Raw genomic sequence first — 65,636 nt, 5'->3', positions numbered from 1 at the left:
TAATAAAAATCTTAAATATATGTATAGTATAAAAGTATTAAATATATTTTCGTTGTCTGGTACCTGTAACACAAGTCCTTCAGGTACTTACCACAGGGCCAGACTGACGTGGTGTGAAGCGTCCATAGATATTATTATTATTATATGAACGGCTGTGGCGCGATAAACAAAATATTATATTTGATAAGTTGCGTTCAACGTCATTATTTAGCTTTAAAGAGCCAAACTTTAAAGAGACAGCGCATTTTCATAAAATTTTCAGTGAAAGCTCGTGAAAAGTAATATAATTTTAATAACATCATCAATATACAGGGCGGTAATTTATCTTGTGGGCCTGGCAAAGAGCCAGCCTCCTTCACAGCGTAATTATTACGTACTTTACCGATAACCCAAGAGCCAGCGGCACAGACTTTCGTCATTTTAAAAAAGCCGAAAGTTTACCTTTTTATAAGCGTTCATCCAACGTATGTCACACGAAGAGGGTTCTGTGACCTTTGAGTTTTGTAACCTCACATTTTAGATATAATAAATTAAATAGCAACATTTTAAATATTAAGGTGGTTTTAATTTTTGTGACGTCAAATGTCGTGTGACGTACTTTGTGGATGGGCCCTGACCCCTATAGACTATAGAGCAGGGGTCACCAATTAGTTTCGCTCGGGGTCCGTTTTAAGATATGAAATGACCTTCGCGGTCGAAATTACAAAGGTATTTTTTAGATATCAATGAGAAAAGTAAGCATTTTTTGTAGCTAATTATCTCTCTAAAGTTTGGAGTGAAATATTGGTGCAAGCTTATACAGTGTGTAACAAAAATAAGTGATAATACTTTAGGGTGTGTACGTATTCCTTGTAGAGAGTTCACTGTGAAAGTAGCAGCTCTGAAAGATGATTTTTTTTTTCACTTTTGTATGGACAGGGGCCCGAGCGTCACGAGTTTCCCCATACAAAAGTGAAAAAAAATTTTGGTCTTTCAGCGCTGCTACTTTCACAGTGAACTCTCTACAAGAAACACGTACACACCCTAAAGTATTATCACTTGTTTTTGTTACACCCTGTATATTGACATTAAATCCTGGAGATGTTGAAGTCCTAAGATGAACGAAGATCATCTTCGAACATGCTCGGTCCGCACACAATGGGTCGGCGCGGCGGTCCGGATGCGGACTGCGGTCCGCCATTTGGTGACCCCTGCCATAGAGGTAAGAACGAATGCTTAGTTGCTGGTCGTTCTTAACTCTATAAGTGTTATACAGGCAAACTTTTAGCTTTTATAATATGACGAAAGTCTTCCTGTCGCTGGCTCTTGGGCTAGTACTTTACGGAGCTAAAATATACAACTAGTTGGTGCTCACTTTGCTACAAAGTTAAGTTTTAAGTGAAGAAATGAACATTGTTGTGTATTTTAAGTTTACCCGCGGTTCCTTTAAACCACTCTCATGCGTTGTTGAAATGATAATAATGAAGAAGTGGATGAAGGTGGTAACGTAAGTTACCACCTTCATCGATCAAACGACCCATTTCTAAATTGTAAAATTTAGAAATGGATCGTTTTCTGCATAAATGGAGGCTTTAGAATAATTGAGAAAATTATTTGAAATCAAATGTGGATTTAAGTATTATCTATACAATGTTGGTAAGTTATAAGGGAAAAAATGAGTAATTGCCCTTAATTATGTTACAAAACTTTACTTATCCACTATATTCACAACGTCTTCAATACAGGAATCGTCGGGGAAAATGTTTCTCAGAATCACTCAATTTGTGATTTGTTTGTGTATTGTTGGTCTACACCTTTTTCTTGTAGTTTCTCTAATCAGATCATTATGTACGTTCAAACGGTAAATCGATCTACAGAATTTCGGCAAGTCATTTTGAAATCAACACCCAACCCACGAAAAATCAATCTGGTGCGATATTTGAGGCGTGTAAAGCTTTTTAGACGTGTACGCTTTTTATCGTTTAAGCATGATTTGCAAATATTATATTAACACTACATGACAACTCTGTAGCGAAAACTCACTTAAATCGCGCGGGGTCAGTTAATTTTTCCGAAACAAACACTATCTTTCCCGGGACTCAAAGTCCAAAAAAATTTGTAAAGTAGGTACTAGGTAGCATACCCAACAACATCGGTTCAGCGGTTTAAAACGCTCCCCCTACGGAGATGCCGTAATTTACCTTTTTTAGGGTTCCATACCCAAAGGGTAAAATTACCCTATTACCCTATTACTAAGACTTCCTTGTCTGTCCGTCTGCTGTCCGTCTGTTCGTCTGACTGTCTGTCTGTCTGTCTGTCTCCAGGCTGTAACTCAAGAACGGTAATAGCTAGAGAGTTGAAATTTCACAGATTATGTATATCTGTTGCCGCTGTAACAGCAAATACTAAAATCAAAATGAAATTAAAATTTAAGGGGGGCTCCCATACAACAAACGTGATTTTTGGCCTTTTTTGCTCTATATCAATAATGACAACCGGTAGGTACTTGAATTTTTCTCATAGTCCTTAATTATATGTGTAATTTAATATTTAATAATAACTTTAAAACAAAATAAAAAATTAAGGGGGGCTCCCATACAAAAAATACAAATTTTGGCCTAATTTTGCTCTATAAAATGGTAAAAAAAAAACACAAACACAAACAGCAAACAAAAAGTTTTGTTCGATGTTTGACATCGTTTCTGTTAATATTCTGATATGACCTGTGCAACATGTCGGATATTGGTCGGATTGTTGTATATGCTAGTAGCGCCCTCTGTTCCGTCCTTATTTATTATTATTCCCTATTCCTCGATACAAACTATTTTTTGGTGCAGCAAAGTAGCGGGCATCATCTAGTATACTAGTTTTAGTCGATCATTATAATTAAAATTCAAAATCCAATAGCCGGCTGTAAACAGGGTTATAATTTAATTTCGTCATGTAATAACATTCATTAATTAATACTCATGTATTTTGGAACAATTAATTACATATTAAAATATAACATTATATTAATTGTAGCTCAGGGTTGGCTGTTCTATGTTTTTGGTTGTTTACGTAGGCTGTGTTAACGTTATATTATGTTTAATATGGATTATCTTATTTAGATTATTCTTAGTAGATTAAATTATTATTTTGTAAGATGACGTCCGCAATTTATCGCGCGGGAAAGGTACATTTTACCGGGATAAAAAGTTTTCTATGTCATAGTGCTTTGAGTCCTGGGACTCAAAGTATCTCCATACCAAATTTCAGCAAAATCGGTTCATCCGTTTGGGCATGATGATGTAACAGACAGTCAGTCAGAGACTTTCGCAGTTTACAATCTTAGAATTGATTATAGCCTACTAGATATTTCACACATAAATTCGTCTCCCACGGCGGAAACGCGAAGCTGTTCTTACTTTTGTGTAAAGAATCTCTATGCCACATCAAATTCGGTACAGCTTGTAGCGAGAAATATAGTCTTCGCATTTATAGAAAAGACTACTTATGCGGGCTTCACACTCGCGGCGCAAATTGCGGCCGCGATTCACGGATGCAACGCGCCGTGAACACGATGCGAACAAAAACGGTCCTCTACACTCGCAATCTCCGAATTAACTTTCGTGCATTTTAGTAAAATGGACGTTTAAGTCACTTTTGCTGCTGCTCTGACATTGTGTGCGACAGCGAATAAAAGCGAGTGTGGATGATGTTCGCGTTCGCGCTTCGTGAGCCTTTTGTCGTGGGCCAAAAAACCGACAGCGGACGGGGAAAGCCGCAAAGCGCGAACGCGAAGCCGCGGAACCCTCCACACTCGCGGTTCGCGACCTTCGCGGGCTTTCGCGTCGCGAGTGTGGAGCCCGCATTACAGCTAGATCGTAATGTTAGTTACCTAAGCTAAATAAAAATCCTACGATTTTTTTTCTTAAGGTTTGTTTAGATTTAGGTAGTAGGTACTAAGTACTTGAGCAGAATCACAATAAGGTCAGAGTTTAATTATCACCTCGTTCACGTGCGGCCCTCAACCGTCCTAAATAGGGAAAATGTTAATTTTGGTCAAATGTTTATTTAAATTGGCATGCTCTCTAATGTAAAACATTTTTCTAACCGACTAAAAAAAAGTAGGAGGTTTCTCAAGTAAATCGTATGTATAACGTTTTTTATGTTTGTTTACGGATAACTTCAGTTTATAATCTTAGATTTTGTTAGTCTCGCTAAAACTTGAAAACGGTTAAACAAATTTAGTCTTAAAAGTGTAATATTTTTTAATACAATTTTTTCAAAGACTTTCAGCTGCACTCAGATACATTTAACTAATTAGGTAATAACCTTCAATTTAATGAAGAGTTTGACAGAAAACATATAATGAGGCTTATGTCAACATTTTAAATTTATTACATTAGGACCTGTTTCACCACTTTCTGATAAAGTGCCGAATAGGCTATTCACAACTTTTTGACAGATTCTCCACACTTGATCTGTCAAGTTAATTGGTGGATAGCCTATTCGTCACTTATCAGGAAGTGGTGAAACAGGCCCTTAAGTAATTAATGTTGGACTCTGAGTGCGGCAGTTTGACATTTATTTCATGCATCGCTTTTCTAAAATATTGAAGGTAAAAAGACGTCACACGTTATTATGAAGAAATTTGTCAGGGGGAAAGCGCAGCGCCATATATTGTGCTCACGAGGTAATAACTCGGGCTCTAGAGATAAAATATTTGACGAATATTATCCTCATACAGTTCATACTCCTTTTCTTTGAGACAACTCTACTGGATACTTGACTGACAGGGCTCCCGTAAGGGCCCTTGTCGCTTGGGCTTACTGGCGTTTGGGTGCAAAAAACGATTTTTTCGCCCCTTTAGGCAAATTTTTTGGGTCCTTGGTATTGGCGCCCCTAAAGATGACGATTTGGCGCCCCTAGAGGATGGCCCGTATGCATTGCACATATTGCACATATGGTAGCGGGGGCCCTGTTGACTGGATTAAATCATGTTGGCACACATTTACTGGCTGCTGGGTATATTTTTCGTTTCTCGTATAATGAAAGAAGGAGCGTGTCAGGCTTGGTTATCTTTAACTAAGTCTGGTGCAAGTCGACCTTGGAGTGCAAATCTTAGAAATAAATTCCTTATCTTCTTTAAAATTCAGACATACGACGTTGAGAGCAGTAAAAGGCATATTTTTATTGCTTTCTTCGTGATCTATTTTATTGCTCCAAAATTATAAATAGATATAATATTAGAAACAGATAATAGAACTATATTACAAAATATAATTAATGTAAAAAATTTAAATAATAATTTATGTCAACCCTATTTAAGTCCCTTAAAAACGTATATAAAGTACGTAGAAGTAAGATATGTAATTAGAAGTTGGAATTGTCCCGTCAGCTCACCGAGACAAATACTGCTCACGATATTAGGTACAGCTTTGTTAGTTTGTTTCTAAGAATATATTTATTTATTTTTATTTAACAATTTATTGCGCACGAGAAACATTTGCAATATGACTATATACACAGTAAGACGACACAAAGGATTAATTTTTAGGGTTCCGTACCCAAAGGTTAAAAACGGGACCCTATTACTGAGACTTCGATATCTGTCCGTCTGTCCGTTTTTCTGTCTCCAGGCTGTATCTCAAGAACCGCTTCGTTCTTCGTAAAAAGTTTTTTCGTAAAAACTGAAATTTTTACAGCTACGATAATAAAAACTAAGGAATCGTAACTCCCATACTATTACTGTTTTAAATTTGGTTCCTTATGATCTGTCATAACATCAGCCTAGTACCGCTCAAGGTCACCTAAATATTGCAAATGTATTGAAATGTGTACCTAAGGTACACTTTTTTGACAAGTATTGTGGATCATGTTTTTGACGGAGTTACTTTTCCTTAGTTTTTATTATTCGTAGTTTTACAGATTGTGTGTATTCCTATTGCCGCTATAACAAAAATACTAAAAGCGAAATAAAATAAATATTTAAGGTCGGCTCCTATACAACAAACGTAATTTTTTCGGTTTTTTTTGCTCTATATCAATAATGGAAACAGGTAGGCACTTGAATTATTCACCAAGTCCTTTATTATATGTGTACTTTAATATTTAATTATAATATTTAAATAAAATAAAAATTTTTAGGGGGGTTCCCATACAAAAAACAATTTTTGGCCTATTTTTGCTCTATAACAGTACGGAACCCTTCGTGCGCGAGTCCGTCTCGCACTTGGCCGATTATTCATCTAATGGGGTAAAATAGGTCATCAAGTTTTAATTGAAAGAATATTTTTCGTCATGAGCTAAGCCGCAATACGAAGCTTCTATAACAATCGCAGTAGAATCATTAATTAGGGGACGCAGAAAGTTGATAATGTTATTTACAAACAAAATCGTGTAATCTCTCCACCCGGAAACCGAACAAGATAAGAGAAGGAAATTATACCGCAATCAGACTATAGCCGACTAATACCGCAGTATAATGTAACAGTAGACTATCTTTAAACTATAGCCCAATAGCCGCAAAAGTATTGATCGTATAAACAAGTTATCCTTAAATTAGATTATGTAAGAGTAACAGCTGAAATTTTTGCCTATTTCAGTTCAGTGGCCCGTCGTTAACGACTGAATCTATCATTTAGCCCGATTTAAGATTGAGCAGCCCTGCTTTAGCCAAATCACATGCACGTGTACGTTACTGAGATTTCAAGTGACTCGATGTATAGTTTAAAGGTTTATGTATAGGAAACATTGACAGATTTAAGTACAGTGTTATTTACTGCTAGAATTATATCCCGTACCCTCGGAATATTTGGAACCGCTGCTGCCAGACACTGAACACTTGTATATGTGTCATTTTAAAACTTGTATATGTGTCATTTGAGCGGATAAAAAGCTTTATAGAGCTAGCTTGCTTTCAAAGACAATATCGAGTTACTCTACTGTAGATAATTTATATTGTGCTAATACTTCTTATAGATTACTTGTTATAAGAGGATAACTACTTGGGCGATACTCTGCGAGATGTGCCCCTAATTTGATCGTATATCGTACTGGACTGGACGTCGGTTCTTTTGATCTATATTTATTTTGCTTCACTTCGATATAATGTATACTATGTATAAAAGTCTGTCTGTCTTTTAGCGTAAAGATAAAAGCCAGCCAGAAAAATTACTTAGGATTGTTTTATTCCAGAAAAATGAACGGAAATAAGCATAATTCTAATTACAATTTCAGATATCGTCAACCAGTTCCTAAAGTTAAAGGATTGAAATGCATAAAATGGAAACGAGGAATGAAAATGGTAAGAACATACATAGTCAATTCCACACAAGGGATTTACCCAGCCTAAGCTTATTACATAGGTATTAGGTATATTACTTGATAATATCACATAATAATTATTATTATAGAGTCACAACATTTATATTATAATATAGTGTTAAGAATATAACATTTGAATATATTTTTAAATGCTTTTAGTTCCAAATCCACGAATGTATAGTTTCGAGGAGATATTCAAGCTGAACTGTATATTTCTGAAGCTGGGTCTGCTGTGGCCGAACCCGGGCCACGATCGTCTCAGATATTTTCTCATTGGTAAGGAGTTTTTGATCGAAAAAGCACTGAGTATTGCAGATAAATAAATCTGGTTTTACTTTATGAAATCCAGAGCTTTTGTAAGTTCTAAAAACTAATACCCAACGTGTGCCCCAATGTTGTATCCAACGAAGACTTTCACATAAATAACATGATCTTACAATATACATTTTATGTCGAATGTATAATCTTATATCTTTAAATCTTATATCTTTAAACGAGCAATATATATAATTGGAATCTCGGAATCGGCTCCAACGATTTTCATGAAATTTAGTATATAGGGGGTTTCGGGGGCGATAAATCGATCTACCTAGGAATCATTTTTGGAAAATGTAATTTTATTCATGTTTTATCGAATACCGAGCAAAGCTCGGTCAAATAGCTAGTTTAAATAAAATCAGATACATTAAAATAATACAATATCATATTATTATGATGATTAAACTTAAATTTAATAAAATTTCACAGATAATTTAGGAGGCTTATATCAAAAAAAAAAAACAAGACTGGAGTACCTTGCTGTCTGCTAAAACAGTCGACGATTCTATAGATATATTTTATGAGACCATAAACGCTTGCATCGCATCACACGTCCCTATTATTAATACCTTCGGGCGACGCACGTACCCCAACTGGTACTCCCCAGCGCTCATTAATATCATTAAAGAGAAGAGTAGGGCACACAAACGCTGGAAGAAGTTCGGTAATAACTTGGATTACGACGAATTCGCACTTTTGAGGTCCCGTGAACGTCGTATACAAAAAGAATGTTTTAATAAATTTACATCCGACTGTGAAAAAAATTTGAAAACTGACCCTAAGACATTCTGGACGTATGTAAAGGCCCTACGCGGTGGCTCAGCGTACCCTAAAAAGCTAGTGCTCGATGGAGTAGAATACACTGAAGGCAGGGACATGTGTGACGCCTTTAATACTTTCTTTAAGAGCGTTTTCGGCGAGCCTAGTAATGTTACTCCTGATAGATCATTAAATTTCAATTCTGATGTAGTGTCTAACATTCAAGTATCGACCTCGAGTGTCGAAGGTATTTTACGAAATCTAAATATAAAAAAAGGCCCTGGCAGTGATATGCTCCCATCTCTATTTTGGGTACGCTGCTCTAAATCTCTAGCTACTCCATTGACCATCTTGATAAATTGATCGCTGCGTGATGGTGTGTTCCCACAGAAATGGAAGGTAGCCCATATCGTTCCAATACATAAAAAAGGTTCTCGTATGGACGTTAAGAATTACAGGGGCATCTCTATTTTAAACACGGCTGCTAAAGTAATGGAGAAAGTAGTACTCAATTTTATTTATCCGACACTTCACCGATCGATCCCCTACCAACAGCACGGTTTCCTTAGGCATCGCTCGACGACTACTAATCTAGCCTGTTTCACTTCCTTTATTTTAGAGAATATGGAACGCGGTGGACAAATAGATGTTATCTACACAGACTTCGAAAAAGCGTTCGACCGGGTAGACCACCTCATTCTTCTAAAAAAGCTCCAGGAGCTAGGTATCCACGGGGATTTGCTTCGGTGGATGGAATCTTACCTATCGAATCGATCCCAGGCTGTCGTAATGGGCGGTTATCGCTCAGACTATATCGAGATGCCCACTGGAGTTCCACAGGGCTCACACCTGGGACCATTGCTGTACAACGCCTATTTGTACGATATTGGTTCGTGCCTCCAACATATTTTGTACTATCTCATGTATGCGGATGACAAAAAAATCTTTTGCAAGATTAATTCGATCCAGGACTGTTTACAGCTCCAAGCAGGCCTTGACAGCTTGTTCAATTATTATACTCGCAATAATATCACTGTCAATTCTACTAAATGCGAATGTATTACATTCACTCGGAAACCAAAGCCCATAACCCATAATTATTACATGAATGGTATATTAATTCAAAGAAAACGTATCGTTAAGGACCTCGGTGTATATCTGGACAGTAAACTGACTTTTTCGGACCATGTTGAAAACGTAATTTGTAAAGCTTACAAGAATATGGGCTTTGTTTTTCGGACGTGTAAGTCATTCTTAAGCATCTCATCACTCAAAATCGTTTATTCCGCATACGTGAGGAGCGTTCTGGAGTACAATAGTCCGATATGGTCCCCTCATTACATCATATATAAAAGTCGCCTGGAACGCATTCAGAAAAAATTTATAACTTACCTGACTTACCGCTGTGGTAAAAGATTTGATTCCTACGCCGAGAGCTGCGCTGAGTTTGATCTCTTGCCCCTGGAGCAGAGACGTACTGTTTTTGACTTATGTTTACTGTACGACATCGCTAATAGTAAAATAGATTGCCCTGATCTCGTGTCACAACTTACCTTCCGCACGCCGAAATTCCGCACTAGAAACACCCCCCTACTGCACATACCTGCATCAAACACTAGTTATGGACAGAACTCTGTTATATCACGTATAAGTCGCTCATACACAAAAAAATTTAATTCTGTAGACCTATTTGCTTACAATACTAAAACGAAATTCAAGAGTGAAGTTATAAAAATATTAAAAAATGATACTTAATTAAAGAAAAAAAAAAAAAAAAAAAAAGAGGAATGAATTTGCATAAACATGTTGTATGTACAAACCTTACATGCGGTACCCTAGTGGTATTTTTCACTGATCCCAAGACTTCGTGTCGTAGGGCTAGGGTGCCGCACATGCACACACACATACACACTTACTTGCACACAAACACACACACACATACATTATATTAATATAATTAATTAGCTAAGACAAAAATATTTTACATTTTATTAAAACCACAATACTGGGAGTTGACTAGCTTATTAAATAGTAACCATGTCAAGACCTTATTGTGATTTGTGTCGATAATAACGATGACGGTCTTCTAATTTTTAATGAAATAGTTTTTATTATAATGTTAAATACATAGCACTACAATTTGACAAACAATGTAATACCTGTTACTGGCCATACTAAGTGTCACATGTTTAGTGTTAAGCTCCAAATTGTAATACGCTGTTGGTATTCAATAAAGAAAATAAAAAAAAAAAAAAAAAAAAAATCTTCATTTAATTAATAATTACAGTTAAGTAATTAATATTCGTCTCAAAGTACGGCAGTAAGATTAAATTGAATGTAAAATTATCTGAATATATATCAATCCTGGTTAAATATTAGAGACATATTACTTTACGCATCCGTTAGAGTTTTGTATCCGTTCGAACCCGGGACGGCCGGACGGGTCGTCGAATTCTACAAAACATACATTCGAATTAAAAACCTCTTTTCATCGAACACGAGTTTCATTTTAAATTCAACAATTTAAAGTTCAAAGCAGAAACGTTTTATCGAAAATAGTTTGCAAATTATCATATTAATTGAACTACCAATACTCTTGGAAAGTGAAGTTTTATTGTAATAGAAAGCATTCAGAATAATTCGATTCTTTCGTCAGTCTCCATTATTTTTTTCAGTTTCATATCAAAGAATTGTTTACCTTCGGTACGGGTTGCTTTGTTCTATTAATTGGTAATATAAAAGTAATAAAACTACTCACGATACACTGCTGTTACGAGCTTTCGCTATTTGAGGAACAATAAAATGTGAAATGAATTATTACGATCCTATCGTCAAGTGTATACTGTATAGATTATAGCTAGTGAATCGAAAGAAGGAAGCAGACTTTTTATCTTAAATTCCTTGTGTTATAATTTCATGTCGTATCTATTTTTATTAGATTTGATTTTAAAAAAGTTCACTAACTAGATAGTACTTTTATTTATGACACAACATCCGTATCTGTGTATTTATGTCTGCCTGTGGCATTGTAACTCCTTAATAGGATGAAATATCGTTCTATAGTCTGAAATAAACTGATTATTATTATATTATTATTATTTTAAAGCTGGGACTCGATTTTCAAGCGTCGAATATCGTTACGATCGCAGCCCATCTCACTCGCGTGCGCACGTGACTCACTCGTGAGTGAGAGAGATCAAAACAACTTTCTAGGTAAGAGAATCGGGCCCCAGATGTCACCAAGTATTCTTTGCTATGTAATGCTGGCTTCTCACGGCGCGTAATGTCACGAGCCGCGCCACGCCGAGCCGATTTGTACGAGGAAGCACGAGCCAACAGGCGAGTTCCACGATACCCATTCTCACGGCTCTCCACCTAGAGCTTTGGCTCTACACGCGACCTTCACACGGCGCGTAGCTCGAGCTGGCGCGGCGCGGCTCGCGATATTACGCACCGGAAGAACCCAGCAAAATATGTTTTTCCTGTCACGCGCGCGGCCAGCAGCATGTTATCACCCGCGTGCAAACCAGATCTGCGCGCGGGAGACAACACGCATGACAGGAAATGTGACCTTACCATAAGCTCGTCTTTCTGAGTTCCCCAGGTGTGGACTCCCTGGTGATGCTGCCGTGCTTCGTCATCATCGGCGACGACGCGCGGCTGCGCGTGGCGGCCGGCGACGTGCCCAATCTCATACGACAGCTGATCGTGCTCATCGCTATATCTTATGTTAGGCTTAAGGTTATTCCATTTCATTTTATATTGATCTTACTGTCGTACTCAGAGACATTTAATTATGATTACCCTTTAATTTAATGAAGAGTTTGACAGATAATGTATGGGGCTTATGTCAAAATTTTAAATTATCAATTTTCCACTCTGTGTGCGGCAGTTAGTGTATTCTTTTAATAATCTAATGAATCATTCAGAATACTTGATGCCTACCACCGGTTCGGGAACTAACACAGACAAGTACAGGCGTAAGAAACTCACACAGACTTCAAACATACCTCAATAAGGGGCATACCGCATACCGCATACTCCCAATATATGACATTTTAACACTACCTCAGAAATATTTCGCATTAGAAAAATATTTTACTATTGATTTTAACAAGTCAAGTTCATAAAATATATTAAGTAGGTATATAATATAATGTGATAATAGACTGTTACTGTCCAATAAAAAAAAATGCAGACTGTAAAACTACATATTATATGTACCTCTCTTGAAACTCTACATACTTTTGTTCTTATCCAGATGTTTCTTAGCATTTTCCATGCGAAGCTCCTTCGAAACGTCCTCGACGTGATCAGCCGGGACTACCAAAGGTTCAACGTTCTCCCAGAAGAATACCAGCAGCTCGTAGATAAGAATATCAGGATGACCAAGAAGTTCCAGTACACCTGGGGTGTAGCTATCGCGTCTACTCTACTGTCATTCATCGTATTGGCTCTGGGCTTCACGGTGTATTCGCAGGTTTATATTTTCGATGTTGATCGTCATGCCATTTTACTTCTTCTGACTCTTACGTCATTGCGACGTAAGAATCTTATCAGACCGTACTAATATTACAAATGCGAAAGTGTATCATATCAAAATGCATTGCAATGTAAGGGCTAAGCCTCAACACAACGTTGCTGCGTCTTATTGTAAGAATAACCTTTGAAAAGCAACCTTTGTACAACGTCAGATTCACTTTGTAAAACTTAGTTCTACGGAACGTGAAGTATCGTATCGCGTCGCTGCCACGCAGTTACGCGTAGTGTAGTCTCGCGGTGTCAGGCGCGGTCGCAGCCTGAAGTGTTGGTGAGGGTCACTCACTAGTCACTATACTAATTTATAGAAATTTCCTTTTATTATTTGGCAAGACTTTGAGATTTTTCAATTTGACCTTAGATTTAGGGGGGGGGGGGGGGGTCATGTCCCCCCCCCCCTTCGGACCGCGCCTGCGTGGAGTGGATAGTGGCGTAAGTGGGCTTATTGCAGTAATCTTGCAGGTATTCAGCGCGACCCCCCGGAAGTACATGATCCACGAGTGCCGGCTGATCTCCCTGGCGGAGGGGGAGCAGTACCTGACGCCGTACTACGAGCTGTTCGCCGCGTACAGCGTGTACGTGCTGTGGGAGGTGTTCGTGGGGTTCATCGGTGAGTTCTAGCCAAGACTGGATAGAATCGTTTGTTGAATCGCGAAAGAGCAGTACATTTTACCGGGATAAAAAATATCCTACGTCCTTTCCCAGGATACAAGGGATTTACTGCATACCAACTTTCAGCAATATTGATCCAGTAGTTTAGGCGTAAAGAGCTAATAGACAGACTGACAGACAGGAAAATGGAAGATGGATATATACTGCAGTAATTAAATAACAAGGCTCATAATTTAAGGCGGGAATCCAAAAACCAAGCGTATACGCATCGCAATAAGATTCATTTTAGCTTAGCATAAAACTGTAGTTACTAGGGGCGGATCTTCTCTATTTTTCATGTCTTTTTTAAATATCTTTGGAAATAAATATTAAGAAACAAAATTGTTCGGTTCAGAAGATTTTAATATAGATTTACTAACAATTTATCCAGATAAAATGTATAATTGTCCTAGTTAATACTTATATTTCGATAAAATAGATTTTTGTCGGAGGTGAGTTTGTAAATTAATTACAGCCAAAGTATTACGTTTTATTAAAATGTTTATGGTTTAAGGTATTTTAAATATTGTGCTTTATATCTAATATTTTTTACATTTTTGTTATCATATTGGAACTAGGTAAACCGGGAGTCACGGAATAACAAATTGGGGTTTATCCTCGCCTTAATACACATTTTTAAGTTTTATATAAATTTTTGTGCTTCGCTTCGTCGTTTGGATTTTAGAGAAATATAATGAAAGGATTTATGTATTTTTGGTACGAGCCTGTAGCAAAACTGTCGTAGCACTGAAAGTTTCGTAGCTCAGCTCGTAACGGTGCTACGAACAGCGTACTTTCATGTCAATTTTATATTTAGCCGTCTAGATAGTCGCTTTGTATCTACGGTCATAACTGTATGATACAGCATGAGGCCATGATATTTAAAACAATAATTTACTGACTTTTTTACAAATAAAATAAAAATACATTATACAATAGGAAGAAGGAATAAAAATACAATACAGAACAAAATCCTAATTATATATTGTTTATTACAATTCGAAACAGATCTGAGGATCGCCGTCATTTCTCGGTAAACAACAACACGGATGCTACGTGATCTGGATTAGAAGTTACGGTTGAACAGTTACTTTTGTGAAGTTTGTCAGGCTCTCACATGTCTATTCGCTTTTAGAAAGTGTCGCATTGCTTGTGTCACGTCTATTTAAAGTGTATAAGGGCCCTAGCACAAGGTGACTTTTTGTAGCGATGCGATCGCGCGTATTCTAAAGGTGACTTTCCGATTTATCCCGCAAGCAACCACGACCGACGAAAAAAATAAAATGCCACTTTATGACATATGATTTCATTTTGCTTCACGCAAATCAGCGGCGGTATGGGTCGCTAGCACTGATCTCCATTATACAAGTACGCTGGACTTTACTTGTAGTGCTGGTAGCTGGACAAGTACCCTTTGAAATGACAGCTATTTTTGTGCCTATTTGAAGTGGAATCAGCGCTCCCAATGCGGAGGAAGAGAACTAAATCTGATGTAAAAATTACGTTTGAAAGTCGCCATATTGGCGCTGATAGCACTGGTGGGAGTACTTGGAACTAATACTAGTTTCTACAACAATTAAGCGGCCATTTGCAAGTTACGTCAGATTTAGTTCTCTTCCCCCACATTAGGGGTGCTGATTCCGCTTCAAATAGGCACAAAATCAGTTGGGTATCAGTGGTCGCTAGACCAATCTCGGTAGAAAATGAAACCTATAGCCTATCTCATATAGTGGCATTTTGTTTGAATTTTTGTCGGTCGCGGTGTTTTGCCGCGTTGATCGGTACGGTACCTTTACGCTTGTAAGTCGCATTTGCTATGCACTACTATAACGATGAAACGCGCGATCGCGTCGGGCGATAGCGGGGCGAAAATAAAGAGAGAATTCTCATTTATTTTAGGTCCTCACCGGGAGCATTCGCGTGTAATATTATACATAACATTAAGGGGGTGACAGACGTGCGAGTCAGTATGCGGACTTATGGCTCGACGATCTTAATCGCCTGTGTGTCAGCAAAGAGCCGCGAGCCGCAAGCCGCGAGCCTGGGGGCATGGTAATCCAGTGTGAGCGATTCTCGTGTGTCACCGACGCGAGCCGAGTAAGTTCGCGAACTTAAAACCCGCGTACTTTAAGTTCGTACGTCTATCAGGCACTTTCTGGATTCGAATTTGAGCATTACATTACAATACTACCTCCCTAACTGACGAGTATTCGCGTGTTATGTATTCGACTTTGAGCAAAATAGCAAGTTGACATGATCGTCACGTAACATTGATATCAAGATATTACAATTTGTATCATTACAAGGTGCGAATTGTAATGCTCGGTTCTCCTTCCTCACTGATCGATAACGTTACGTAACAAGCGAATCCTTCCGGTGAGGGAGCACCTTTACTGAATCGCGTTTCTATAGCGTTTGCATCGCGACTGTATGAGCGCCCCGTGTGCTAGGGCCCTAATGCGTAGGAGTTTTGTCAAGATGTTAATAGGTCATAAATAAATTACAATAATTATATTGTTTTTAGCATTACACATTCATAATCATCTAAACATTACGAGGGTGGGAGGAAAAGATTATTTAATGTTATCTTTGCATTTTTTAAGGTTGTTTGCGATTCACTTGCATAAAAATAGTATGACGTTATCTTCCAAATTGAAAATAACAATAATCATTAATCACTGAAAATACACCTTTTACCACTACCTCTGCTACAGTTCATACTCTACCATTAAAGAATTTAATTCATTAACAGGTTATATAAAACCAATCCAAACTGAATACTATAAATGCGAAAGTGTGTCTGTCTGTCTGTTACCTCTTCACGTCCAAACCGCTGAACCGATTTAGCTGTTTGGTATGGAGATACTTTGAGTCCCAGGAAAGGACATAGGATACTTTTTATCCCGGAACAAAGTACGCCTCGCGGGTGATAAATGAATTTTGGCGCAACGGAGTTACGGGCTTTATCGAATAATTTAAAGTTGTAAGCTGTCAACTAAAGTTAACGTAACCCGACCAAATAACGTAGGTATCTACGAATTTTATCAGTACATTTCCATATGTTTTCAGCTTACGACGGAATATACATCCTGTCGATACTGCACGTGTCGCTGCGACTGAAGATAGTCGCGCTGGATCTGTCGCGGGTCGCGTGTGACGTCACGCCCGCCGCCATGACGCGCAGGATCGTCGAGTTTGTGAGAGACCATTGTGAGGTACAAAGGTAATGTTTACCTATTAATCGGAAAAAAGTGTGTTCATCGCAATATTTATTGAAAAATAGATTTTATTTCACGCAATCAATCAATCAAATCAGTTTACAAAGACAGAGGTATACAAAGTTGTTATTTTGAATCTAGCTTGTACATATTTAATGCTGTAATTCACAGCATCCCACGGAAATGCTTTATTCTTTATCGAAAAAATATTAAGAGCTTTTTCAGAGCCTAAACTACAACCATGCTTATCGAAATCCGTTTAACACCATAGTAACAAATCATGTGTAAGTGATAACTAGAAGATCATCTAAGACGTTATTTGTTTTTGTAACTAAGATTATTAAGACGTAGTTTAATATAGTTCCCGACCATAGAACGAGCCTGAGATCGTATTATTCTGTTCCAGCTCTTCTCAGTTTGGCTATGAAAGATACATATTCATAATTTCAATTTAAGTGTTTCTGCCAGGTTCATCACCAAGGTGGAGAAGTGTTTCCAGGTGTGGCTGATCATGCTCGTCTTCAACGCCATTCTCCAGATCGTCATGTCGCTCAGTCAGACCACCAAGAAGAACGTGAGATTTTTATGTGTAACTATATAGTTAACGCCCGCAACTCCGTTGCTCAAAATGCGATTTTACGGGAACGGTACATTTTGCGAGATGAAAAGTGTTATGTCCTTTACCCGGACTCAAAGCGCGCCCATACCAAAAAGCAACATCGGTGTTTAGGCGTAAAGAGGTAACAAGCCGCCAGAGAGGTAACAGGGCGCTTGCGATGCTTTGTGTCAAATCTTCAATCATTTTTGACTTCTAATTTCTCAATTTATCAAATAATTAACAGGGCGTTTAGTCAAGTTCTATTAAATAAATATCGATTATAACTTGACTAAAAACCCTGTTGGCATACAGGACAGCGACTACAAGACAATGTACTACCTACTGTTCGTGGCGGTGGCTCTACACACATACCTGCTCTGCTATCTCACCTCTTACGTTACTTATAATGTGAGTTACATTTATTACTAAGGTATATTTTATAGATATTTTCAGGATTAAAAAGAACCTATATTCGGTAAACTCGGTATCAGTGATCAGTTTGATCAAAATGGGCTAGTTTCGCAGCCTGTACGAAAAATAAAAAAATATTAGTACTCTTTGAAATTAAGACAACCCATAAAACACGTTTTAAAATATGCTCGTTTCCACCAGCCACCTCCAAACGCTGAGTATCCCATGGATGTTTTTATAAGGCTCATAAGTCATAAGGCTCAGTACGGTTGGTGGAAACAAATTCCTATTAAAATAAGACCTACAATTGGTGGATGATAAGCTTGTATTTCAGGGGGAAGAACTAGCCATGGTGGCGTACAGCACGGGTTGGGAGGCCGTCCCCGACACCAGGGTTAGGAGATCCCTGGTGATGCTGATGATGCGGGCGCAGAAGCCCACTCAATTCAAGGCCATGGGTATGATGACTATCAACATGGAGTTGTTCACTAAGGTAAAATATGATGTTTTGATGGTGGACTTTTGCCTTGATCTAGTAAGAAATAATAATTTATACGGCAAAACGGCAAAATTGCCGGGTCAGCTAGCCTAATACATACAATTCTCGTGTCACAGTGTTTGTGCGCGAACTCCTCCAAAACGGCTCAACCGATTTTAATGTGTATGTACTATCAGAGAAGTTGATTCCTATGCAAATCGGGGACCTAAGTAGTTTGGTTGCGTTACGTCAAACCCAGCTGACAGCTTACAATTAACATTGAATTGACATATTCGACCAAGTAACGTTGGTCTGTCAATTGTATAGGAATCAACTTCCTCGATGGTACATTCGTTAGGCCGGAGAATAGGTTTTTATCTACTTTTTATATTGATACTCGAAATAATGTATGTATCAAAACAACGTTTGCCGGGTCAGCTAGTTATGATATAGGAAATTGGAAACCTGAATACAATGAATTCTATAATTAATTTAATTGATATTGATTAACATTTCCAGATTCTTCAGACCAGCTACTCAATTTTCACGATCCTTCGCAAGTAACACATTTTATGATTTAGATATTCTACACACCAGAGAAGAAGAATTTTTAAAGGAAAGTGTTTGATCTAGAAATGTTTTATCCTTGTTTTCGTAAATAAAACTGCAAAAATAATATCATATAATATTTTTATTATTGAGTGTATTGTAATGATTTCCATAACACTACGAAATAATATTGTAGGTATATAAAAAACCAACTTACTTAATTTTAAAATGTGTGAAGATATCAGGCACTGCAGCCTCACATATATTATTATTATACTCGGAACGGGATCGTCACCGTATCGCCTTTCGCCTCGCCGTCAACCCGGCGTCAACCTAACGTTGCATACGTAACCAAAGCGTATCAGTAGCGCCTGGTCAACTCGGCTACGGTTAAGCGACGCCTCGCTTACGGCTCGCCGACCGCTGTCCCCTTCCGAGGCGAGGCGATTACGTAACGTTTCCGGTGTGCGTTGCAGTAGGGAGTTTCATAAAAACAATATTAAACGGCTCGAGGCGATACGGTGCCAATCCCTTTCCGAGTTGATATGTGTGCTGTGATCTTTATATTCGAGAACAAATACGATCCACCATCCACCTTTATAATCTACAATATATAATGTTCAAAGACACTGCGAAGCTAAATAACTGACAGGAATATACCCGCAACCCGTATTACTTTTGACATGACGTTGCTGAGCCCAAAGGGATGAAACACACACGCCTGTTGCTGATTGGACATACATTTGACAGGTAGTGCGGGTAGCTCTACTGTTGTAAATTGCTCACCTACTCTAAATTCTAATACTCAACTAAATTACTCTTTTAGAACTGTATTTATTTCCTCGATTATTTATTTTACTCAAGCATCTTCACAATAACTCTCGATTCACAAAAAAAATTCAAATAAAAATGCTAAATGCTTCGCATTTGCTAAATTTAAAATTATTATAGAAAACCAAACTATTACAAAAAAGGTTAAAATCATTAAAAAACAACTGTGTTGAAAGTTTGCTTGCTCTCATCTCTTTTTGCTTTTGCTCATCAAGTCACAACACTGGAGGAATCGCCTGTGGCCTGGCGGTGGACTTTTTTTTTATTTTACAGGTCGTAGTAGTCTAAAAAATGTATTACTGTGCACCTCAAATTACTTTCTCACGCAGCGTTAGATTTTTTGTAAGATATATGTAGCAACAAAACGATAACCGTACTGTTGTAAGTGTTCCTTATTGCCTTAACGTTGGGCCACTGAGATAAGTATCATAAATTGTTTCCACGATTCAGTTGTTTACATGTTTTACTACGTCGATCATGGGAAATTAAATACGAATATAGCCTCTACAAGTTCGAAATCACTTTTGATGGGTCTATTCCTATTCAGACCGCAACGAACCGCGTAGTGGCATTTCTAAATTTGTATTGAATTGACAGATTTGCATGACGTCTCACCACCGTCTCACGCAATAGAAGTTTCTTAAATCCATACAAATTTAAAAATGCATCTACGCATCGCGTTGTGGTCTGAAATACCCTTACAGGTATTTACAATTCATGTCCATAAAACAGAGGTAGTATTAGACATAATAAATAAAATGTATATGTAATGTCTACAACGAGAATTATGATTATACAACGAGTGTATGTTTGAGTAGATAAACGGTTAAACAAACATTCCTACCACCCACTGTGCTCACCCACTCAGTCCAGCGTGTTCTGAAACACAAAAAAATGAATAGAATTAACGTAAGTTTTGTGCAGAATATGTGTAAACTGGTTTATTTATTCTTGCTAATACTACGAATACTATGAATTTTATAAATGTGAATGGAACTACTTAAGTAAGTACAGGGACAGATATTATATTTTTATAATAACAAAAACTGACACACTTAGAGACATGTTATAAATTATTGGTCGCCGTTAAGCGTGTGTGTATTAATCCACAAAAAATGGTGTTGTGTTACGAATGCAGTCTTGTTATAAATGATCAAAAGAACATGACTGCATTCATAATTCGTATTTTTTTTGTGGGATGATAAGTACACAAATGCTTAACAGCGATGCTTTAATGAATTAAAATGTCATAACCTTAATTAAATTAAAGTTAAGTTATAATTAAATAGATAAGTTCTGACTGGCTATCCTATTGGTTAGAATAAATTACATTTTTTTATGAAATAAGGGGGCAAACGAGCAAACGGGTCACCTGATGGAAAGCAACTTCCGTGGCCCATGGACACTCGCAGCATTAGAAGAGCTACAGGTGCGTTGCGGCCTTTTAAGAGGGAATAGGGTAATAGGAGAGGGTAGGGAAGGAAATAGGGGAGGGTAGGGAAGGAAATAGGGGAGGGTAGGGAAGGAAATAGGGGAGGGTAGGGAAGGAAATAGGGGAGGGTAGGGAAGGGAAAAGGGTAGGGGATTGGGCCTCCGGTAAACTCGCTCACTCGGCGAAACACAGCGCAAGCGCTGTTTCACGCCGGTTTTCTGTGAGTCCGGGGTATTTCTCCGGTCGAGCCGGCCCATTCTTGTAAAAGCATGGCTCTCCCACGTCAAAAATAATACTGACCTGTAAACTGAGGCAACGCCCCATCGTAATGAAGTTTTATTAGGAAGTTATATACTTTTCGCGTTGTAATGAACAGTTTTGTAACGTTGAGTACATTAAAAACTTTTTACTGGTATTTAAATTCTTATTTATTACTTATAGTATATTATTTAATACTTATTTTCACTTGCAGATCCAGTATGCCACTCTTCAATCATGACAATAAGGTTCAACAGTTGTACGTAATTATTTCATAGACGGATGCCGTGACCTATGTTATTTGGTCAAATAATGTCAACTCAATGTAAGTCGTGTTGGTTGTGTTAACTTGTTAACAGCAACAATCCGCCATCTGCCTATAAATAAAATGTTTTTGTTTGTTTGTTTATAGAGAGTGGCTCTAGACTCGGAGGTCGTGGGTTCGATTCCCGCGTTGGAAACATGACGTTATTTCCAAGTTTGGTTAGGACAATGCAGGCTGATCACCTGATTGTCTGACAAGTAAGATGATCCATGATGATGATCTCTCGCCAGACGTGTCGGTCTTCCGTCCCACTAGGTTATGAGGGTAAAGGAATAGAGAGTGCTCTTGTGTACTGCGCACACACTTGGGCACTATAAAATTACTCCTGCGTAGCTGGCCTGGTTTCAATGAAACCGGCCACCGTCGCCGAAACCGGTGTGGGAGCTATTACATAGACTTGTTGGCGAAGCTTTTGATCTTTTGGCAAAAAGGGGACAAGACAAAAATATTTGCATTAATAAACCGCAAATCAATATCCAATCAGACTCCAACTGGGCAAACAGTCTATTCTCGCACTTCCTGATTCCGTCTTACTAAAATCGTAAGTCTCCAATTCGCCATGCAAACACTGACATCAAATAAGTATGGTGCTGAGATATTATTGGACGAAGTGGGTAACTAACATTTTAGAGCATAAAGGTAATTTATTACCTTTATATGACTGTCGTCGGCCGCTCGCGACAATACTATGAGTATGACAATGTATGGCACGGGGCACCAATCCGTGGACCGCGACAGACAACATTCGTCCTTATGTACCTTAAAGCAATTACTCTTTTTTTTTTACAATAAGAACAAACTTTGTAACTTACCTACTTCATCATCTAGCTAATATATTCTAGCTCTACATAGAATCCACATTTTATTGATTACAAATCATTTCCCGGCCCTAAGGCCTCCATTTATGCGAAAAAAACGTCAATTTTAAAATTACCCACTTTATCCACTCATGATCTTCAGATATGAAAGGAATTTTTATTTTATAAGTTATGAATTCTATTTTCGAGAGATAATATTACGAATACGACTTTAATAAAGATGGTTTAAAACGTGTTTCATATTAGAGGATCTCGTTCGGATAGCTCGCGTGGCGGCAGTAGCGGCGTTAAGAGGATACACCAGGGGCGAGAGAAATTGAAAATAGGTATTTGAAAATGTATTGCTTTCTCACCAATCTCAAGTCTCCCACCGCAGAGCGTGATAGAGACAACACGACAAAAGTTCTAATAAAAGAACAGAAAATCTTCGATTCGTTGTCCGCTGATTCCTTCTCCAAAACTTAACCGATTTAAGTACTTTTTCCATTAAGAATTAAAGGAAGGCTTGAGCTGTGTTCCTATGTTTTATTTTTTTTGTATATTTCAGCCAGTTTTGTTTTCTGGGTGTTTGAACACAGAGGAAAATCTAGCCATTTTTTTGGGTTTTTGGACGTTCTTATCTTTTTTAATAATAAAATTATGAAAAAAAGGAAAACAGGGACATGCTAATAGTGGCTATAAATATTCAGGAAAAAAATCATAACTCTACCGGCATTATCCAGGGAGGAAACAGGGGACAGCGTTTGTATGGAAAAACGGCGGTGTGGATTTGTGGAATCCTCTTAAGCGAGCGCCGAAAGCAAACAAAAAGGGGCGCCACAGACGAACCAGTTTTTAACACTACCAGCACCCTGGGCACTAAAGAAATTTTGTACAGGGCGTTGGTAGTGCTAAAACCGACACTGCGTGGATGAATCCACGTGAGGCCGCCATTGCTACGCGAGTATTTTTGATTGAAGTAAAAACTTCTTCTACCTTAATGTCTTCTTTGTTACGATGGGTGTTTTGATCGGAAATTTGTAAGGAGGTACACCAAGGATGTGATGTTCTTTACACCGCACGGCTAAAATGTGTGCTGTGCTGATTCGTTTTCACTTTTGTCAGCGCTTTTGGAACGTGCTACTTTTTTAAAGAAGGGCGTAATTATGATTATAAAAATTATGATTTTTTTAAGGGAACAAATATAATGACCACCAAAAAATGCACTGATACCCTAAACTTGTTTACCAAAAAAAGATAATTAACACCAAAAAATAAAGTTTAAAATTGCAACACTACCAGCTATTTTAGTCATGACAACACTTCAAATTGTAATCGATCACCAAATAAAGTAAATGATCACTAAATATAGTAAATGACTACCAAATATAGTAAATGATCACCAAATATAGTAAATGATCACTAAATATAGTAAATGATCACCAAATATAGTAAATAATCAAAAAATCCTTGTGAGCAAATCAATACGATATTTCTGTCCAAGTAAATCACTACGATTGACAAAACAGGTAAGCATATTATTAAAAAATTGTGTTTTTGTATTATTTTATTATTATTATTATTACCTAATTATTGAAGTCAACATAATATAATCAAGGCCTTTGCGAAAATATCAACGTGCCTACCGGTTGCCATTATATATCGAGCAAAACAAGCCAATAAAATAACGTTTGTTGTATGGGAGCCCCCCTTAAATAATTATTTTATTTTGTTTTAGTACTGGTTGTTATAGCGGCAACAGATAATATACACAATCTGTGAAATTTTTAGAAGTCTAGCTGGAGCGGTTCTTGAGATACAGCCTAGGCCCTAGACGCAGTATAGCAGTATATTAGTCCTAGAGAAAGACAGACGGACGGACAGACGGACAGACATCGAAGTCTCAGTAATATAGTTCTGTTTTTAGGGTTCCATACCCAAAGGGTACAAACGGGACTGTTTTACTAATACTTCGATGTCTGTCTGTCCGTCTATCTGTCTTCTTCTCTTTAATAGGATATTTGCTAAATAAAAATATTTGGTTATAATTTAACATTAAAATGCTAACGTATTATGTTGGTGATCGTTTACTACTTTTAGTTTAAGTAACAATGATTTATTTGGAGTCATTTTGCATAAATAGGATAGCGAGATAATAAATCTTTGGTGATCATTTACTAATTTTGGTGATCATTTTACTTTAAAATGCTAGTATAATGATCATTTACTAATTTTGGTGATCATTTACTTATTTTGGTGATCATTTACTATTTTTGGCTTTAAGATGTTAAATCTTTGGTTATCATTTTACATTAAAATGGTGGTCAGTATTTTGGTGATCGTTTACTATTTTTGTCTGTGAAATGTTACTATTTCTGGTGATCAGTTAATTATAAGCCTTTTTTTAATCGGATAATGGTCACTCTGCTTGCAATTCATGTCTAGTAATTCCAAAGACCTAGTAATTCGTACTAATTTGACATTCGTCAGTTTGACAGTTTTGAGAATTAATTTGGCGAATTGATTGACCATTTTAGCCCCGCAGCTGTCGGCTGGGTTTGACGTAAGGGTTGATTCAGACCGCAACGCGACGCGTAAATGCATTTCAAAATTAGTATGGATTTGACAGATTCGCAAGACGTCTCATGCTGACGACATGTGTCAAATCCATACAAATTTAGGTCGCGTCGCGTCGCGCCTCGCCTCGTCACGTTGCGGTCTGAATTGACCCTAACGCGACCAATCAACTTCTCTGCTAGTACATTGTATTGTAAGTATAGGTACTAGTTATAGTGAAAAGACTTCAAAAGTATGCCGACGAAGTACACTTAAAAACTATAATTGTTGCAGTATTTTTCATTAATAAAGCAGAGTTTTACAAACTTTATTGAGTTTTAATTGGATAGCTTTTGTTATTTTATAACTAGATTCAAACGTGTTTCCGAAGTTTTATATTTCTCGTAGCAACTCAATAGCAAGTAACTTAGTTTTTTTTACAAAATATGCAGGAATACAAGACCGGTTACAAACAAATCTGTCACATTCATTCTCGTCGTCTAATCTTTGCATAACAATATGGTAACAAGTTAATAGAACTTAATATTATAGGTATACATATACTATTGGTCCATAATCCATATTATGTATAAAAAATGTATATACTTTATATTATACAAAAGTTAGCATTGCATAATATATCCTACCAACCTATTTATATTGAAACACAAAGCAAGGATCGCTTATTTGAATATTTTTACGTGTTCTTCATTTATATATTCTATAGCATTGAATTCCCGCTGGAACAAATAAAAATACTATTACAAGTTGTGTTAGAACTTAGAATTGTGCAGGCTGATCACCTGATGGGCGAGATAGATGATCCACACGTCGGATGGGCATGTAAAAAGTGCTTGATCTTTTGTCAGTCGTGTCGGTCGTTTGTCTCACTACAGGGTTGCAAGAGTGAAGGAACAAAGATTGCGCATGCACTTGGACACTAAAAAGATGTACCTGGCTGACTTTCAATGAAACCGGCCACCTACACCGAAATCTTAGCATGGAAAGCTTAAAAAATAGAAAAACAAATCGCTGTATTAAGGTACAAGTTGAAACCGAGCGACGAGCGACATGTGAAAGAAATGATTAAAAAAGTAAGTAGTTTAACATATGCACTAAACAAGCTATCTTTAACAGTCACTAAAGAGACTCTTATTATTGCCTACTATGGTCTAGTGGAGTCTGTTTTAAGATATGGAATCATATTTTGGGGTAACTCAACTTTAAATAAAATTCTATTTAGAACACAAAAAAGGTGCCTAAGGGCTATAAAAGTTACTGACAGTTGTAGACCGTTATTTAAACAAAATAAAATTCTAACACTCCCATCTTTATATGTGCTTGAAGTTGCCTTATTTGTAAAAAGTAATAATAATTTATTTTCAAGACTATCAGACAATGTAATAAGAAACAGGCGTCACGGTGATAAACTGTGCGTAGAAAAGTGCAAAACAGAAATGATGCTAAAAAGTGTCTATTGTATGGGACCTAAAATTTACAATAAGATTCCAAAGCATTTGAAAGATCTTAATTTAAACCTGTTTAAAAGAAAACTTAAAAATCTCTTGACAGAAAAATGCTATTATACAATTGATGAATATCTAAATGACACTTTTATCAATTTTTATTAATAATATTATTTTAGTTATAACTACTACGATGACCAAAATCTACAGGTACTTAAATAATTTTAATCAATTGACATGTATACTCACAATGACTATTTTTTAATAATTATAATTATTATTTTATTTAATGAATTGTTTTTTATTTTAAGATTAAGTATTTGATTGACTCTATACTTTATTATTTATACCTGACAAATTGTTATTTCTATTATGATTAAATTATTCTTATATATTTAGACTTGAAAGCATGTAAATGAGTTAACGTTGAATAAATTACTATTATTAAAATGTTAAGTTTCACACACCATTTTAATGGTATAATATAAGCACAAACTAGACATAAGATAACACCTTTATAAACTACATTATGTGAATAAATGATTTGATTTGATTTGATTTGACACGCGACAACTGCAGACGACGACGTGTCGTCGCGACATGACTGGTTTCTATGCATTTCTATGAATAAGTGTCGCTAGCTTCGTGTCGCTAGGTGCGGAGGGTGGGAGGACCTTGGGAGCACCATCACAAACAAGGCAGACTTGGACACTGAAATCAATAATAGAACTGGTGCCGCTGCAGCTGCGTTTGGAAAACTTCGAGGGAAAGTCTTTAAGTCACACGATGACACTTCGAACAAAAATTAAAGTTTATATGGCAATTGTCCTTCCAAACCTTTTGTATGCATCTGAAACATGGTGTCCGTATCGCAAGCATATTCGAACTTTAGACAGATATCACCTGAAGTGTCTGCGAGATATACTAAACATCAAGTGGACTGACCGTGTCCGGAACACCGTTGTGCTGCGACGTGCTAACGTCTGTGGCAAGGAAGCCTACCTAATGCGACGTCAGCTACGCTGGTGCGGCCACGTTTCCAGGATGTCCGATGAGAGGGCAGCGAACGCATTCTCTATTCTGAACTCGTGGAAGGCAAACGTTGTTCAGGTGGACAATTCCTCAGATTTAAAGATGTTCAGAAAAGGCATATGAAGCGTTGCGAAGTGAACCACTCTCGATGGGAAGAACTGGCATCAAATAGGGCACAATGGCGGAAACTTATAAGTGAAAAAGTCCACTCATTTGAAGAAAAAATAAGGCGTGATCTTGACACGAAAAGAGACCAACTTAAGAATAAACCACCTTCAAAAATCACTTACAATAATTAAGAAAACGGTATCCTAACGTGTACTGTGTGTGCACGCATGTTCTCTGCAAGGATAGGATACCTTAGTCATATGCGTGCCCACGATCGTCGCCACAATACGAGTACATAGTGTGAAGTCAAGTCGCCGAGGCCGAAATCGGTCAGGACATATATATTTCATAGAAATACATAGAAATAAGTAGTTTCGCGACGACACGTCGTCTGCAGTTGTCGCGTGTCGCTCGGTCCAACTTGTACCTTAAAACAGTGATTTGTTACTCACACGGCGTAAATATTTGATTATCTACATTTCTTTCCTGTCCTTTAACTACAGATGTCCACTACCCCGTTATAAGTGTGTTAGGTGCCAGGAAATTGAATAGTGCAGTCGTTTTGGACCCTTGTTTAGTGATCAAATAATGTTCCGAGATTGACAAAACGGTCTGTCGCTTAACACATTCGACGAGGGATATTGCGCAAAGAGAGAAATTAGGTACCAATTGAATTTTAGTTATTCTTTCATTGTTTCTCACATTCTGATACAGGGATAGCGATAGAAGAGTGTCTCTTCTTTCTTTTTGGAACGAAGTTCCTTATCGCGCGTTGCGAATGGGGGCTAGTCGGAAAAAATTAAGACGAAAAGTTGTAACGACACTTTTTGCTGATTTATTGTAACTTGTGAGCCGTGCGGCGTGCGCGATTGCTCTGTCTTTCTCTCTCATGGAAAGCAAGCTGGTAGGCATGTTTTCATACTAAATTGGTATTTTCACAATACCACTAATTGTTAATGAAAATGTGCACTACAATCTTTGTACAAACTGTACTTTTACGTCATAAAAAGTAGCATATTATTAGGTATTAAAATATGTGAGAAGTACACATCCTAAACTTTCGCGTTGCATTATAATGAAACTTTTTAATCGGGACTTAACGCGACTTATTTAAGTGGTAATGCTACTACGAGTACATACTAGTCTAGTCTAGTCCCATCGTGACCACGGCCGTTGCAACACGGTCGAAACGTCGAGAAAAAGTATGTACTCGTAGTAGCATTACCACTTAAATAAGTCGCGTTAAGTCCCGATTAAAAAGTTTCAAGTACACATCCGTTTGCCTTTCACTATTAGTTCAACTTTCTATAGCATAATTGAACCTAATAATATTGTTATTATTGTTTACAATATTCAGCGAAATAAACCTCAACCTGACTCACTCATTTACTTACAGGTTGAGGTTTATTTCGCGGAATATTGCTAAAAATAATAACATCCTAATAATATTATCAATGTTAGTAGTAGTAACAAACGAACTTTATTTCATTTATTATCATTTGGAAATCAAGATAACGTCGCGCCAGGAAGTATAAAATGAAAATTAAGTACGACAATACCAGTAAAAATAGCTTTATAGCAGACATAAATGTGGCTAGACATAGTAAAGTTCTGAGAATTGAGAAAATATTAAAATAAAGTGTTCACCTTCTTAGGGATCGTTCATGTATTACTTAATTATTATTATTATTGTAGTCTCACCAGTCCTCTCCGCAAAATTACGTTATACTTGAATATTCCCTTATATAAACTGAACGTAAATTTCAAACTTTAATGTCAGTATTTCACACAGCAAATCCTTGATTTCAGTGAAAATGTAGTAAAACTTTTTCTATTTTCTTGTTTGGAAACTCAAAAGACTTTAGTTTTAAACTTAGTGCCGGGCAAAATTAGGTAATAGCAGGAACTGACTAGATATCCTTCGCTTTTAGTATAAAATCTATTAAGTCTAATATATAAAAATAAGTCGGGTTTTCCTTCCTGACGCTATAACTCCAGAACGTAAGAACCGATTTCCACGGTTTTGCATTGGTTGGAAAGGTCTCGGGCTCCGTGAGGTCTACAAAAAAAAATCAGAAAAAACTTCAAGAGAAAAGCGGGAAAACAGGGAAAATCATTTTATGGCAAAACAATGTTTGCCGGGACAGCTATTTTTTTTTATAAATTTTTATGTGTTTCCCCAACTTTGTGTAAGAAAACGAAGACAAAATAAAGGCAATTTTGGCAGCATATAATATTATGTTCTATTCACGAAGTTACAGTATACGAAAGCCGGTTACTTCTACTTCACATAATGAACAGATAACATAAAAGTTTTAGTACTTACAAAAAAGTGATCCTATAAGGGTTCCGTTTTTTCCTTTTGAGGTACGGAACCCTAAAAAGTGATCGAAAGCAGATATTTCCAAAACTTAAATAGGACAAGATTGTCGTTTTTTGATTGTGTTATTAAATATTAGAAATAGTTCACACTCCCTCAAACTTTGAAATTGTAGTTGATTTCTGTATACTTAAAGCGATAAAAAGTTTGTAAAGTATTTTTGAATAGAAAATGGCTGCTTATTGACTGAACATTTCATTACAGTAAAGTTTATTTGTAAGGTGTTGATATACAGTGTTAAATATGTGATAAGAAACTGCATGATGACTTTCAAATACATTTATTCTACAATATTATACAGTGGTACACTTTCGGGCAGAGATTCCTCTTACAATTATTCTTCCGTCAAAATTCGCATCATACTGCGCTCTTGGGGTATTTATACACAATTTTTACCCGTCAACCTCCACTCCAAGTGAAGCGAACGTAGCCTTGGGATTGCACGTTGTCAGTGTGGCCAGATTTAAATATTAAAACTACCATCTAATTTAGTCAAAAATAGTTAGGTTACAATAGTAGTGTAGTTTGATCAAAAGTTCACGTCAGACAGCACAAATAAGTATTTTTTTAAGAGCCTATGCTGTCCCACTGCTGGGGACATTTCCCCTCACTCCGGTTTTTCCATTCGTCTCTCGTAAGTAGGTATGTATTATGAATTCTGGTGATCCCAAATAAGATTTAAAGCAATTGTCTGCAGGGCCCCCTACTGACGCCTGTGTGCAAAAAAAGATTTTGGCGCCATTTTAGGCAAATTTTTTGGGTCCTTGGTTTTGGCGCCCTTAAAGATGGCGATTTGGCGCCCCTAGAGGATGGCGCCCTTGTGCATTGCACCATTGCACATATGGTAGCGGAGGCCCTGATTGTCTGCACTGAGTGAAATTTTGCCTTAAAATTGCTTTAAATCGTGGTCAAAAGCAGTATGAATATCCATAAATGTTAAATTATACAAACGTTAGTAAAGCGGTAATTTCCCCGGATTGTTCCAGCCGCAGTTCTACAGCTTCTCTCCCCGAAGACCTGTCGAATTGAAGCTTAAAAATCATTTTAACTTTCGGGTTGAAACTCGGAAACCATTTAAAATTTTCCGTAAAAGTTCACCTTAATTTGAAATTATTCTCAGAAACGTTACTTCGAGTTATAACCTGGGTTTAATGACTTATCTTGTGTCTCTTTCTATATATTTTTTTTATATTTTTATTTTAAAAACAATAAAGAAAACACAATCCTAAGCTAAATCTAATACAGTGTAACATCCATTACTGGTTTTTCCACACACTGCCATTCGTCTTCGACAGCTCTTTTTATACAATAGTACTATATTATGTAGTGTTTAATGTAATTGGACAATTATACTATATACTTATTAAATAATTACATTTATTATGGTCGCTTGCTAAGCATTAGTGCCCAACCCATAATTGTTTTTGTTGTTAATTTTGACTATAATAATATACTGCTGCTATTTTGATGATACCACGAAATGTTACTTTTACTTGCTGTTCTTTACGCACCCAAACTGCTGTAGCAATTGTGTTAAAATTTGGTATGGTGATATTTTCAGTTCCGAGAAAGGTCATAGGATACTTTTATCTTGAAAAAATGTACGGTTCCCGTGCGATGAACGAATTTTGGCGCAACTGAGTTGCAGGCGTCATGTTGTAAAATGATCTGCGATAAAAAGTAACCAATGTTCAACGTTCATTCCGGTCCCATTCTATAATTAAGCCAAACATCATCAAAGTCAGTTCATTATTCAAGCCTATTCCACGCAATACAAACAAATACTTCCTCTTTATAATATTAAGTTAAGGAAACAAGTATTTAAAATTAACATTAATTACATGAATTTAACAAAATTACTTTTTTATGAGCTTCTGCTATTTAAAGCCCCCAATACATTATACAGTTCGACAGAAAAGTGTAAATTGACGTAAATATAATTACGATCGATCTTTCGGTAATGTATTTTGTAGAAGTTTGTGGGGCAAACAATTTACATCATAAAACCATTTGAGTGATTACGAAAATCGCTTGCCAAATACTTTTTAGCTTCTTCAACGATCTCTGTATACTTAAAGCGATAAAAAGTTTGTAAAGTATTTTTGAATAGAAAATGGCTGCTCATTGACTGAACATTTCATTACAGTAAAGTTTATTTGTAAGGTGTTGATATACAGTGTTAAATATGTGATAAGAAACTGCATGATGACTTTCAAAAACATTTATTCTACAATATTATACAGTGGTACACTTTCTTTCACTTACCATGTTTCAATAGTATAGATCTGATAGTTTCGTAGAAAAGTGTCTGTAATATACGGACGGACAGACAGATAGACAGACATGACGAATCTATAAGGGTTCCGTTTTTGCCATTTGGCTACGGAACCCTAATAAAAAAATTAGCGAATGGGTGTGGTGCGTCAATTAATTATTATTCACATGTTTGTTTGCTTTATTTAGTTTTTCCTCATTACTGGTCTGAGATCTGGTATTTCCTCAGTCGAGTTGATGATCTGTGTTTACCAGTGAGATCAGACGCGCATCATGTGGCTATTCAAGTACATCGCATTTACGTTATTTGTACTGATTGGTAAGTATTTATCAGATATTATTATATAAATAAAATTAGCATTATTTTTAACAAAAAATTAAAACATTAACAAAAAATATCATTACAAGTATACTTAAATGAACTAAAAAGTATAAAATAATTCTTACATTTTAGTAGTGCCGCTTTCAGAATTTGCCAGCCTCAACTATTTCTGTATACAATCTTCATTGTTTTGAAGTCGGTACCAGCTCAGAATCGTAAATTCTATGACAAAATATTTTTAATTTTTGGGACTGGTACCGACTTCAAAATTATTATGAAGATTGTAATTTGTATACAGAAAATAGTTGAGGTTATAGCAAATTCCGAAAGAGGCACTACTAAAGAGTAAGAATTATTTAATACTTTTTAGTTCATTCAAGAATAAGTAATATTATTTGTTTTGATTTGGAAGTCGGTTTTAATTTTTTGTTAAAAATAATAATTTCACTCTTTTTTAGATATTTATAAGGCTTTCTGTAAAGACTAATGCGTTCTGCATAATGACTTTGGATCCGGTTTACACCTTTATAATATGAAAACCCATTATCTGAATTCTGAGTTCACTACCACTTCAGAATTTCTTAAAGAACTTCAAGCAATATATACAATTGTATATGCGGGTTTATTAAGCAATGCTGAAAATGTAATGTTTCTCTACAGGCTCTAGAGTTCTGTTCTGTGTCTGTCGTTCTACAGGGTGCAATTTAACCTTCCTGCCAAATTTGGATATATTGATCCTTGTTAAAAATAAAAATACACGTATTTCTTCTTTAATAATCACTCAGTACTGAAATTTTGAGAAATAGCCTCTGAAAGTTTAAATCCTACCAAACACCACAAAATATGAACACATCCGCGGCCGGGCCCCGCCCCGCCCTTCCATTAACATTCTAGCAGTGACGGATTAAGACTACTTGATGCCCTAAGCAATACATGCCTGTGGGCCACCTATCCGTATCTAAAATCAAAATAATCTTTATTCAGAGTATTTTTTTTCACAAAAATCTTTCCGAACGTCGTAATTAAGGTGCCTACCACCGGTTCGGGAACTAACCCGGCGAGAAGAACCGGCGTAAGAAACTCACACGGGGCCATCTTTTACTAAACGGGGCCATCTTTCTCAACTAGAATCGGTCTTTGAACCTTTACTCTTCTGGTGCCTCCTCAGACGTGATGCCCTAGGAAATTGCTTAATTTGATTAAGGGCTAATCCGTCACTGCATTCTTGTTATTATCATCCCACCAAAAACATTTTCATGTAAAAATGTTGCCAAGATGAGAACATATAGTTCGTGGTGTCAAAAAGTAGTGAGATCTCATGTAGAGCCAAGTTTCTAACGTTACAGACTCAGCCCTAAATTTACAAACCTTACTTTTACACTATAGCGCGGTAAAATATGTGATAATAATATAATGTGTCAGCCGTACGAGAAGAATCTAAAAACTCTACACATTAGTCAAAACCGGTGGCCTCAAAGTTAAGGTTAAAGTTAAATTTAGCCATAACTATAAACATAACTTTAACCACGCCTCTGGTGCAACCCAATCTTAGAGTGAGTTGTACCAACTTACTTTAACTACCTATAAAAATGTCAAATGAACTGTCAAATCCCTTGTTAAAGTCAATAATGGACCTAATATTTGACGATAACCTTAACTTTAGCTAATAACTATAACAACGCCTCTGGTGCAACCCACCCTAATACGTTTCCAAAGAAAATAATTTCATTCACACATTGACCTTATAAACGAGAATTACATGATACATCTACTGACTGTCAAACAATCCAACGCGTTAATCTCACGAAATCTAACCACGGGGAGAGGGGGGGGATCAGAAAATTTGTAAAAACACCTCACATAATTTGTGGACGCCTCCTTGCTACTTAGCAACAAATACTAAAAACAAAATAAATTGAATATTTTGGGGGGCTTTCATAGAACAAACGTGATTTTTTTTGCTATTTTTTTCTATTGATAATAATAGATGTCGCTGCTGGTCGTCTACATCGCGATATAGCTAGCACGGATAGTTTCATATACTTGTTAATGTACTCTAGTCAATAAGAGTCCTGAATCTAAGAGATTTAAATTTTCACCTATCTACATCGCACTGTTGTTTGACGCGAAGATGTTTGATATAGCCGTTTAACTTTTAGGTGTAGGTTTCATAATTATTTGAACCAACCGATGTAAGACGTTGTTAACAACCTAAAAATTAAATATTCGCAAAGAATTATTGCTGAGGGCTGAGACTACGACTATACTTTGAAGTGTTTGAACTTACATATTTTTAAGACGATTTAAGGTCTAGAGTCTACAAAGTGAAGTAATTACGAATATAATATTATAATAATCCATACTAATATTATAAATGCGAAAGTGTGTCTGTCTGTCTGTCTGTCTGTTACCTCTTCACGCCCAAACCGCTGAACCGATTTTGCTGAAATTTGGTATGGAGATACTTTGAGACCCGGGAAAGGACATAGGATACTTTTTATCCCGGAAAAAATGTACGGTTCCTGCGCGATAAACTGATTTTGGCGCAACGGAGTTGCGGGCGTCATCTAGTATAATATAATATTATTTATAAAGAGTTACAGAATGATTCTGTACCTACCTACTTAATAAAAATTACCACATGCGTTTTTATGAAATTAAGGTGCAAACGAGGATGTACACTCGCAATATTATAAAAGTTGCAAGTGTCTTGTCAGGATCGGTTAAATATAAAATTAGCTGACAAACGAGCAACAGGTCACCTGATGGAAAGTAACTATCGTCGCCGAGTTGCCGGCGTTTAAGAGAGAAAAGTTATCTTTCCCTTTTTAGAGGTAAAAGAAACCAAAGGGTAAAAACGGGACCCTATTACTAAGACTTCAATGTCTGTCCGCCTGTCTGTCTGTGTGTCTCTAGGCTGTAACTCAAGAACCGCATAGCTAGATTTCTGAAATTTTCACAGATTGTGTATAGGTATCTGTTGCCGCTGTTGTTATACAACTAATACTAAAACCAAAATAAAATTAATATTTAATGAGGGCTCCCATACAAGAAACGTGTTTTTTTTTAATATTTTTTGCTCGATATCAATAACTGCAACACATAGGCACAAGAAATATTGATGAAATACTCAGTTATATTTGTACTTTAATAATCAATAATAACATTTGAATAAATTAAATAATTAAGGGGGGCTCCCATACAAAAAAATACAATTTTTAGCCTATTTTTGCTCAATTGAGGTACTGAACCATTTGTGCGCGAGTTTAACGCACACTTGGCCGATTTCTTATGAAATTGGGGGACAAACAAGCAGTCGGGCCACCTGACGGAAAGCAACTGCCGTCGTCCATGCGATCCATGGACACTGTCACATTAGAAGAGTTGCAAGTACATTTTCGCCCTTTTTATGAAGGAATAGGCTAAGGGAGTAAGTATAAGAGAACAGGGATAGGGAATAAGGTATAGTTCAGTTGGGCTTCCGGTCTTCGCTTAACTCGCTAGAAGAAACATAGCGCAAGCGCTGTTTTACACCGGTTTTCTGTGAGAGCTTTGTTTGACGCCGGTTTTCTGTGAGTCTGTGGTCTCACATGGCTAACACGTATTTTTTTTGGCACAAGGTGTATTTTATACTCTATTTTTAATTTTGTATCCAGCACAAGAAACGGGGGTATCCCATACTAACATCCCCCCTCTATATCAAGGGGACGGAATAGGTTAGGTTGGGTTTGATAATTTTTTTGTTGTTTCTGTACTAATAGTATGCTACATACCAAATTTTAGCTTTCTCAGACTTCAGGAAGTACCCTAACAATTTTGATGATCGGTGAGTCAGTGCCAGAAATGTGGATTTTTGGACACCTATAAAATCTAAAGTATAATAGTAACAATATTCAAACTTTGCGCATTTAATTATTATACTCATGCCATTATATCTGACAAATTTCAACTATCTGGCATTATCCGAACCAAAGTTACGATGGTGCAAAAATACGACGAAACGTTTCGAGAAAAGGTAGGTAGTGCCCTGCGCGCTTCGCTTGGCTCATCTTGGCGGGGGCACTCCCGTGCACCCAGATAAGTTGCGAATTTTCCCTTCATACTTTGACGGGCTTACGACCGTCAAATGTAAAGGACGTAGACAGGTATGTTTAGAATAAAATTGCTTGATACACATGAATAAAATTAATTGATACAAAAGAATGGAAAATTACAACTTTTTAATTAAGAAAAATAAGCACTTTAGAAATTTATAATAAATCTAAACCACATCCTTTGCATTTAGCCGTATTTAAAAAAATTCAATCAACTTATGTACACAGTACAACTAATAATTAGAAATCAAAACAACCCACCTCTAAATCTTATTTACTTCCATCTTGTCTACACTTAACATAGTTCAAACTGCAATCCGTTTTGCTCTAAGCAGAGTCTAGCGCGTTTTGCACATTTTCTTTAAAAGTTATTTAACACAGAATACAAATTTTTGTTAAGCACAACTTTGTCACTTTTAACCTCGTCAGAGGCATGTCTTCGAGGCTGGCTAGGCGTGTGCAGGTGTTGCGAAGTGCGAACTGTCCATAATCCGAGTCTTTGATTGTTTCGCGATTCAGATTCAGGGTACAGCTGCTGCATTCGAGAATCATCAATCAGCTGTTACGAAGACGAGGAACGCTTTCTTGCTCGTACAGTCTCTGGGTTCCGCATAACCTTTCGCCACTCAAAATGTAGCACCTCCACATTTCATAACACTCGATCGTGGTTAGGGTACATTGTAACAGACACTAATTAAAGCGCGGGGGCCAGGGGGGCCGTGACAAACAAAATAATTAGGTGTTAGCTATACAACTACGCGCGTGGTACTATTTACTAAACGGTCGCCGGCGACCCGCGACCGGCGGGCCTCCCGCCTCCCACCCCGCGCGTCACCCCCGCTTTACCCCTACGCATAACCGGTCTTTCGACTGGATGTGTTCGGCGCGCCGCGCGACGCATTTAGCGGTAAGCGTAATTATTATGAACTTATGAAGTGACCATTGTGCATAGATTTTTTTTGGGATAAAATATGTTATTGTAAAAAAATTAACACCCTATTTTTATTGGTTTAATGGACTCACCTAATGATACCTAAGCCCCAAGAAAAATTTGGCAGGTAGGTTTAATTGCACCCTGTATAATAGCACTTCCGCATGGAAACTCATCAGCTCAACATAACAAAAATATTATGCCTAAACTACTTAAAATTACATTAATATTTAGAACTGTATTTGTCCCAATAAATTAAACGTCTTTCCAATGAATCATACCTCATAGATTCCTCATTCCATGATCAAATTGCCACCTTGGGAACCGCAACAATAATGGCGCATTTTCACAGGTCGATACCCCGCATGAGATTTCTAGGGAGATTTCTAAAACGCATGCCACGACCAATGAAATAGCGCAAATAGTTGTGATAGACTCCCCGTATGATGTATACCGTATGAATTAACGACTAAATTGCGCCCTAAGGCGAGTTACGCCGTACGCGTCAATTTATACTAGCGTAGAGTCGCAAAGCGCATCGACGCGACATTACCACTATTGAACATAACAAATTAAACCTTAACTCCATGACCTATGAATATTGAAAACTTTTTGTTTTGTTGGCAAAGTATAAACCCGCGATCCACGCGCTCTACCATCGAATATACCAGACAGATAGTACTTATAGGTCAAAGAGGCCCCATTTCAGATAATTTAACAATGATCTTTTACTTTTCATCGCTGACAGAACTTACTTGTTCAACGGTTCCTATTAAATGTTTTCAAGGAATCATTATCTTAATATATATATATATATATACCACCACCACCGAAACCGGTATGGGAGTTATTATTATCAATCTTATAATTGTTTGTCAGAGTGTAAGAAGTTCAGGTTCGACTACCCGAACTATGACAGCGAGGTGGATGGCTGGTTCAAGTTCCACCGCATACCGGCCGTGTGGCGGGACGCGAGGCTGCGCTGCAGGATGGAAGGTAAGTTACAAGTATACACAACTTTAAAATCGTTTGGCGAAAGTGGGGGCTGATTCTCAAACCTCGAATGTCGTCTCTCTCGCGCTTGAGACAGTACGCTTGTCAATTCTTAACAATAAATATCGAAATAGAAGGCAGCGTTTTTGTGCGTACAAACATCTGACGAGCATTCATAAAGTTGTGCCTCACAAGTTTTTAAACTCGTTTCGGTATTTTTATTACTTATTATCATTAGCTTACAAAAAAACGCATTTTTTTGCATAGCTAAAAACTTCGTTAATTGCATTTTGTCTATTATCACTAGATTTTATTATGTTTATAAAGTTAAAAATTGTCATTTCGCAACTCTTCGGAATACTTTAAAAATAATGCAGGAACTAAAAAGCTCAACTTTCATACACAGACATAATTATTTTATACGTAGGAGAGCCATGCTTCGGCACGAATGGGCCGCGCCGGCTCGATCGGAGAAATACCACGGGCTAACAGAAAACCGGCGTGAAACAGCGCTTGCGCTGTGTTTTGCCGAGTGAGTGAGTTTGCACCTGCAGCTCTTCTGATGGTGCGAGTGTCCATGGGCGACGGAAGTTGCTATCCATCAGGTGACCAGTTTCTTCGTTTGCCACCTTATTTCATAAAAAGAATACCAAGAAAAAAAATGGAGGAAGCCAATTAATTTTCACCATTTCAGGAGCAGTGCTGGCGTCCCCAAACGACTTCCCACTGCTGGGCGGGCTAAAGCGAGTGATCGCGGACAACGTCGGTACATCTCGTGGGGTCTACCTCGGTGCCAACGCCAGGTTCTCTAAGGGTGACTTCTCCTCTATCGCAGGTATGCTACCAGTATTAGATTAGTCATTAGGGTTACGTACCCAAAGGGTAAAAACGGGACCCTATTACTGAGACTTCGATGTCTGTCCGTCTGTCTCCAGACTCTAACTCAAGAACGGTAATAGCTAGAGAGTAGAAATTTTCACAGATTATGTATATCTGTTGCCGCTATAACAGCAAATACTAAAAACAAAATAAAATTAAAATTTAAGGGGGCTCCCTTACAACAAACTTGATTTTTTTGCCTTTTTTGCTCTATATCAATAATGGCAACAGGTAGGTTATTAGATTAGATTTTTAGATAGATTAGATTTTTCTCAAAATCCTTAGTTATTTGTGTACTTTAATATTTAATCATGATATAAAAATAAAATAAAAAATGAAGGGGGATTTTTGGCCTAATTTTGTTCTATGAGAGACAGACAGACAGACGCAGACGGACAGACAGACGGACAGACAGACGGACAGACAGATGGACAGACAGACGGACAGACGGACAGCCAGACGGACAGACAGACGGACAGACAGACGGACAGACAGACGGACAGACAGACGGACAGACGGACAGACAGACGGACAGACAGACGGACAGACAGACAGACGGTCAGACAGACGGACAGACAGACGCACAGACAAAAAATAAAAATAAAAAATAAAAATAAAAAATGTTTTATTTCTGAGTAGATTTTAAGAAAATACTTTCAGAATGTTAATATTAGCTACGGTGCCTACCACCGGTTCAGGAACTATCCTGGCGAGAAGAACCGGCGTAAGAAACTCGCACGGGGCCCACTTTTTTTACCAAAAAAAAGTGAGGTAAAAAAATTAATCTTTTAAAATAAAATTTACAATGCTGTAACTTAAAATTATACAATGTCAACATACATACATAGTAAGTCATGTACAATAATGTAGAAGTAGCCTTGTAAGCAGCCATCCTACTCCCAAGATGTGCCATCATTTATGAAATCATTGACCTTGTAATAGGCTTTGGCACACAAACGCTCTTTGACTACTTTCTTAAATTTATTAATGGAAAGATTTTTAACGTTTTCTGGGATTTTATTGAAAAGGCGTATACATTGACCTTTAAAAGATTTACTGACTTTACTAAGTCTGATCACTGGCAAATCTAGCTTGTACTTATTTCTGGTGTTTCTACAATGAATGTCACCTTTGGCTTTAAATTTACATATATTTTTTCTAACATGTATTACATTATCTAAAATGTATTGAGAAGCTACTGTCAGAATACCAATTTCTTTAAACTTTTCTCTCAAAGATTCAAATGTAGACATTTTGTAAATCGAACGTATAGCTCGCTTCTGCAGCACAAATATAGTATTAATATCGGCAGCGTTTCCCCATAAAAGGATACCATATGACATTCTACTGTGAAAATAGTTAAAGTATACTAATCGTGCAGTGTCTTCGTCAGAAATTTCCCTAATCTTTCTGACTGCATATGCTGCAGAACTGAGTCTATCTGCGAGCTTAGCAATATGAGGACCCCACTGTAATTTACTATCTAGTGTAATACCTAAAAATACAGTAGTGTCCACCAAATTCATTTTCTCATCATTCAATAGTACATTGGTTTGAACTTGCCGTACATTGGGCAAAGTAAACTTTAAACATTTAGTTTTCGTAGAATTCAAAAGTAAATTATTAACATTAAACCAATGTACTATTTTTGAAAGAGTACAGTTTACCTCGTCGTAATTAGACTGTTGTCTCTTCACTTTAAAAATAAGTGAAGTGTCATCAGCAAAAAGTACTATTTCATTATCATTATCCTTAACTAGATAAGGTAGGTCATTTATGTAGACGAGAAAAAGAAACGGGCCTAAAATAGATCCCTGTGGGACACCTAATTCTATTTTGGTTCCATTTGATCTCTTATTATTGATTTCAACCCTTTGAGTCCTATTTTTGAGGTAAGATGTCAAAAGGTTGAGTGCTGAGTCCCTTATGCCATAGTGGTGTAATTTCCTAATCAATGTAGCATGCTCGACACAGTCGATGGCCTTAGAGAGGTCACAGAAGACACCTAAGGCATCCTGCGATCCCTCCCAAGCTTCAAATATACTACATAGAAGACCTATACCAGCATCCGTTGTGGAACGACCCTTAGTAAAACCGTATTGATTTTCGTGTAATAAATTATTTGAATTAAAGTGTACCAATAGCTGTTTTAAAATTATTTTTTCAAATATTTTGCTAAGAGTCGGTAAAATCGATATAGGTCTGTAATTTGTCGGATCAGACTTAATTCCCGCTTTAAATAAAGGTATAACCTTGCTGTGCTTCATTAAGTCAGGAAAAACACCATTCTCTATACAGTTATTAAAAATCATTGCTAGATGAGGAGCTATGATGTCAATTACTGATTTAATAATTTTTGTAGACAATCCCCAAAGATCGGTGGTATTCTTAATGTTTAATAATTTAAAAGTATCAATAATGTCTTTGGGGTCAATCTCTCTAAACTTAAAATTGACATTACATTCCTTTACATTATCTTTGAGTAGTTTTTCGGCAGCTGCAGGTGAGGAGTTTAAGTTTTTCGTAGTTGAAACCGGAATGTCAGCAAAGAATTTTTCAAAGGCTGTCGCAACTTCTAGGTCATTGGTAATTTCTTTATTTTCAAAATACAGTTGAAAATCCGAGCTACGACAGGTGACGTTTCCAGTCTCACCAGCTATTACCTTCCAAGTAGTTTTAATAAGACAGACGGACAGACAAACGAACAGACAGATGGACAGACAAACGGACAGACAAACGGACAGACAGACGGACAGACATCAAAGTCTCAGTAATAGGGTCCTGTTTTTACCCTTTTGGGTACGGAACCCTAAAAAGACATTTACCCATAAATTGAGAGAACTGTACATTTTTCTATGCCGGATATTAGTATTTTAATTCTCTTTCATCACTTTTGTTAAAAATGTTCATAAGGATAACTAAATTCGATGCTCAATATTCCAAAGGCTAAATATTCAATAGCACAGTGCTCTCAATAGCCAATGCGAATAATTTATGACCAGCGTCCCGGTGCCGGTGGTTAGCATTTTTTTCGCGCCGCTTGAAAAAGCTATTACGGATTATTTTACCTCTGAAAGCACCTTTATCCCAAGTACATAAGGCTTACCATAGAAAGGATTTTTCCACATCGCTTGACAATACTATTCAGGTTTATTTTACCCCTGAAATCACCTTTATGCTGACCACACAAGGTTCAGTATACTCGGAGTTATTCGCCACAGTATCACCGCCGTTCAGGGCTATCTTCAATGCAGGCGTACTGAAGTTCACATAAATTGTACTTTTCATTGGCACTCTCGTTATACTACGAGTTGTATATTAGTGTATACTTCCGACCATACCGAGGCAAAGAAGGCTAATGATTTTAGCTTTTTATGTATATGGCGAATTGCGAAACCGAAAGAAAAGGTTTTGGTAGTTTGCCGTCAAAGGGTAAAGGTAGTTTATGTAAAGTCTGTCAAGAAAGGGAAGAAATTAAAAAGTGGCAACATCGTAGTGTCATCCCTTTCTAATCAATCTAAGAAAAGAGGGATGACACTACGATGTTACCACTTTTTTAATTTCTTCACTTTCTTGACGCCCTTGACGGTCTATAGGTAGTTTTTTTCGCTGTAGCGCATAATTATTATAATTCGATGTGTAATGTGTCGAGCTAGCGAACGGTCGTGCTCCACGTTACACACGCCGCAAATATTATTTAATTAGTATTTTCGCGAATCGCGCGGCACGTTGCCGCTGCACGTGACCATGGCCCTCGTAGACAACGAGTTGCTGGCGTTTATCCAGCACGCCATCGACACCATGGACGAGGTCAGCATCATGCAGATCTGCAAGTCCTCCTTCACCAGTGAGATTTGCCATGCCGTCGCGACGAAGAGATGGAACCGAAAGGAGCGTCATCTCCCTGCTGAAGCAGACTGATCCAGATGAGGTACCGGCTTTTGTGGCTAATGAGCTGCACAAGCTGCCGCCCGTTACATTGGACCACGTCGACGTCGTCAGCCTACTGAAGGACATCAGGTTCCTGGAGGAGGAGCTGACCGGAGTTCGGGGTAGATATCAGGCGTCAGAAGCTATCATTAGTGATCTACGTAATGAATTATCACAACTAAAAAGTAATAATTCATTATGTAGGTCACCAGATGACGCCGCATTCGTCACTCATCGCCGAGGCGCACAACGTTTAGCCCGTCAGCATTATCGGACGGGTCAACGAACGCCGCCGCTGCCGCCCCCGCCCGCGCTCCCCTCCCGGTTGCGCCGACGTCGAGTCCACAGGCGACTCAGCAAAATTACGCGACTGTTGCTGGTCGCCCCGCGCCTCCCCCGGGGGCGCATAAAAATGGGGAAAATGAGAGCCGTAAGGCTTCGGAGAGTCGCAAGACTACGAGTACGGAGAGCCGCAAGGCTAAGAAGAGCCGCAAGGCTAAGTCTTCTCGACCTGGCAAGGACGAGAGCAGGAGGTGCGATGAGGAGGGCTTCATACTGGTGGAGAGAAGGAAGAAGAAGCCCGCCGCCCGCAACCATCGCGGCACCGCGCCATATGTACCTGAGCTGCGTCTGCGGAGCGAGGTCCCCGCGACGACGCCCCTGTACATATCCCGCCTGCACTGGTCCATGGAGGTCGAAGACGTCGTGGACTACATCAGTAAGAAGACATCCCTCCACTTGAGGGTCGAGCGTCTGCAGTTTCGCCACAAGGTCAACTTCAGTTCCTTTGTGGTGAGAGTACCGACGCATCTTCTCCCGACCTTTGAAGCGGAGGAATTCTGGCCGACTGATGTGGTTTACCGAAGGTTCCGGGGGAGACTCCGGAATGAAGCGCGCGTCACGTTGCCGTTAATTCGTGATAATGTGTAGTTGTTAAGTTTATATAATTTTTATGTATGTTAGTCATTAAGGTATATATTGTATGGGCCTACGTAGCCTGATTTAAATAAATAAATAAAATAAAAACTGTAGCCACTATTTTAATGCGGTTGTAGACTTGTGTTGCGGTGTTCTGGATCTGTCAAACACAGGTAGGACCCCCTTCCACGACCGACCGGCCTAACTATAGGTACCATTAACTTTACTCCGATGAATTACAGGAGTCCCCCTCGCCCGAATGCCGGTGGACTGGCTGCCCAACGAGCCGGACAACCTGGATAACAACGAGGAGTGCCTGATGATGATGAGTAACGGCAGTATCGCCGACGTCTCCTGCTCCAGGGTGCTGCCCTACGTCTGCTACAAGAAGAGCACCCCTGATATGTTGATCAACGACTGCGGGACTACTGATAAAGGTAAGCGGCAGGGTTGCGAGTTGCGACAGCAAAGCAGCACACATTCGACAAAAATATTTGTTTAGGAAATTGTTGACAGATGACAGAAATGTTGCGTAAGTAATAACTGCTGTTGCGAAAGGGGGCTAGACCATAAAATTAATATACCTAGCGGAATAGCTGAGCAAGAGAGATGTCACTATCAGTAACACTGCGTGGTAAAAAGAGACGTGTGATACATGACAGCAGCACTCTTTTTTTGACGTCCAGTCGGCACGTGCCGCACGTTGACAATTTAATCTCATAGAATTCATGTTCAATCATGCTTGTGTAAGTGTATACGTACACATATTTTTCACACAAATGAAACCAATTTCGGTTTTGTTTGACAGCTCGAGATTGTTGCTCTATTCCGCTAGGTATATTAACTTTATGGGCTAGGCGGAAAAAGTTGTAACGACACTTTTTTAGTACCTGCGAATGGCGTTGATGTGACGGCGATGACGTCAACTGGCGGGAAATTTAAAAATGCGTCCCATTCCTCTATAATCGCGGGAACTTTGAATTTTTTAAGCTGGGTGGGGTGGCGGTTTTTTTATTACTTTTTTTTATGAAATAAAGGGGCAAACGAGCAAACGGATCACCTGATGGAAAGCAACTTCTGTCGCCCATGGACACTCGCAGCATCAGAAGAGCTGCAGGTACGTTGCCGGCCTTTTAAGAGGAAATAGGGTAATAGAGGAGGGTAGGGAAGGGAATAGGGGAGGGTAGGGAAGGAAATAGGAGAGGGTATGGAAGGGGAAAGGGTAGGGGATTGGGCCTCCGGTAAACTCACTCACTCGGCGAACAACAGCGCAGGCGCTGTTTCACGCCGGTTTTCTGTGAGCCCGTGGTATTTCTCCGGTCGAGCCGGCCCATTCGTGCTGAAGCATGGCTCTCCCATGTCAGAGACTTCGTTCCATCTGGGTGTCCTTTGACACCTCTTAAGTTTTTATTATTATATTATTAGTTCACATTGTAAAGTTACACTATTACACGCCTCGCCAAGCGATGCACTTTTAAATTAGCCATTTAATTTGGAAAAGCAGCCCAATATTGCAGGCTGGCAAGCCTGTCAGTTCAATGGCATGTAATTTCTTGTATAGTAAAGTTTCAAAAAATCAATCATCGTCCTCTCTTCGCACTTTATTTTCTACCGTCTTTGATTTTTTTCATTTCGTGAAAAAGGACGACGTGGAATCATCGCCAAATAACTTTTTTCTTAATAACTCGATAACTCGATAAATATACAACATTTTAAAAATCCGCTAGGTTAGTGTCTCAATGATATTATAATTTTATACAATGTGTTAAAATATTAACTTAGTTTAATGCACGGGTGTGGCAATATATGAAAAATTCGTGAAAATTAGTTGCACCTTTGTGATTTTTTCTATCGAGAAAATTTTAAGATATCGTATTTTCGCTCAGATCAAATTATTGGAAATATAATGTAGTATCTATGTTTAGAAAATGAAATAATTCGGGGCTTATTTTCTAGTATTATAATGAATAATTATAAAATCGACAATTTTGCCGCCCCCTTAATGACATTTTTAAAACATCACCGTTGTAATGGAAACTGACCCCAAAAGCACTTTTGCACTACGTCCGAGTGTAGTCCTAACCTAACCTAACCGACCTGAGATTTAGGGACGACGCGCGACGGAGAGAAGTGATATATATGAAACCACATTTAATGTTCTACGTAGAATCAGTTTTATGTCTAGTCTAAACCGTATTTCCACGGGTATGAATGGGATTGGGATCGGACGTACTTTAAAAGCGCTGTAAGTCTGCTCGCACTCCACAGAATACAACCTGGAGCCCCGCACCGGCAGCTGCTACAAGTTCCACCGCGTCTCTCGCACCTGGCCTCGGGCCTACATGGCCTGCACGGCCGAGGGCGGCCACCTCGCCATCATCAACAGCCAGCAGGAGGCCCTGGTCCTGAAGGAGATCTTTGCCAATAACTCGCCCGCCCAGGTCAGCATCAACTCGAGGGAAACCATGCATATCGGTATCCACAACTGGAACGAGAGAGCGGACTGGACTACTATAAATGGTTTGTATATTTGTATCATCTTACTGACAGTATCGTCTTCATCATCGCAATCATCTTTATTATGATGAAGATTATCTTTGTCTTCGTCATTAAAATCAATATCAGCATTGTCACCACCACCATCGAAATAATAATAATAATAATATTTAATTTCAATTGAAAATTGAAGTTTCATTATCATTAACCGTATCCATAAAGTTAATATACATAGCGGAATAGAGAAACAAAGGCTTGAGCAAGCGAGATGTCACTGAATACTTAATAGTCACACGTCTCTTTTTTCATCTATTTGACAGTCCAGTCGGCACTTATCTCACGTTAACAATTTAAGCTCTTAGAAAGATGCTTGTGTAAGTGTACACGTAAACCTATTTGTACACACAGACACAGAATACATAATATTAGTACAAGTAACACATATTATTCAATTCAATTCGAATCTTTATTTTCTCAAAATATGATAAAAAGATGTCACAAGCTTGCGTTAAACAGTACATGTTTTTCCGTTTTAATGGCATGCAAATATTACAATTAATAGGATCCTCTAAACTCACTAAAGTAACAGCCAAAATATTTAAATATTCATTGATTCTCAAGCAAATATGTTACATTGATATTAATTAACACACAAATAGGTATACATTTAAAATGGAATTGAAAATTATGTAAATCAATTTCGGTTTCGTTTGGACAGCTCGGGATTGTTTCTCTATTCCGCTAGGTATATTAACTTTATGTCCGTCTTTTGAGTGCGACCCTTACTTTTATTTTGTATCGCTAGACAAGAGGTCGACAATTTTGCAAACATTAATCAAAGTTTCACCACAATTTGTTACATAAATCTGCGGTTGTCAACGTTTAGTTGTTACCGCTCCGTAAAACTCAAATTGGTTTCAAATAACAAAACTCAACAGATAACTCAAAATTCTTTTGTCGTAACTCAGAAGTTTTACACTTTTATATTTTGACGTTGTTGCTTAAAGTTTGACTGACTGATCTTTTATTTATGCTTTAAAAACTTAGAAATCCCCTCTACCTTCAAATTAATTTACACTGATGTTAAATGGAAACCTCTTAGGCCCGATTCGACCAAACTTGAAGTTACACGAGTATAACTATCATGAGAATAATTTTACTCCTTTAATTTACTCTAGGGTATTATCGTTTGCATTTTACCAAGTTACTCATAGAGTATGAAATAAAATGTCAATTATAGTTCACAATGACACCGACCTTGACAGTTGAACCCTGCTGTGCAACTATTCTCAGTTTAATATTTACTCCACCAAAATAGCTCGTGTAAATATTTACTCCCGTGTAATTACCTCATTCTTGGATTAGAAGTTGGAAAAACGCAATACCAGCTTACTCTTACATTAGGAGACAGCTGTTATACTCGAGTAAAATTTTACTCCAGTTTGGTCGAATCCGCCCTTAATCGTAGATTCATAATATGCGTATGACTACACGTAGGCGTATATTTTGTCTGCTGGCAGGGTCGCGGTTGTGTATTTTACGAATCCCTAAAGTTCTGCCTAAAGCGCAAAAGCAGGAGCACTGTTGGGGTCTAGTGGGTATGCCCGGGCGCGGCCTTCACCGCCCCCGGGGAGTCCCACATACCCCGGTGGCCCTCCCCAGACTGCCAGGGAAGCGTAAACGCATTTCCCTAACGGAAAAAGCATGTTTTTTACGTTCGACCATGATTGATTGTGCATAGATATAACTTTGCGGTGGCAATCATGGATCAATGAATGACTAACCTGAAAATAATACTTTTACATTCATCAATGTAATCTTTTGACGTGGGAGAGCCTTGCTTCGGCACGAATGGGCCGGCTCGACCGGAGAAATACCACGTCCTCACAGAAAACCAGCGTGAAACAGCGCTTCAGCTGTATTTCGCTGAGTAAGTGAGTTTATCGGAGGCCCAATCCCCTACCCTTTTCCTTTCCCTACCCCCCCCCTATTTCCTTCCGTACCCTCCCCTATTCCCTTCCGTACCCTCCCCTATTCCCTTCCCTACCCTCCCCTATTACCCTTTAGAAGGCCGGCAACGCACCTGCAGCTCTTCTGATGCTGCGAGTGTCCATGGGCGACGGAAGTTGCTTTCCATCAGGTGACCCGTTTGCTCGTTTGCCCCCTTATTTCATAAAAAAAAAAATGTTCGTCTCTTTTCAGGTGAACCGATCCCGGAGCCAGAGCATCACGTGTACTTCCAGGGGCAGCCGGACACGGAGGAGTTCTGCGGGGGGATGATGCGGGATGGAGAGCTGGGCTACTCCTGGTGCGGGGTGATAAGACCCTTCGTCTGCGAGATGAAGCCTGATAGCCTGCAGCAGGAGATCAACAAATAATAAATAAACAAATCTTTTTTTAACTTACATTTTATTCTACACGCTAATCTTACACAATCACTGATCTCGACACTAGGATTCCCTGTGTGTGTGGAGACCAGTCTCTTCCATCATGTACATAAATACTATTTCTATACATATTATAAAACAAAGTCGCTTTTTTTCCCTCATGTCCCTTTGTTCCCAACTATGCGACGGATGTTTGTTTTCTATAATAGCTAGAGTGATTAAAGAGGAAGGTTATAGGTATAATAACATTCATTAAATAGTGGAGAAATACTGTTATTGTTGGGGTTTTTAATTGCAAACGCAGGCTCAATCCTGGGGCTAAGAAATTTGTCAAAATAATGTACTAAGTATTGTACACTATGAAAAGGTCTACAGAAAACTTCGCGATGGTAAAATATGTCTATAACTGGATATCCCACAGTAACATTTATTGTCATTTACTTTTTACTACAAATAATGGCTAATTTTCGAAGTGATTTAAACCAATACAGCATCAATCCTTATTCAATGAAATACTTTAAATACATTGTTTATGCTAGCGGCCCGATACGTGCTTTGCTACGTATAAAGTGAAATCATACGAAAATCAGTTAGAACACCGATTCGTTTCTTAAAAAAATTATATTATATTAATTAATTGCCAGCTATTTAAAAACTTAATCCAAAACATTCAATTCCCCGTCTAAAAATCTCCATTAACAAAATGACCCGCCATTTATTGAATTCATTTGTTACAAAAAATGCGATAAATGAAGAACCACTCGACCGATTTTGTGCAAACTACACATAAACCATTTACTATTATAGTCCGAACAAACCCTGTGTATAGGTGAGCGGTGAGCCCGTTCTTGAGTGATAAAGTAACGACGAAAATGCCACTTATTTTTATATAATAAAGATTATATGGCCCTTTGGAACATAATATTATTATGATTTAAATGAATATTTTCGAAGATAAATAAAACAGATTTAAAAATTGAGGGCCGTAGCGTTTGCGGCGGTACCGGCTAATGCAGGCCACGAGCAGTAATGATTATAAATCAAAACTACTGGATATAATACATTTTAATATTTTTTTTATTGAATGACGTAGGATATATATTTTATACCCGTGCGAAGCAGGGGCGGGTCGCTAGTAGTACTATGCGGTCGGTGGGCGGTGGACCCTTTGGTCGAGTTAATTAATTCATAACCGACATAGCGCATTGAACATTGGCAACATCAGGCATCGACATTACATAGCGCGACCAAACGGTATAGGTTGGTCTACGCACCATTTTCCCTGAGGGTACAATATAAAGAGTTAAAGACACTCTTTTCTCTATAACCTTAATAACAATATCCATTATCTTATTTTGCGAATGTGAAAACAAAATTTTCGTTGGAAGAACCTTTACGAACCATATAATAATAATATTGTCACGAAAACAAAGCTGCGAGGCTGAGAGCCAAAGAAAATGTCGAATTTATGGTAATCGTGTCTTCAAACAACAGTTTATTCGAGTTTCAAAAATATTATACTTGTACCGAAGTGGAGTGTACAGCTAATAATATACCCGTACCAACGATGTCTATTGTGCCCGTACCTCCGAGGATCGGAGTCGAAACTTAACTTGTTAAATATGTCATTCTTATTGCCGCACCCAGAGACGAATATTAATTAGTAATTACTTAACTGTTATTAAATAAGAATTTTGACATAAGCCCTACATTTCAATTATATAATATAAGCTACCTATTATTGTAACACACATACGCAAAAAATAAATAAATAAATTTGAACGAGGAATAAGTGAACTTTTGTATCTGTGTTGGGCGAGTTTGATTTCAATGACACAGCTGAATTCGGCTGAAACTACTGCATCATATTTTCAAGTATTCGTAATACGGATGGGGAGTAGACTTTGTTGTTGAGTAGACGCGTGGAAGAGATCTCCTTCGAGAATCTACCTCTCTTTCTACCGCGGGTTCGATGCCTGCTCTGCTTCTTCATTGTCACTGCTGCGACGACCGGCATCGTTCTTTCCACTTCACACCACCAAAACGTCTCCACCGGTGGTGTCATATGGAATCTCTAGTCGCTATGACACCACCCTAGAGATGTCAACATGACCATTTGAGTGACAGATAAACTTTACTGCTTGAACTTAATTGGACTTTTCATATCAACAAGCAACTGTGTAACATCACTAATAGTCGATGGTGTCATAGTAAATGGACTAGAGATTCCATAAACCACCGGTGGTCTCAAGTAGAATGATCGACCGGCATTTGGCAAAAAGAGTCTGACGTGGTGACAGCTGGAACTAAATGTTTTTATTTATATTTAGTTTGTTATTATTTTTAGCAATATTCCGCGAAAACAACTTCCACCTTTAAGTAAATGAGTGAGTGTACGCATAGGCATGCGTACAGCACCTCCCTCCTCCCACACTGCCTATGCGTACATCCGTTAATGACTTAACGGATGTTGTTCGTAGAGTCCACATCCTGAGGATGCTCCGGTGTTGGGGCGAAACGCGCGTCGAGGTTTTCAACCTGCATGGTGGTGAGGGGCCTTGCACGGATTTGCCAACATTATTGCTTGTGTGGTGGTGGTGTTTGCAAGTTCTTGCATGCGAGTGTACGCATAGGCAGTGTGGGAGGAGGGAGGTGCTGTACGCATGCCTATGCGTACACTCACTCATTTACTTTAAGGTGGAAGTTGTTTTCGCGGAATATTGCTAAAAATAATAACAAACTAAATTTAAACTATGGATTTCCGCAAAGTAACGCCTGATTCCATTAACTGTTTTTATTTATGCCAATGTTGCAGTACCTGTCAACACTAGAACATTTTGTGTCGATGCGTCCAACTTTCAAGCGTAGCGTAGGGTTGCCTATAATAAAAGAAAATCACCCTCTTTTAAAACACACTCTTTTTGCCAACCTGTATATTTAAACCCTACCTTTTACTTAGGTTCAAAACCCCAATACTTTTTGATATTGCAATAAGGCAGTTCAACGTTTGTACCGCGTCTACACACGCCCGGCTAACGATATTTCACGCCGATGTATCAACGTTCGAGAGATTTCTCCGAGGAGAACGCGTAAAAAATGATGTTTAGGGTAGATTGTTTTCTTTTTTATACGATATCTTAAAGGGTGTACGGAAATTTCCTGTTCTCCCTCAACGCGAAGTAATCTTGTATTTCCTTATACTTTCAAGTAAGTATATTTTTAACATTTTTATGGAAAAACAACGTCTGGGTAAAAGTAGCCATTGCGTAGCAAGATATTAATCTCCTTATTTAGTTTATATTAATAATAATACTTTCTATTTAGCAAATAACTGTTATAATGAAAACTAGCTTTTACAGGTGGCATCGACCGCACAGTACATAATTACATTATTATGTTTCTCAATACATTTTTCGAGAAGTGTGTAAGAGTCTCTCTAGTCACTCATTACTAAGTCCCCGGGTTGCAACAGTAAAACAAATATCTGATATTACACTTGGCCTTTTATTGTCCCGAAACTAACACTGTATATTCTGACAAGGCCTCGCAGTGACTGCCCGTCGTCTCTCGCATACATCGCCTCCCAGACACAAAACTGCTGACACTCGCACATTCACACACACATGGTCCCTACAAGTGTTTACTGTTTACGGAATGTAAGACCAAATCCACCCTTCTTTTCATTTATATAAGATTATGATGAGATTAAGCGCTCCTGAAGTTTGTGTGTCTGTACCGAAATATTAATGGGGTACCCTTCCTTAAATTTAAAACCAACACCGCGTTAGTAAATAAATTATAAGTTATTATAACTTCGGAAGTTGGGCCGAGTTTAATGAGTTACGGGGTATATTTTTGCCGAGGTATTGTGTACTTACGCCCTGTTGGAAACTCAGGGGGGTACCTACGATAAAAATGTAATTTTAGGATAGCCGAAGTACCTGGCCTTGAGCTAGTAGTTGTCTAAACAGCCTCTGTTCTTATGTGAAATTACATGTGCTTATAGGGTAGGTTTGAGAATCGGTCAACATCTATTTTTAACCGACTTCCAAAAAGGAGGAGGTTATATGTTCGGCTGTGGAGTTTTATTTTTTTATTTTTATTTTTGTATGTTCAACGATTACTCTGCCGTTTGTGAACCGATTTTAAAAATTTTTGTTTTGTTGTATTAGGTTTCACTCCAATTTAGTACCATGTTCACAAAAATGGTGACCTGATGATGGGATCCAGGAGTAATCGAGGGAAATCCTCAAACTTTATAAGGAAACATATGGTGATTTTGATTTTATGAGAAGTATCCTAAGCATATGCTACCAAAACGCAAGATTTGGCACCAAGGTATACTATGGTTCCGAAGATACTAAGAGAACTACAGATTCCTAATAGATACAAGTTTGATGGTTTCGGCGTTGTTTTAAGAACTGAAAGCATATGCTTCTATGCAAATTACATTCATCTTCATCATCGTCATCATCATCATCATCATTACCACGTCGCGTCAAGGTCACTACTGTCACATAAATTGAACATAACAAATTCAACCTTAACTTCAGAGAGTTAAGGTTGAATTTGGTTGAGGGGCACACATTTGCCAATACTTCTGAGATTTCAAAGAAATAAAATATTTCTCCTGTACCATAAAATTAATCAAAGTTATTTTATACAGTGTGTAACAAAAATAAGTGATAATACTTTAGGGTGTGTACGTGTTCCTTGTAGAGAGTTCATTGTAAAAGTAGCAGCTCTGAAAGACGAACATTTTTTTTCACTTTTATATGGGCAAGGGCCTGAGCGTCACGAGTTGCCCCATACAAAAGTGAAAAAAAAAAAAAAATTGGTATATCAGCGCTGCTACTTGTACAGTGAACTCTCTACCAGGAACACGTACACACCCTAAAGTATTATCACTTATTTTTGTTACACATTCTATATTACAATTTTTATTACAATAAGAAATAATTATTCAAGTTTCGTTTTGCACTGTGCTAGACAAAGACAAGTAAACCTTATATTATTTTCATTATCATTATTTAAGAACATTAAGGTAGCTATAATTCTTTCCTTCGCTGATTGTAATAGTATTAAATCATTGATTCAAAATGACCTTCACACTTTTACAGGCTTAGGACTGTCGCATTCAAATATAATAATTTATAATATGATCCATTAATGCGGCGTGTTTACCATGTTGAATCAACTGCTTAATATACCATTTTATATTATTGTTTTGTATACCTAAATGTCCTCCTCTAAATACTTCCTCTTAATTTAAATATTCTCCTGTACCATCAAATCATACACCGTTTTATATTATAGCAAAATAACAATTTATATTATTGTTATGTATACCCATATGACCTCCTCTAAATACCTCCTCTTAATTTAAATATTCTCCTGTGCCATAAAATTGCAAATTGACATTAATGCGGCGTGTTTATCATTTTGAATCAACTGATTAATATACCGTTTTATATTATTGTTATGTATACCTAAATGACCTGCTCTAAATACTTCCTCTTAAATTAAATATTCTCCTGTACAATAAAATCATACACCGTTTTATATTATTGCAAAATAACATTAATGCGGCGTGTTTATCATGATTCATGCTGAATCAACTGCTTAATATACCATTTTATAATATTGTTGTTATGTATACCTAAATGTCCTCCTTTAAAGACCTCCTCTTAATTTAAATATTCTCCTGTACCATCAAATCATACACCGTTTTATATTATTCCAAATTAACATTTTATATTATTGTTATGTATACCCATATGACCTCCTCTAAATACCTCCTCTTAATTTAAATATTCTCCTGTGCCATAAAATTGCAAAGTGACATTAATGCGGCGTGTTTATCATGTTGAATCAACTGATTAATATACCGTTTTATATTATTGTTATGTATACCTAAATGACCTCCTCTAAATACCTCCTCTTAATTTAAATATTTCTCCTGTACCATAAAATCAATCAAAGTTATTTTTTATGACATAACGTGAAGACGATGTGTACATAATATAATTATATTACTGTAATAATTGTCTTAACCTTTCCATTTCTCGTAGTTCAACATCTCCATAGCCCTTATTGGCTTGAAACGTAGTTGTTAGAGGTGCTATCGCAACTAATCCGTCATTGTCTTTCACTTTGGAACCTATACTCTCATCATCGAATTGTATGAGAACCGCATCGGGCAGTTCACCTACTTCTAGTTGATCGTGTCGTAGTGCAGGCCAACGAAACTTGCGTATAATACCCATGGCACCATTTACAAGACCCTCAGATACAGAGATATTTCGTCTTAACATGACTCTAGATCCAATTCCTATTTTTAACCGACTTCCAAAAAGGGGGAGGTTATAATTATATTCGGCTGTGGAGATTTTTTTTGTATGTTCAACGATTACTTTGCCGTTTGTGAACCGATTTTCGAAATTTTTGTTTTGTTGTATTAGGTTTCACTCCAATTTGTTACCATGTTCACAAAAGTGGTGACCTGATGATGGGATCCATGAGTAATCGAGGGAACTCCTCGAAATTTATATGGAAACATATGGTGATTTTAGTTTTATAAGAAGCATCCTAAGCATATGCTACCAAAACGCAAGACATTGCACCAAGGTATACTATGGTTCCGAAGATACTAACAGAACTCCGGATTCCTTATAAATACAAGTTTGGGGGCTTAGGCGCTGTTTTAAGAACTGAAAGCATATGCTACTATGCAAATTACATTCATCATCATCATCATCATCACTACCATGTCAGGGTCGCCAATGTCACAACTCACATGGTTGTATATGGATACAATATACACACAATACCATAAAATATCATCAGTCATCACGTTATGTCCTTATTATGCAGTACATTTCAAAGCAATTTTAATACAAAGAAATATACTTAATGTTGTTTCAAAATACATAATATTTCAAGTACCACAAAACTGAACATAAATAACGAATTCAACCTTTACTCCAGAGCGTAAGGCACACATTTGGGTTGGACTCAAGTCAACGGGACACTATGGAAAAAAGACAGAAAAATGTTTTCGTCAAAATTTTAACCTCTTTGAATATACCAATCGATAGGGGCGCCAAGGGGAGCAAAAAAGCTCAGATAAACTTTTCTCAAAAATCAACCCCTGTCGAAAGGGGGTCGGTGCCAGTTGCAAAAGTTTCAAATATTCTGGCAGACTGAAGATTCAGCTAAGTTTATCTGGTACCGACTTCAAAATGATGAAGATTGACTACAGAAATAGTTTAGTTTTAGCCGAATTCGGAAAAAGGCGCTATTAGATAGGAAAAATTATTTAATACTTTTTAGTTCTTAGTAAGTATTTAAAAGATGTTATTATTGTTTTTACCTTGGAAGTCGGTTTTAATTTTTTGTTAAAAATAATTAATGTTATGTTAGGCACGTTATGGCAAAACAATGTTTGGCGGTTCAGCTAATGCATAAAAATATCTTCTTTTATAGAAGACAAGCAAACAAAAAGGCTTTGGCGTGTAACCAAAATCAGATAAATATTGTAAAATATCATCCGGATGCCGCAGAATCCTTGTAGACGTGAAGTGAGCTCCGAAATATAACTCTGTATGCTGGCCAGTGTACATGACGTCATAAAACCAACGCCGTATTGTACTGGTGAGACAAGTGTGACGATGTGACCTGTGAGTTGTGTCGTATTGGGGTTGATTCAGACCGCAACGCCACGCGTAGATGCATTTCTTCTTCTTTTAAAAATGGCCTCCCTTCTAAATTAGTATGGGTTTGATAGATTTGCAAAACGTCTGACGCAATTGAAATCTGTCAAATCCATACAAATTTAGAAATGCATCTACGCGTCGCGTTGCGGTCTGAATCAACCCTTAGGGTCAAAGAAGACCGCAACGCGACGCCAAGATGCATTTCTCAATTTGTATTGATTTGACAGATTTGTAAGACGTCTCACTCAATTGAATTCTGTCAATTCAGTACAAATTTAGAAATGCATCTACGCGTCACGTTGCGGTCTGAATCAACCCTTAGTAGTTAAAAAAACTAACGTTACATTGTTACGTCAATACAGCGGTCAGAATACTCTGGAATAAATCAGCAGCATGGCGTCAATTTTTACTCTAGGTTATAGTTCGGAACACGCTTGATTTTATAGTTCTGCAGTAAAATTATGCGCTATGTATGTGACGATGTGAGATGAGAAAATTAAAAATACATTTTAAATCCTAGTGGAAAATCCGCAGCTGAGATCTTTGGAATCTTTTTAAATTAAATTCATGTTTTATTCATAGCTGTTGCGGTGTCACGGAGCTTTGAAATCAAACGCTTTGTGGCAACGAGCATGAGTGATTGTGAAAACCTGCTGTAAAACCTTATTTGCAACGTTCCGTAGTTGATTAAGTGTCTAAACACACTAGGCTGAATTACGCCAGCGTATTTTTCCGCCGCAAATGTCAAACGCATACAAAATACGGACGGAACGCGACGTAATAGTGTGTCACCGTATTTTGTATGCATTTGAAATGCGGCGTAAACGCGGCGGAATTTACGCCGGCGTAATTCAGCCTAGTGTGTTTAAACACTAAAGCTTAGCTTTCAACGTGAGTTCGACTCCCGCGTTGAAGCTATACAATAGAATTATAACGGTCGAAGCACCTTGAAATGTTATTTGCAAAGATTAGGACAATGCAGGCTGATCACCTGATTGTGTGACAAGAAAGATGGTCCATGTGTTGACTGGACATGTAAAAAGTCAGTCCTGCGCGTGATTTCTCGCGAGTCGTGTCAGTTATCCTTCCCCCTGGAAAGTAAAGAGTGCCTGTGCCCTGTGCACACTTTCGGGCACTATAAAAGAGCCTCTGCGTAATTGGATTGTTTCGTTCGAATTTTATTTTGTTACACCGACCCGTCATTATTACTTTCAACTTAAAATGAGAGGAGGATACATCCATACATGTTACTTCCCTTATAGTTCAGTCTGTCCGTCTGTCTGTCTGTCCGCGGTTTTGCCCAGAGATTATAGGACCTACAAAGCTATAATTCGGCATGAAAGCAAAATATATTAATAGTGCCGACAAAATGGTATATAAAATCTTTAAAAAAATATGGGACCTCCCCTACACATCAAGCGTGTTAAACACGTTATAAACTGTCGTTGACCAATGAAACACTAGCGGTACTACGGAACATAAAAGCTAAACAGTCCCTTCTGCTTTCCATCACAATGTTTTCTCAAGCTATAAATTATGGCACAAAGTGACGACCTGGCTTTTCCTTTCCTGTGTACGCTAATGAGGTGTATTCTTAGTGGGCATAGACGGCGTAGTGCAGGGCGCAGCTGCACTCTGTGACAGCTACCTGATGCGGGATGCCTTGACAATGACGCAGAGTAGTTGGCCACAGAGCCATTTCTGTGCCACAGAGGTAATTTGTTATAGGACTTGCAGGTTCTTGGCTTGTGCTATCGGTCGAAAATGAAGCTAAAGTAATTTTGGGTTTAGTTTAATCGGCCCTGTTGGCTGTGCTTAATTTTAAGATCGCTCAGCGAAACTAGAGGGGAACATATTGTATATTATTATTTATTACTTAATTTTCTTAGGAAAACTTACAGCATTTTAAAACAACAGTGAGATACTTATTACCCAGCGATATAAAGCCAATTAGAAGTTTCATCTAGTGTAACCTATTAAATATTATATTATGTAAGTACCAATTTCTTTTTTTTTTAAATCGCTGTCATTAGTGGCATAATTTATAAGTAATATAACTAACCGTGGACCTAAACTTGTTCAAAATTGGACTTTGAGTAAAGCTGATACGAGAGCGCATAATACATACAATATATTTAAGTATTATATTCATACAAAACTACACTGCCAAGAACAAGATTATTAGGTGCCGTTGGCCTTTCTCTTGGCTTCGCTGTAACCAGGAAAGAATCAGGTAAAAATGAACCTTAGTCCTCTGTTGCTGTCTCTACTATATCCTACTCTGTGGTCCTAGTAACGAATTTGCGCGGTGAGTGAGGGGCACTCAGGCGGGGGCGGCGGGGTGTAGCGGGGGCGAGTGACGGCGGGGGGAGGGGGAATTACCGTCGTGTTTACGCTTCATTAAAAATTCACAACGCGTAATGTCACCTGCTGGTGACTTAGCATCATCAGCGGGGAACTTGTCTGTGAATCTTGTGGTAGTAGTTGATAGTCACGTGATTTAAATTGTAAATCGTAATTCGTAGGTCAAATTGTATTGAATCGGAAAATATTGGAGTTACAAATTAAAAAATTGTCGAACTGTCAACTGACCAAACGCATCTCTTGTAGTACCTCATGTTGAATATCATACAGTCGCAGTTATCTGGTTTAGGATCATTTTCACAACTTTCTGATAAAGTGCCGAATACATTGACAACTTTTCTGAAATATTTCCATACTCAATCTGTCAAGCCTATTCGTCACTTATCAGGAAGTGGTGAAACAGGCCCTTAATCTACAATAATTGTTTTACACACTGTGCCTTTTTCTGTTCGTCAAGGGCATACGTTATAGCGCAGTCAACTGCGAACGTGAGGCATGCCCGCGACGCATGCCCTCTGACCGTATCCAAAAATAAAAATGACAATGTTGGCGTTGCGTTTGTTGACGCATTCAATTATTGAATGCGCCAAAATGAAAGTTGAATGAAGGAAGATGACGAAAATTGAAAACGAAAGCGCATAGTGTGGACATAGCTTATTTGATTTAATGACTAGCGCCTTCCCATATATTATATATCATAAAATTATAGGCTCGAATGGTGGTGTCGGGACATATCAAATAGTGCTTGTGTGTGTATCTGTGTGTCTATGCATCGAACATTCTATCTCCATTCACCTCCGAAAAAAGTGCGCAACGACACTAAAGAAAGAAAGAAAAATTTCTGAATACTTATTCACAACAATGATATAACATGAATATAATTACCAAATAATTAGTCATGGCTAATTTCCAGCTTATGTGATGCTCACATTATGGCAGCGATAATGGTAGTGCGAGGATTAAACGTCAGAGTGTGGTCGTTAGCCGGCCATTAATGCAGACTAAACGCTGCAGCTATTACAGGAAAAAGGAATTAAACATTTATGTTGAGTTATAAAATTTATAATACACGCCTAATAATGAACAACATAATGAATTTCTTAGTTATTAGTTTATATGAGTATATGATGCGTCTGTTATTTCTAGGCATGTATACCGTCCAACCGATTTTGATGGCAGTCCCGAGAAAGAACATAGGAACGCAGAATCTTGACTAAGTACAACCTTTATTATGCAACATACAAAATTCCGGGCAACAGTAAATAAAGTATAAACTCTAATTTCTAGTAGCCTGAGCCCCTAGCCAAGACGTTAGTTTTGCGTTTGATGCTGACATAAGCGTTCGATAAAATAAAGTCGGCGAATCTATAAGCCTTACCAAATATGTTGTACTTTATGATGCACAGTTCGGCTTTAGACAAAAACTGTCTACAGAAAGTGCAATATTGGTGCTCAAACACACCGTTAAATATTACACAGATCGTAGCACCCCGGTTTACGCAGCCTTTTTGGACCTTTCCAGGGCCTTTGACCTTGTTGACTACCGTAGGTTATGGAACAAATTAAAAGCTACGGGTATGCCGGATGCTGTGATCAACATATTTAAATATTGGTATCAGCATCAGGCAAACTACGTTAGGTGGTCGGGCTCTCTGTCCCATGCTTACGGCTTGAAATGTGGTGTGAGGCAGGGCGGACTTACTTCGCCTACCCTTTTTAACTTGTACATTGATGGGCTGATTCGTGAGCTCAGTGGCACCAACATAGGATGCTCAATACACGGCCAATGATTAACAACATAAGTTATGCCGATGATATGGTGATACTGAGCCCATCAATCAGTGCCCTTCGTAAGCTACTACGAGTATGTGAAAGATATGTGGGTGAGCACGGGCTCAAGTACAATGTCGGGAAAAGTGAACTGATGGTTTTCAAAGCTAGAGCTTTGAATCCTGATTCTTTACCACCGGTGACACTAAACAATCAACCGCTAAAGAGGGTGACACAGTTTAAATATCTAGGTCATATTGTTGACGAGAACCTCAACGATGATCCCGACATTGAACGTGAGCGCCGAGGGATGGCAGTTCGTTGCAATATGTTGGCCCGCAGGTTTTCTAAATGTTCTGTTGGCGTTAAATGTACACTGTTTCGAGCCTATGCCCAAACATTTTATACATGCAGCCTGTGGACAAATCATACGCAGCGAGCTATCAACGCGCTTAGAGTGCAGTATAACAATGCCTTCAGATATCTGATGCAACTCCCCCGGTACTGTAGCGCATCTGGAATGTTCGCCACAGCCAGTATAGATAGTTTTCCAGCAATACTGCGTAAAAGATCGGCGTCTATGATGCGAAGAGTGCGGGACAGTTCCAACAGATATCTGATGGAAATTGCTATCAAGCTTGAAAGTCATTTCAATGTCAATTTGCGTGAAGTGTGAAAGTCAATTTACATATTTTAAAATAATTATCACTCGCATTTTACTAACATAGTTATAAGAAATATTGTACTTTTACTAACTCTATATGGATCTGTTCTATGGTCTGAAATAAACTGATTATTATTATTATTATTATTATTATTATAATAAGAAACCGTTAAAGAAAACGTCTTGGCTAGGGGTTCTGTTCCAAACAAGCTATTCCATTGTCTTCCACACGTAAGCTTCCAAAATAAATGACGTTGTAATCTCGGCAGTTATTTAGATTTAATCACGTGAGTAGACGTAAACAGCGTCGTTAAATACAAAACGATTCCTAAATGGCGTTTAATTAGGACGCCATCTTGCGTTAGTTGCTTTTATACAAACTACGTTTATATTCACCGTTTCAATTTATCCATACTAACATTATAAATGCGATAGCCCGTCTGACTGTTTCTTACCTATTTTTTTTTAAATAAAAATTCGTCAATCCAAAAAATCCTCAATGGGCGCGACTCGCGAGGCTCCTAGGACAGCGAGGCAGTAAGCGGTGGCCTACCCCGCCGACGTCATGCCGCCTCTGATAGTAACGGCCACTTTATCATTTATGCCTACTATAAGAGATGACTGACGAGAATATTTGATCGAAGCTGACAAGCTTATCAATCTTAATTATAATTATAGCTTCCCGTAAATTACAAAATGAAAATGAAATTTGTGTAGTTTACATTTTAGGCTACTTACAAGATCTGGGTTAACTAGGCGTTCACTGTAAGATGTTCAAGATAAGATGTGACTTTTCATCAAGTCTCATCACCATTTGGAAAGCTCTGGTGCAAAACACTTTAATTTGTTCTTGCTATTATAAAGGCGTCTCCACGTTAGGCCACGATGGATAGCCATGATTGCGAAGTTGTATGTCTGCCTGTACTGATCATGGGCAATCACAGACAAATATGCCTCTCTACACGTTCAAGATGAAATGAAATACAAGACGAAACGGCCTATAAAATGCCACTTTGATTATATTGTGTAGTTTTTGACTTAAAATTAAAAAGTCTTAAATTTATAAACCAACTAAATCTATCTATAGCGGTTCTCATACTTTTTTGGTGGCGGAACCCTTTTAGAAGTGACGTTTTTGACGATCCCCAAAAAGAATGTTCTATCTTCTATCTTTGAACGAATTGTCTCCATGCTCGCGTCTAAATTTATTATTTTTAAAAACAATGTGAACGGGGAATATAAATCAAGAAGAGATGTTACACATTAGATACAATCTGTTTTGTTTTAAGTACTTTCTAACTCCCGCTGTAACGTTTAGTCGACGTAAGTCGCTGAAGACAATTCAAATAAACGACTTCACATAACGAGCAACACGACTCACGAGTACAAAACTCATTTTATTTCACGCTCGAATACACTGATATAAGTTTGCTGTAAAGATATACTTTACTTTAAAGTTTAAGCGACATGATCTTTTTATTAACTGTCACTTTGTCTATTCTTTCGTAGAAAGAATAGACGCTAGTTTCGATGACGGTGACCATTTCCATTGAGACGCAGGAGTGATTTTATAGTGCCCAAGCGTGTGCACAATACACAGCAGCTCTATATCTTTCTTTACATGATCGGCTTCAGTCAGATCTCTAGATCTCTAGATCAGGCGCTGGACCGACTTTAGTGTCTAAAGTTCTAAACACACTAGGCCAAAAATACGTGGCCGAAGTTTGGCCTGCGATGTGCTACGCATACAATATTATGCGACGTAATTTAGGCATGGTGTGTCATTAGGAATTTAAAATACATATTCCATGCGTAATCATGCCGCACTTCGGCCGCGTATTTTCGGCTTAGTGTGTTTCGACACTTACATGTCCATCCGCATCATCTTACTTATTAGACAATCAGGTGATTAGCCTTTTTTTGTTGCGCGGGGTAACCCTTTATGGGTGCCCTGGGTTGGGGATGTGCCTCAGTTAAGCTGAAGCACCCCGGGGGTATGTGGGACTGCCGGCGCCCGGCTTACCCACTAAAACCACCTGCGGTCCTTCAGCCGTATAGGGAGAGATGTCCTGTACTGTTCGTAAGACACTTTTCAAGTTTGAATTTGACCATTTACACTATCCATACTAATATCACAAATGCAAAACTGTCGTCTGTGTGTTACCTCCTCACCCTTAAAACACTGAACCGTATATAAATATATAAAATTTGTTATAGTGATACTGGAGTGTAGGGTAAAGAGATGTAATAAATATCACCACAAAAATATTAATTTAACATGACAGATGAATGTCTACTAATTAACGAAGATATAGGCAACATTTATTACTATCACTAAAACATACTAATATGACTTGTGAAAGGGTTGGTCTGTGTGTCTCTTGACGCCCAAACCGCTCAATCCATTTTGCCACCAATGGAGATACATTGAATCCGAAAAAAGGTATTTTGGCGAAACAGAATTGCGAGCGTCATCTTTTAGTGTTGTCATAGTCATACTTTACATCTATTTTTACCGTAAGATGATATTATGTTGTTGTAATATTGTTATGGTGGCTGTGGGATGTTTAGCGTCCTTTGTCGCGGACACGAGGCCGGATATCAGGTTACTTGGCGCGTACATCGAGACACAATGACGTCAATAGTAAGAACTTATTTCGAGCTACATCTATATATTATTGGCGTCTCTTTGGTTTTGTGGCAGTTTTAGGTATAAAGCGAAAGACGATCTTCTGTCGAAAAATGACAACAGTACACATAAGTATTCCTATTTAAATATGTCCGAAGGTTTCTAAAAAGGTGTCCCATAATATATCTATCGTGTGTATCGCAGACAAAATAGATTTTCAATTATTGTTAATTGTTATGCGGCAGCCGGCTGCCGCTTGGGGATGGGTTAATCAAATACACATACATCCTTACAAACTTTAATATAGCACTCGTATTCTAAGTGTTTAAGGTAATTAAAGGCAATTTAATGTTGTAAATGTGAAAGTGAATCTGTTTCCATCCCGGGTTTACATGACAAAGGAATTGGGCTAGATTTTCTGACGACAAAATGTACGAATAATCTTTTGTCGCGCGACAAAGACATCGAGATCGTAATTACGGGCGACTTCTAGACTCATGTACAAAATAATTAAGATAAAGGATCCATACAGAGTATCCACACGATCTATCAAAGTTCAAAGTAAGCCCGTAAGGTGATACCTATTAGGCGAAGGGCTCAACTTGGGCCGAGCCCTTCACAATGTGAAACCCTTAACGTAAAAAGTCTAATGCATGTCGTTAGTATTTTGTGGTTTTAATTACTTTGGGCGGCTCAGCTCTAAGTAATGTATAAGGCTAGAAAACTAAGTTCCCGATAAATACCACTTGATAAGTATTATTTATTCACTCGTATTTTACTTTAACCCATCAAGCCCCATATTTAGGCATAAACTCACCCGTGAGCGAGACACAAAAGAATAACAATAGATTTCGAAGAATCCACGATTGAAGGATGAAATACAAAACTAACGCTGGTAATTTTTAATGACAGCTGTGTAATTCTGTGTCAACAATAGAATAAAATATTATTGTCATGTTTTCACGCGAGGGGCAGCACCAGCAAACAAAAAGTTTCGTTCCACGTCTGACAACGTGTCCGTCAATATTCTATACATGTCGAATTTTGGTCGGATTATTATTATTAACTAGATGACGCCCGCAACTCCGTTGCGCCAAAATTCGTTTATCACGCGGGAACCGTACATTTTACCGAGATAAAAGTCAAATCAAAATCAAATCAAAATAACTTTTATTCAGAGTATTTTTTTTACAAGCGAGAAGAAGTGGCGTAAGAAACTCGCACGGGGCCATTTTTTACTAAAAAGATGGAAAATTACAATTTAAAACATATGT

At 37.9% G+C, this 65,636-nt stretch overlaps 2 protein-coding genes across 3 annotated transcripts; both read left to right on the top strand.

The window, feature by feature from the left end:
• The first annotated feature begins 8,991 nt into the window (after positions 1-8,991).
• Positions 8,992-18,826, top strand: LOC121732746 (odorant receptor 30a-like). Its single transcript, XM_042122700.1, has 9 exons — positions 8,992-9,256; positions 11,972-12,108; positions 12,629-12,847; positions 13,369-13,516; positions 16,627-16,780; positions 17,244-17,349; positions 17,686-17,781; positions 18,119-18,277; positions 18,782-18,826. The coding sequence occupies exons 1-9, from the start codon at positions 8,992-8,994 to the stop codon at positions 18,824-18,826; spliced, it is 1,329 nt and encodes a 442-aa protein (XP_041978634.1).
• A 13,664-nt stretch (positions 18,827-32,490) lies between these two features.
• LOC121732355 (lymphocyte antigen 75-like) lies at positions 32,491-49,272 on the top strand. 2 transcript variants are annotated; one of them, XM_042122209.1, is made up of 6 exons: positions 32,491-32,589; positions 38,497-38,613; positions 39,305-39,445; positions 44,580-44,774; positions 46,606-46,857; positions 49,036-49,272. In XM_042122209.1, exons 1-6 carry the CDS (start codon positions 32,544-32,546, stop codon positions 49,209-49,211), a joined length of 927 nt encoding a protein of 308 aa, XP_041978143.1. In that variant the 5' UTR covers positions 32,491-32,543; the 3' UTR covers positions 49,212-49,272. The 2 variants fall into 2 exon arrangements, with proteins under 2 accessions (XP_041978143.1, XP_041978144.1); XM_042122210.1 differs by lacking the exon at positions 38,497-38,613.
• Positions 49,273-65,636: the final 16,364 nt, after the last annotated feature.

Source organism: Aricia agestis, chromosome 12 (genome assembly GCF_905147365.1).
Source record: "Aricia agestis chromosome 12, ilAriAges1.1, whole genome shotgun sequence".
Taxonomy (NCBI): domain Eukaryota; kingdom Metazoa; phylum Arthropoda; class Insecta; order Lepidoptera; family Lycaenidae; genus Aricia; species Aricia agestis.
Note: the sequence above shows the minus strand (reverse complement) of the source record. Positions and strands in the feature narration are given on the sequence as shown.

Excerpts from the sequence above, each read along its gene's own strand:
- LOC121732355 (XM_042122209.1), top strand. The coding sequence starts at position 32,544 with ATGTGGCTATTCAAGTACATCGCATTTACGTTATTTGTACTGATTG. Across the intron at positions 44,775-46,605 it reads CTGCGGGACTACTGATAAAG|AATACAACCTGGAGCCCCGC; the intron begins GTAAGCGGCAGG and ends CGCACTCCACAG. Across the intron at positions 46,858-49,035 it reads GGACTGGACTACTATAAATG|GTGAACCGATCCCGGAGCCA; the intron begins GTTTGTATATTT and ends GTCTCTTTTCAG.
- LOC121732746 (XM_042122700.1), top strand. The coding sequence starts at position 8,992 with ATGGAACGCGGTGGACAAATAGATGTTATCTACACAGACTTCGAAAAA. Across the intron at positions 9,257-11,971 it reads CGCCTATTTGTACGATATTG|GTGTGGACTCCCTGGTGATG; the intron begins GTTCGTGCCTCC and ends TGAGTTCCCCAG. Across the intron at positions 12,109-12,628 it reads TATCTTATGTTAGGCTTAAG|ATGTTTCTTAGCATTTTCCA; the intron begins GTTATTCCATTT and ends GTTCTTATCCAG.